This window comes from Rhinoderma darwinii, chromosome 1 (assembly GCF_050947455.1).
Source record: "Rhinoderma darwinii isolate aRhiDar2 chromosome 1, aRhiDar2.hap1, whole genome shotgun sequence".
Taxonomy (NCBI): Eukaryota; Metazoa; Chordata; class Amphibia; order Anura; family Rhinodermatidae; genus Rhinoderma; species Rhinoderma darwinii.
This window is the reverse complement of record NC_134687.1, coordinates 220,037,748-220,109,836: the sequence shown is the minus strand read 5'-3', so window position 1 is coordinate 220,109,836 and position 72,089 is coordinate 220,037,748. Positions and strand designations below refer to the sequence as shown.

The following is a 72,089-nucleotide window of genomic DNA, read 5'->3' as shown; positions in this document are numbered from 1 at the left end:
CTAAGTGAAGAAGCGCCTGGGTGGAAAGGCGACTGCAGTTAGTGTCTGTATCCCCGCTGGTAGTTGCAATGGCGTGGGGATACACACACCCGCTGGCGCCCCTCTTGCAGTTTGGCGGCTGGCGCCCTGTGCGACCACACTGGTCGAACATATCTAAGGCCGGCCATGCATACAAGTATTATACTTATAATTTTACAAACTCCGAGAACATCAAATAACCACCATAGCCTGATTGTTGTAGTAGTACATATTATGCAGCAGGTAACATAACAACATATAGGAAGAGCATGTAATCTCAAATAGTAAGAGTTCCTTAAAATATCTACCTCCACTCTTCCTAAGTAAAGTCTGTTTGAGATGTTTGATGTGGCTACCATATATAAGTAATGGGCAAGGCTACATATCTATTACCTGTGGCTGACATAATAGCTGTTGATGGTCTCAGAAGAGGAACACCTCGACGCGCGTTTTGCACCCTTCGTCAGGAGCGATTCTAGTGTATTGGAGTATGGTTTAAATACTAAACCTGTATATTGGTGACCAATGGCGCATAGCGATTCATTAAAACCTCCCATGTGTGTCTTCCGTGTAAGGAGTGTTCAGTGCAGTGGCAGGTTTCCCCATCATCTGCGCTTCCGCCCTACCTCTGACAACTTCCGGCACAGCATGTGAATCACCCTATGTGTCAAACAACCCAGCGCTAAAGTCCGAATCTACCGTACAGACTATCTAAAGATTATTGATTTGCAGAGGAGTTCAAGATGTTTGCAGTATCCACGGTTAGTTATATATGCATATATGTATTACAAGTCACCTATTGTATCCCTATGCATGCATTATAAATATAACCTGAATATGATTGTTCCCCGTCACTGTGCAGCACAGCGTGAACAAACAGCGGAGACACGGTTGAGGAAGATCACCACCAATGCCCAACGTCGGCGGTGGAGATCCCCCACCCGGACCCCCACAGCAGTACCCACTGCACCATACACCACCACGGTGCGCATATCACATTTGTCTAACAGATTTTATAAAACACACTGTGATATACAGATGAGTGCATCAGACCCCCGTGCAGCACGGTGTGCACCAGCAGGGGGTAAACAGATAGGGAAGGCCACCCCCAGTGCCCAACACAGGGGGTGGGGCTCCCCCACCAGGTCCCCCGCAGAAGCACACAACGCACCCCACAACAGTGCGAGACACACTATGATTTAGAAAAAATAATTGAATGCTAAATGTATAAATTTATATGTAGAACATCTACAAGTCAGGGGCATGATCGGTGATGGACGCCACCCAAAAAAATGTCAGTGAAGAGAAGTTTGGGATGAACTGTCTGTAAAAATTGGTGAATCCCAGAAAATGCTGTATGGCCCTCAAGCCTTGAGGACGTGGCCATTCCAGGACGGACTTTACCTTTTCAGGATCCATCTTGAGACCTCTATTCGAGATGATGTAGCCCAGGAAGGGTAGCGCTTCTCTCTCAAACACGCACTTCTGCAATTTGGCGTACAGATGATTCTCCCTTAACCGCAGCAAGACTTGACGGACATGTTTCTGATGAGTCATAGGATCTGGAGAAAAAATCAAGATGTCATCAAGATAGACTACTACACCAACATAGGAGGAGGTCACGGAAAATGTCATTAATAAACTTCTGGAAGACTGCGGGGGCATTACACAAGCCGAAGGGCATTACTAGAGATTCATAGTGTGTGTCCAGGGTGTTAAATGCCGTCTTCCATTCGTCACCCTGGCGAATCCGGATTAGGTTGTAAGCTCCACGCAGGTCTAACTTGAAAAAAATCTTGGCACCACGTATACGGTCAAATAATTCTGAGATCAATGGCAATGAATACTTATTTTTCACCGTGATCTGGTTGAGACCCCGGTAGTCTATACAGGGACGAAGAGAACCATCCTTCTTTTTGACGAAGAAGAACCCGGGGAGGAAGACTTGCGTATGAAGCCCCGCTCCAAGTTCTCTCTAACATAGGTGGACATAGACAGAGTCTCTGGCAGAGAGAGAGGATATGCCCTACCACGGGGAAGGGAAGCACCAGGAATCAGCTCAATAGGACTGTCATATGCCCGATCTGGGGGCAGTGTCTTCGCCTCTTTCTTGCTGAAGACGTCCGCAAATTAAGCAAAATGACTAGGCAATCCTGCCAGTGACTGAGTGACTGAGGCTGAGCCGAACGAATCTGTCCCAGGCAACGATTGTGACACTCGGGGCCCCACTGGAGAACCTCTCCAGAGTTCCAGTCCAGGACTGGGGCATGCAATCGGAGCCAAGGCAGGCCCAGCAACACAGGGTCAACGGCTCTGGGTAGGACATAGAACGACAGCAGTTTGGAGTGGAGAGCCCCTACTTGGAGCCTCAGTGGTTTGGTCACAGCAATAACTGGGTCTGGCAGGGGTAGACATCAACTGAAGCAATTGTCAACGGGCTCTCCATAGGGGTCGTAGGCAACTGAAGAAGGTCCACCAGGTCTCTCCGGATGAAATTAGCAGTGTATCCAGAGTCCAGATACGCAGAGACCTGATGCGTTCTCTCGCCGGACACTATGGCCACGGGTAAGGACAATTTGGATGGAAGTCCTTTTTCCCCAGGGTTGTCACTCCTAGCAACCCTAGGCTTTGGGACTTTTGGGGGCACAGGCGCACAAGATGGCCACCGAGGCCGCAAAAAAGACAAAGTCCCGAAGTGCGTCTGTGTTGTCTCTCCTGGGTGGATAACTTAGCCCGGTCCATCATCACACACTCCTTAGGAGGATCGACATCTGAGCACAGCACGGGTTGCTGTAAAGTAGGCACCAGACTAGGAGGGTCTCCCTCCCGACGAACCTCTTGGAGGCGCTCTCGGATCCGCATATCAATCCAGGCGGACAGAAAGATGAGGTCATCCAGGGTAGATTGCAGGTCTCGAGCGGCAAGTTCGTCCTTAATTTTAGGAGACAGTCCATGCTAGAATGCAGCTACCAGGGCCTCATTGTTCCATAAAAGTTTTCCACCAGGGTGCGGAAGTGGATGGCGTACTCGCACACGGAGATATCTCCTTGGCGTAGTTTAATCATGGTAGCCGCTGCAGATGAGACCCGTCCAGGCTCCTCAAACACCATTTGAAAAGTCCGGAGAAAGGCTTGGAAGTCACGGGTCTCTGGTCCTTGCCTCTCCCAGATAGGGTTCGCCCATGCAAGAGCCTTGCCAGTGAGGAGAGAGATGATGAAAGCGACCCTTGCGCCATCAGAAGAAAATGTCCTAGTATACAGGCTGAAATGGATCTGGCACTGGTTCAAAAATCCACGACAGAAACCTGCGTCTCCATCATAGTGGTCTGGAAGAGGCAAAGAAAAACGCGGGTCGCCACTGCCAGGAGGTGTAGTCTGAGGATCAACACTGCCAGGAGGTGTAGTAGGAGGAATGGCAGCTCGTGCCTCCTGCTGACGTACGAGAATGTTCAAAGCCTGGAGGAGTTGGTCCTGTCGAGACTGGAGGTCCAGCAAATCCGCCCGCATCTCCTGTGACGTCGTTATGGTCTTGGATCGACCAGCCGGGTCCATGGCCTGAGCCTACTGTCACGTAGGGTTCGTGGACCCACTGGGCTGTACAGTCTTGGCGGTAAGGCAGCTGGCCAACAGGACGCAGGTCAAAGTCTATAGTTCGTATAGGGTACCTTTGGCAGCTCAGACAGTAGCAAGGCAGGCTTGGCAGGAACTTGGCAGCAGGTGGACGTCAGGCGTGGAGAAGCAGGACAGGCATGGTATACAGCACAGCACGGCACTAGATCAGGATACAAGTATAGTATACAGGAACTGGAACACTGGGAGCAGGAAAACACTAGAGGGCCATATGCAAGACAGACTAGGAATACACAACAAAGCTCAGGCATAGAACTAGGGGGCTGGACCCCTCTTATAGTCCAGAGTACTCACGGGTCAAGGTTCATGAACGAGGTCCGGTGCGCGCGCTGCCCCTTTAAGAGCGGGTCACGAGCTTGCGCGCGCACCCTACAGGATCCGGCTGTTGTGAGTAGACGCGAGCGCTGGCTTCTCCTGAGGAGGAGGCTGGGGCCAGCGCTTGCCGACTCATGGCTGCGGCTGTCAAGGGGAGACCAGAGCTGACAGCCCGCAGCCACGGACATTATACCGGCTGTAGCAACAATTGGAGCTGGACAGAGTGGCCCCGACGACAGAGGCCGAGGAGCAGTTGAAGCTTTTTGTGCGATGGTTTGACTGGGTGTTCGCCCAACACGAAAATGACTACGGGTGTACCACCACTATCCAGCATGAAATCCACTCCGGAATCAACCCACCTATCAGGGAACGGTATAGAAATATCTCACCGGCAGTGCATCGAGAGCTAAATGGCCTATTACAGAAGATGTTGGAAGGTCAAGTGATCAGGGAGAGCCAAAGTCTGTGGGCGGCTCCAATCGTTCTGGTACGTAAGAAGGATGGCTCCCTTAGATTTTGCGTGGACTATCGGAAGGTAAACGCATGCACTCATCGAGATGCCTATCCGCTACTACAGGTGGAGGAGTCGTTAACTGCCATGCAAGAAGCACGATTTTATACAACCCTGGACCCAGCCAGTGGGTACTGGCAGGTGCCCATGAAGGAAAAGGACAAGGAGAAGACTGCATTCATCACTCCCTCTGGACTATTTGAATTTAACCGAATGCCGTTTGGGCTCACAAACGCACCCAGTACATTCCAGAGGTTAATGGGGACTTACGAGAAGTTGAAGACCAGGCTAGTGACAGCCCCTATCCTAGCTTTCGCTGACTTTAATCGAACATTCCGGTTATACACCGAAGGTAGCTTAAAAGAACTGGGAGCCATGCTGGCACAACAGCAAGGAGGAACCGAACGGGTCATCGCATATGGTAGCCGCAGCCTCCGACCAACGGAGCGCAACCCCGCGAAATACAGCTCATTTAGACTGGAGCTTCTAGCTATCGTGTGGGCAGTGACGGAACGCTTTGCAGAATATTTAGCTGGCAGCAAGGTGGACATCTACACTGATAACAACCCCCTGGCCTAAATACTGCAAAATTGGGAGCAATGGAACAGAGGTGCGTGGCCCGGTTGGCTCGGTTCGACTACGTTATCCATTACAAACGGGGCAAGGATCACACCAAAGCGGATGTGCTATCCCGACAACCCTGTGAAATCCCTTGCGGAGAGGTGGATGAAGAACAGGAGGAAAACGAGATTCCCCCACTGCGAGTGGCCCCGGCCGAGTCAAGGACCAAGAGGGTCACTACAGTGGCCCAAGCAACTGCCGTGATGGCCGAACTGTATGACCAAAACGAATGGTCGCGACGCCAACAGCTGGATGAAGACATCAGGGTAGTCGCAGCCTGGGTAATTATACTGCTATATGTACTGCCTTTGTATACCCTATTGTTCATGTAATATTCCACCTTTATAGCCACTCCGGATATGGCTTGCTAGCCCTCTGTATAAGAGAGTTTTCGGTTGATACTTATGTGACTCACTCTTCTGTACATAGCTCATATACAGTTATCCAGATCGAACTCTCTATTTTATGTGTATTTATATGTGTTGTTATTCAATCAAATTAGAATTTTTCTATACTTTTTGAAATATTGGTAATAGTGTATGACTCCTTTGTTTAATGTGTATTAATTTATAGTGGAGTTTCTGTTAAATACTTGGGAGGTGGTTATCCATATTTTTGGACACCTAGCCCTTTTACTAACTGTCCTGTAAGACATATGTTCATGATGTTGTAAGTACTGCGAGCATTCCTCAAACCAAACATATTGGAAACGGCCAGGTAAAATCCAAGGCTAAAGAAAATACGCCAGGCCTGTCAGGGGCTGGGGCATCAATGCTCGCATATATTTAAAAGTACCTAGACAAGTCAATTAAAGCCTACCACGTTAAATGTTTAAGAGAATTTTATTCAATAAAGTGCTATTACGAACAAAATGATGCTATCCCATATAATACAGGCAAGATCAATGTTAATCTATACTAAATAAACATACATATCATGCGGAGCCAGGAAGAGAACAGTCAAAAGTGCTTGATTGTTCCCTCTGAGAAGGGAGTCGCCGGCAAGCTCCAAGCGTCCAATGGTTGCAGCGGTTGGTGAGTATGATGTGCCGGCAGTCAGCGACCGCGGGTACAACAATATGAAAAACATGTTTTTGTTTAAATGAAAATGCAACGTGAGAATTTAGCCCAAGAAAGTTATAATATATATATATAGATCATGAAACTTCCGATATATTTCCATTAAGCTCAATGTTTGTTTTTACTGTTATAAATTTTAGATACACTAAATAGTGATTCGCTAATACGCACGTTTTTTGTAGAAGCCATTTGTATCACGTTAAAGCTGTTTAAAGAGGCTCTGTCACCAGATTGTGCAACCCCTATCTGCTATTGCAGCAGATAGGCGCTGCAATGTAGATTACAGTAACGTTTTTATTTTTAAAAAACGAGCATTTTTGGCCAAGTTATGACCATTTTCGTATTTATGCAAATGAGGCTTGCAAAAGTACAACTGGGCGTGTTGAAAAGTAAAAGTACAACTGGGCGTGTATTATGTGCGTACATCGGGGCGTGTTTACTACTTTTACTAGCTGGGCTTTCTGAAGAGAAGTATCATCCACTTCTCTTCAGAACGCCCAGCTTCTGGCAGTGCAGATCTGTGACGTCACTCACAGGTCCTGCATCGTGTCGGCACCAGAGGCTACAGTTGATTCTGCAGCAGCATCAGCGTTTGCAGGTAAGTAGCTACATCGACTTACCTGCAAACGCCGATGCTGCTGCAGAATCATCTGTAGCCTCTGGTGCCGACACGATGCAGGACCTGTGAGTGACGTCACAGATCTGCACTGCCAGAAGCTGGGCGTTCTGAAGAGAAGTGGATGATACTTCTCTTCAGAAAGCCCAGCTAGTAAAAGTAGTAAACACGCCCCGATGTACGCACATAATACACGCCCAGTTGTACTTTTACTTTTCAACACGCCCAGTTGTACTTTTGCAAGCCTCATTTGCATAAATACGAAAATGGTCATAACTTGGCCAAAAATGCTCGTTTTTTAAAAATAAAAACGTTACTGTAATCTACATTGCAGCGCCTATCTGCTGCAATAGCAGATAGGGGCTGCAAAATCTGGTGACAGAGCCTCTTTAAGCTGGTTTTGGGTGTAACCACGCATGCTTGAGAATTGGGACAATACCCCGAAACGTCGCACCAGGCGTAGTGAGATGTCCAGGGGTGTAGCTAAAGGCTCATGGGCCCTGGTGCAAGAATTCAGCTTGGGGCCCCCTACCCCTCCCCAACACACCTATGCCCAGCCGCCTTGCCTGACCACCCCTATAGTATAATGCCCCCCATAGCTGCCCCACACAGTATAATGCTCCCCATAGCTGCCCCCACAGTATAATCCCCCCATACCTGCCCCATAGTATATTGCCACCCATAGCTGCCCCCACAGTCTAATGCCACCACACAGTATAATGCCCCCATACAGTACAATGCTCTCCATAGCTGCCCCCCACAAAGTATAATGCCCACCCATAGCTGCCTCCCAAAGTATAATGCCCCCCATAGCTGCCCCACAGTATATTGCCACCCATAGCTGCCCCATACAGTATAATGCCCCCCACAGCAGCACTATACAGTGTAATGCCCCCCACAGCTGCACTATACAGTATAATGCCCAAATAGCTGCCCCATACAGTAAAATGCTCCCTGTACAGTATAATGTTCCCTCAGCAGCCACCATATGAGCCCCCTCCCATGCCCAGTATAATGCCCCCATATGAGCCTAATACAAAAATAATAACATAATTACTTACCTATCCCCCCGTTCCCACGACGGGTGGAGGAGATCCTTCTCTGCACTGTGCTGTGAGTGACTCGGTGCAGACAGGCGCAATAACGTCACATCACACCTGCCTGCGCCAAGCCGCTCGCGGCACAGTGAATGCTGGAGCAAGGCTCCAGCATTGAATTGAACTGTCCTGAGGACGCAGATACAGTTGGAAGTGGGACCAGCGCAGTCAGGCTTAGGGGCCTGGTAGCAACTGCGACCATTGCAACCTCTATAGCTACGCAACTGGAGACGCCGAGTTATCCTCCACGTGTAGTCTCTGCTGCTAGTCCAAGAAAGAAGTAAATGGGAAAAAGGAAACCTAACTGGAAGGGAAGGGAAAATGGACTCAAATGGACTCTAGCATATTGGATGATATACTTGTAAAGGAATCACTACTTGAGCAATTCCCCAGAGTGCAAGTTTCTGGAATTGCTAAACGAGCAATTCCCCAAAGGCAGCTGGAGACTGTCTGGATCAAGAAGGTAAATCAGCTACTTCACCCGTCACCACTCTGTTCAGCAGAGTCGAAGGCTACTCTATGGTCTTCTCCAGAGCCTAATGCAAGGCAGGTTGGATTTGGTTGAATAGAACCAAGGTTGCTTTTACAGAATACAGTGTTGGACAGGAAGTGCAATGCAGGCAATACCAGAACAGATAACCAGACAAGCCAGAGGGGTAATCAGCAAGCAGAGTTCACAACCAGGAGATACTAAAAGTCCAAATTGCAAAACAGAAGAGTACCAGGACTTGCAGAGATCAAAACCAGGGGAGAGCAGAATGTCCAAATCAGTGAGCAGAGGGAAAATCCAAAAACAAAGCCGAGGTCCAGTTCAAAGAGTCCAAACCAGGGGCGTGGCTAAAGGCTAATGGGCCCTGGTGCAAGAATTCAGCTTGGGCCCCCCTACCCCTCCCTAACACCACCAGACCCATGCGCACGCCTATGCCCATCTGCCTTACCCAGACAGACATGAATGCCCCCACAGTATAATGCCCCCATAGCTGCCCCACACAGTATAATGCCCTTATAGCTTCCCCCTCACAGTCTCCTGTGGCATGATTTTGCAGGTAAAGGGCTGTTTTACCCGCGATTACGCATGTCCATTAACAGGGTATTTGACAGCAGCACCGAACATGGTGCCGGTGCGGTTGTTGAACGCGTAGCGACTGTGTCAGGGCCACTCCGTGTGGCCTTACCCTTGGGTGAATGCCTTAAAGGGGTGTAGTTTCCAAAATGAGGCCACTACTGGGGGGGGTTCCTCCTTTTGGGTTGCTTTTTTTTCCCTTTATTCCTCTCGAAAATTAAAAATTGTTAACTTAAAATTATTACATCTTATTGGGAAAAAATTAATTTAACATTTTTAAAGGCTCCATTTTTATAAAATCAGCAAAAACCTGTGGGGTCAAAATACTCACTAAAACCCTAGATTAATTCATTGTGGGGTGTAGTTTCCCAAATGAGGTCACTTCTCTGGGGGTTTCCACTGTACTGGTACCTAAGGGGCTTTGCAAATCGACATAGCGCCCAGAAACTATCCCAGAAAATCTGCGCTACAAAAGCCAAATGGCCCTCCTTCCCTTCTGAGCCCTGCCGTATGCCCAAGCAGCAGTTTATGACAAGATAGTGGGTATTTCCAAAAATGAAAAATTTTGAGCTAAAGTTACGTCTTTTGATATTTTTTATTTTCACGGCCAAATTCTAATAAAATCTACGAAGCACCTGTGAAGTTATAATGCTCACTACACCCCTTGATGAATTCCTCAAGGGGTGTAGTTTCCCACATAGAGTCACTTTTGGGGGGTTTCCACTGTACTGGTACCTTAGGGTATTTTGTATATGAGACATGGCGCCGAGAAACCAATCCAGCAGAATCTGCGCTCCAAAAGCCAAATGGCGCCCCTTCCCTTATGAGCTCTACCGTGTGCCTAAATAGCAGTATATGACCACGTATGGGGTATTTCCATATATTGCTTTACAAATGTTGGGGGGCTTTTTCTCCTTTATTCCTCATGGAAATGTTGTTTTAGCTACAACAACAATTTTCATTTGAATTAAAAAAATAAATATCTTAGACACCAGTGGGGTCAAAATGTTCACTACACCCCTAGATTAATTAGTTGTGGGTGTATTTTCCAAAATGGGGTCTTTTTTTGGGGGTGTTTCCTTTGTTTTGGCACCACAAGACCTCTTCAACCCGGACATGATGCCTACAATCTAATCTAATAAAAAGAAGGCAACAAGATCCACTACGTGCTTCTGAGGCCTGTGCTTCAGTCCATAAGAACGCTAGGGCCACATGTGGGATATTTCTAAAAACTGCAGAATCTAGGCAATAAATATTGAGTTGTGTTTCTCTGGTAAAACCTTCTGTTTTGCAGAAAAAATTGATTAACTGCTTTGTGCTCCGTGACGTACTATTCCGTCATGGTAACCACATCGTTCGCGGTCCATGACGGAATAGTACATAACGAGATGATTGGCCATTTTGTCCGTCTTCCCGACACATACAGGAGTTGTGACAGCTGCTGTCTCGTATAGCAGTTGCCGCAGCTCCTATAGTGGGGACCAATGTTTAGAAGCCGCGTTCAATAGCGATTGCAGCTTCTTAGGGGTTAAACCACCATTGACTGCCCACTACTTGATAGCGGGCACCAATGGTTGCTATGGCAACCGGATGCCTAACAATGGCGTCCGGCTATGCCATCTACGGAAGCCTAGTGGGTCCTGACAAAGTCAGGACCCACTATGCTTGCTGTCAGCAAGTAGCTGACAGCTCTAATACACTGCACTACGCATGTAGTGAAGTATTAGAATTGCAATCAGGGCCTCGTGCCCTCAAGTCCCCTAGTGGGACAAAGTAAAAAAAAAAGTTGCGTAAAAATAAGAAAATAAAAATAAACAAACAAATAAACTATACATAATTGGTATCGCCGCATCCGTAACAGCCTGAACTACAAAAGTATTTAGTTATTTATCCCGCGCGGTAAACGCCATAAAAGAAAATAATAATAAACCGTACCACAATCACAATTGTTTGGTCACTTCACCTCCCAAAAAATGGAATAAAAAAAGATCAAAAAGTCTAAAAACATATCTAAAAACGGTACTGATTCAAACTACAGTTCGTTACGCAAAAACAAGTCCTCACAAGGCTTTCTTGATGGAAAAATAAAAAGTTATGGCTCTTAGAATATGGCAACACAAAAAGTAAATGATTTTTTACAAAAAGTATTTTATTGTGCAAACGCCATAAGACATAAAAAAAAACTATAAACATATGGTATCACCGTAACCGTATTGACCTGCAAAATAAAGTGAATATGTCATTTATAGCGCACGGTGAACGCTGTAAAAAAAAAATATTGAATTAAAAACAATAGTAGAATTGCTGTTTTTTAGTCACCACGCCTCTTAAAAATAGAATAAAAACTGATCAAAAAGTGACATGCACCCCATGAAAACTACAATGAATTCCTCAAGGGGTCTAGTTTCCAAAATAGGGTCACTTTTGGGGGGTTTCCTCTGTTTTGGCACCACAAGACCTCTTCAAACCAGACATGGTGGCTAATAAAAAGGAGGCTTAAAAATCCACTAGGTGCTCCTATGCTTCGGAGGCCGGTCGTACAGTCCTTTACCACACTAGGGCCACATGTGGGATATTTCTCAAAACTGAAGAATCTGGGCAATAAGTATTGAGTTGCGTTTCTCGGGTAAAACCTTCCGTTTTAAAGAAAAAAATTGAATAAAAAGGATTCTCTGACAAAAAAATGAAATGTAAATTTCACCTCTACTTTGCTTTAAATTCCTGTGAAACACCTAAAGGGTTAACCCCTTAACGCTCAGTGACGTACTACAAAGTCAGGACCCACTATGCTTGCTGTCAGTGAGTAGCTGACAGCTCTAATACACTGCACTACGCATGTAGTGCAGTGTATTAGAATAGCGATTAGGGCCTCCTGCCCTCAAGTCCCCTAGTGGGACAAAGTAATAAAGTAAAAAAAAAGATGTGTAAAAATAAGAAAATAAAAGTTTTAAAAGTAATAAAATTAAAAATCCCCCTTTTTCCCTTATCAGTCCTTTTATTATTATTAATAAAAATAGATAAACTATACATAATTGGTATCGCCGCGTCCGTAACGGCCTGAACTACAAAAATTTTTCATTATTTATCCCGCGCAGTGAACGCCGTAAAAGAAAATATTAATAAACCGTACCAGAATCACAATTGTTTGGTCACTTCACCTCCCAAAAAATGGAATAAAAAGAGATCAAAAAGTCGCATGTACCTAAAAATGGTAATGATTGAAACTACAGTTCGTTACGCAAAAAATAAGTCCTCGCACGGCTTTATTGATGGAAAAATAAAAACGTTATGGCTCTTAGAATAAGATAACACAAAAAGTGAATCATTTTTTACAAAACGTATTTTATTGTGCAAACGCCATAAGACATAAAAAAAAACTATAAACATCTGGTATCGCCGTAATCGTATCGCCCCGCAGAATAAAGTGAATAGGTCATTTATAGCGCACTGTGAACGCTGTAAAAAAAATAGAATAAAAAAACAATAGTAGAATTGCTGTTTTTTAGTCACCACGCCACCTAAAAATAGAATAAAAACTGATCAAAAAGCCGCATGCACCCCAAGAAAACTACAATGAATTCTTCAAGGGGTCTAGTTTCCAAAATGGGGTCACTTTTGGGGGGTTTCCACTGTTTTGGCACCACAAGACCTCTTCATACTGGACATGGTGCCTAATAAAAAAAGAGGCCTCATAATCCACTAGGTGCTCCTTTGCTTCGGAGGCCGGTGATTCAGTCCATTACCGCACTAGGGCCACATGTGGGATATTTCTCAAAACTGCAGAATCTGGGCAATAAATATTGAGTTGCGTTTCTCTGGTAAAACCTTTTGTGTTATAGAAAAAAATGGTATCAAAAGGATTTTCTGACAAAAATAAATATGTAAATTTCACCTCTACTATGCTCTAAATTCCTGTGAAACACCTAAAGGGTTCATAAACTTTCTAAATGCTGTTGTGAATACTTTGAGGGGTCTAATTTCTAAAATGGGGTGTTTCATAGGGGTGTCTAATATATAGGCCCCTCAAAGCAACTTCAGAACTGAACTGTAACCTAAATAAAAATAAAAACGAGGCAATACTTCGCTTCTCCTAATGAGCATTGCCTACTCCAAGACGACCCCAGTTTTGACCGTTTCAGTGCCCGGTTTTCCCAAGCATACACCCCCGAGAAGTGTATTTCTATTGATGAGTCCTTGGTACATTTTAAGGGAGGCTTCAATTCCGCCAGTACCTGCCGAGTAAGAGAGCAAGGTATATCGTGAAAATGTATAAGCTGTGCGAGAGTGCATCAGGGTATACCTACAAATTTAGGATATATGAAGGGAAGGACACCAGTGCTCAGCCCCCAGAATGCTCCCCCTTCCTGGGAGTTAATGCAAAAATTGTGTGGGATTTGGTGCACACACTGCTGGACCAGGGTTACCACCTCTACCTGGATAATTTTTATACCAGCGTCCCACTCTTCAACTGCCTCGCTTCCAGTCCTGCGGCATGCGGCACTGCTAGAAGAAATCTGAGACGCCTCCCTAAGACTTTGCAGAGCAAACACTCAAAAGGGGTGAGAGCAGGGCACAATCTAGCAGCAACATATTGTGTGTCAAGTACAAGGACAAGAGAGATGTCCTTGTATTGACAACAATACATGGCCACACCAGTACCCAATTTTGAGGTAGAAAAAAGAGGGATGTAACCACGGCGCTGCTACTCAATGAGGATACAGAAATTAATGATAGTATTTATTAATAAAAAGGCTACGCGTTTCAATGCCGCACCGGCATCTTCCTCAGGCCATATGAAATCCAGTCAAAACAAGGCAGATTTATAAGCACCACGCGGATAAAAAAGCCGCCAATGTGATCAGGGTCAGAGGGCAACAATGACGTAATCAGTTACACAGATCTCCAGTTTAACAGAAAAAGGTGTCTAAGAATAACAAATGACATTAATGTTTAAACAAACACCAAAATTGACACATCGTAATATTTACAAATTAGTTAAAATAAATGAATTAATAAAAAAGTGAAAACATCGGGAAAGACAGCCCGCACATAGAAATGCCCGAAAACTGACGCCCGCTAAACGAAAAGACAATTACTATAATAGGGGCAAATGAAAAATTTCTGAAAATGCAATATAAAATACGTAGTAATTAATAAATAGGATCTAAAAATAAAAATTACTTATGTGTACATTTAGTTAGCTCAAAAACCTATAAGTATATCAAAGAACAAAGGTTGTAATGTGAACACGAACCATTACACCATTGTACTACTAAAATATAATAATTGATGAATGAGATCGAAAGCAATTATTCATCAATTATTATATTTTAGTAGTACAATGGTGTAATGGTTCGTGTTCACATTACAACCTTTGTTCTTTGATCCGGTTATTTCTCTTTCCGAGCTGTCCATGGTTCTGATTCTTGGGCGGCTATGTGGTTGCACAGCTGGTCTTTTGACGGGCTCTGCTTTTTTCTCTTTAATATTGCAGGTATATGTTTCACACATTTTTAGGCTTATGATAGTTGTAATTTTAATTATATTTATTCTAATATATTCATTGATTATTCAATATACTTATAGGTTTTTGACCTAACTAAATGTACACATAAGTAATTTTAATTTTTAGATCCTATTTATTAATTACTACGTATTTTATATTGCATTTTCAGACATTTTTCAGTTGCCCCTATTATAGTAATTGTCTTTTCGTTTAGCGGGCGTCAGTTTTCGGGCATTTCTATGTGCGGGCTGTCTTTCCCGATGTTTTCACTTTTTTATTAATTCATTTATTTTAACTAATTTGTAAATATTACGATGTGTCAATTTTGGTGTTTGTTTAAACATTAATGTCATTTGTTATTCTTAGACACCTTTTTCTGTTAAACTGGAGATCTGTGTAACTGATTACGTCATTGTTGCCCTCTGACCCTGATCACATTGGCGGCTTTTTTATCCGCGTGGTGCTTATAAATCTGCCTTGTTTTGACTGCATTTCATATGGCCTGAGGAAGGTGCCGGTGCGGCATTGAAACGCGTAGCCTTCTTATTAATAAATACTATCATTAATTTCTGCATCCTCATTGAGTAGCAGCGCCGTGGTTACATCCCTCTTTTTTCTACCTCAAAATTGCCAATATTGTACGGTTACACTTGGTGTGACCGTTTGGGATTTCGGCAGCAGCACTCTTCACGATCTACATCTTTTTCGAAGTGATTGACCTATCCAGCTGTGGTAAGCATCCATTCGTCATACTCTGACTGTCTGATTGGGCTTACTCACACTATGTGGCGCCGTGTTAGTTTCTTTGTTATATCACACCAGTACCCACGTACCTGTACGAGGTGCCAGTACAGAGACTCCCAAACCAGACTGCATCCTGGACTACAATAGGTACATGGGAGGGGTGGACTTGTCACATCAAGTCCTGAAGCCCTACAGCGCCATGTGGTGTGGTATAAGAAGCTGGCCGGGCACATCATACAGATGGCATTGTACAATGTGTACGTGCTACGTCGATGTGCAGGCCAGACGGAAACTTTCCTGGAATTTCAAGAGGTGGTTATCAAGAAACAAATTTTTAGGGACCAAGAAGGGGGGGCACCCAGTACTTCTGTAAGCGAGGCCACACGCATCATACCAGGGCAACACTTTCCAGGAGAAGTTGCCCAAACTGGCAAGAAGGGAAAAAGTCAAAAGAGGTACAAAGTCTGCTATAAGAGGGGGATAAGGGAGGACACAATATATCAATGTGACACGTTTCCTGAAAAACTAAGGCTCCGTATGAAAGAGTGCTTCAAAATGTATCATATATCCCTTGATTTTTAATCTACCCCAGTTTTACTTACCCTGATGCACTCCGCACAGCTTATCCCCCCTCATCTTTCCCTTCTGAGCCCTGCTGTGTGCCCAGGCAGCTGATAACAGCCACATGTAGGGTATCGCCATACCCGTGAGAACCCACATTACAGTTTATGGGGTGTATGTCTCCGGTCAAAATGCTCACTACACCTCTAGATGAATGCCTTAAGGGGTGTAGTTTTTAAAACGGGGTCACTTCTTGGGGGTTTCAACTGTACTGGTACCTCAGGGGCTTCTGCATACATGACTTAGCACCAGAAAATCCCCAGTAGGCCAAATGGTGGTCCTTTCCTTCTGAGCCCTCCCATGGACCCAAACGTCAGTTTATCACCACAAATTGGGCATTGCCGCACTCAGGACAAATTGGGCAATAAAATGGGGTATTTTATTTCTTGTGAAAATAAGAAATTTTCAGCCAAAACTACATATTATTGGAAAAAATTAATTTTGTTTGAATTCCCAGCCCAATTCAAATAAGTTATGTGAAAAAACTATGGGGTCAAAATGGTCACAACACCAATAAATGAATTCCTTGAGGGGTGTAGTTTCCAAAATAGGGTCACTTCTGGTGGGTTTCCATTGCATTGATACCTCTGGGGCTCTGCAAATGCGACATGGCACCCGAAAACGAATCCAGCAAAATCTGCACTCCAAAGAACACACAGCGCTCCTTCTGAGGCCACCCATGGGCCCAAACGGCAGTTTATCGCCACAAATGGGGTATTGCTGCACTCAGGAGAAATTGGGCAACAAAATGGGGTATTTTGTTCCCAGTGAAAATAATAAATTTTGATCAAAAATGACATCTTATTGGAAAAAATTTCATTTTTTTTAATTTCACAGCCCAATTCAAATACGTGCTGTGTAAAAACTGTGAGGTCAAAATGGTAACAACAACCATAAATACATTTCTTGAGGGGTGTAGTTTCCGAAACGGGGTCACTTTTGTGGGATTCCTACTGTTTTGGCACCTCAACACCTCTTCAAACCTGGCATGCTGCCTAAAATATATTCTAATAAAAAAGAGGCCTCAAAATGCACTAGGTGCTTCTTTGCTTCTGGGGCTTGTGTTTTAGTCCACGAGCGCAGTAGAGCCACATGTGGGACATTTCTAAAAATGGCAGAATTTGGACAATACATATTTAGTAGTGTTGCTCTGGTAAAACCTTCTGTGTTACAGAAAAAAATTGAATACAATTGAAATTCAGCAAGAAAAATTACATTTGCAAATTTCACCTCCACTTTGCTTTACTTTCTGTGAAATGCCTGAAGGGTTAAATAGACTTTCTAAATGCTGTTTTAAATTTTTTGAGGGGTCTAGTTTTCAAAATGGGGTGTTTTATGGGGGTTTCTAAAACATAGGCCCCTCAAAGCCCCTTCAGGACTGAACGTGTACCTTAAAAAAAAAGGCTTTTGACATTTTCTTAAATATGAGAAATTGCTGTTTATGTTCTAAGCCTTGTAACGTCCAAGAAAAATAAAAGAATGTTCAAAAAACTATGCCAATCTAAAGTAGACATATTGAAAATGTGAAGTAGTAACTATTTTGGGTGGTATAACCATCTGTTTTCCAAGCAGATACATTTAAATTCTGAAAAATGCTATTTTTTATAAATTTTCTCTAAATTTTGAAATTTTCACGAATAAACACTGAATATATCGTCCAAATTTTACCACTAACATAAAGCCCAATGTGTCACGAGAAAACAATCTCAGAATCGCTTGGATAGGTTTAAGCATTCCGACTTTATTACCACATAAAGTGAAATATGTCAGATTTGAAAAATGGGCTCGGAGCCTTAAGGCCAAAACAAGCCTGCGTCCTTAAGGGGTTAATAAACTTTCTAAATGCTGTTGTGAATACTTTTGAGGGGTCTTGTTTCTAAAATGGGGTGTTTGATACAGGTTTTTAAAATATAGGCCCCTCAAAGCAACTTCAGAACTGAACTGGAACCTAAAAAAATAAATAAAATTAGGCAATACTTCGCTTCTTACATTATACTGATAACGAGTAGTGCCCACCCTGAGATGACCCCAGTTTTGACCGTTTGTATAAACAGAGACCCCTATTAGACTATTTCAGTACTCAGTTTTCCCAAGCATACACCCCCGAGAAATGTATTTCTATTGATGAGTCCTTGGTACATTTTAAAGGGAGGCTTCAATTCCACCAGTACCTGCCGAGTAAGAGGGCACGGTATGGCGTGAAGATGTATAAGCTGTGCGAGAGTGCATCAGGGTATACCTACAAATTTAGGATATATGAAGGGAAGGACACCAGTAAGAGATGTCCTTATATTGACAACAATACATGGCCACACCAGTACCGATGTACCTGTACGAGGTACCAGTACAGAGACCCCCAAATCAGACTGAATCCTGGACTACAATAGGTACATGGGAGGGGTGGACTTGTCAGATCAAGTCCTGAAGCCCTACAGCGCCATGCGGTGTGGTATAAGAAGTTGGCCATGCACATTATACAGATGGCATTGTACTACGCGTACGTGCTACGTCGATGTGCAGGCCAGAGGGGAACTTTCCTGGAATTTCAAGAGTTGGTGATCAAGAACCTAATCTTTAGGGACCAAGAAGGGGGGGGGGGCACCCAGTACTTCTGTAAGCGAGGCCACACGCATCGTACCAGGGCAACACTTTCCAGGAGAAGTTCCCCAAACTGGCAAGAAGGGAAAAAGTCAAAAGAGGTGCAAAGTCTGCTATAAGAGGGGGATAAGGAAGGACACAATATACCAATCTGACAAAAGTCCCAAAAAACCAGGGGTCTGTATGAAAGAGTGTTTTAAAATTCATCATACATCCCTTGATTTTTAATCTACTCCAGTTTTACTTACCCTGATGCACTCCGCACAGATTGTCCCCCTCATCTTTCACTTCTGAGTGCCCAGGCAGCTGTTAACAGCCACATGTAGGGTATTACCATACCCGGGAGAACCCACATTACAGTTTATGGGGTGTATGACTCCGGTGGCACATGCTGGGCACAATATATCTGACACTGAATTGGCATATGTATAGAAAATTGCAAATCTCACTCTGCACCATCTGCTGCGCATTATCTTTTACTCAATACATGTGGGGTCAAAATACTCACTACACCTCTAGATGAATGCCTTAAAGGCATGGTGTCGCCCCAAAAACATGTTTTTTTTTTAAAATTTAAACATTTAGTGTGTGGGTGATAAAACATTGTTCAAATTTTTTTTATTTTTTTCGCGAGTCAGGAAATATTATAAATTTTTTCAAATTTATAATACTACCCATTTTTGGTCACTAGATGGAGCTGTTTGGAGCTAGTTCCCAAAATTGCAGCATTGCAACATTGGGTTAAAAGCTATCGCTCTAGTGAGCGCTCAGCATCCCCCCCTCCTTTATCCTGGCTAGTGCCGGGATAAACGAGGGGTTTGAAAGGTTTAACCTCCTACACTGTGTGTCGCCATTTTTTGAGGTAACCCACAGTGTAGTAGGTTTACATGCAGTAGTAAACACACACAAACACTAACATACATTGAAATCGCTTACCTGCTCCTGCCGCCGCGGCCCGTCCGCTCCCTTTGCTGCCGCTGTTCCATGTGCACTTGTCCGGAAGCCGCGACCGGAAGTAGTAATATTACTGTCCGGCCGCGACTTCCGGTCCACAGGAAAATGGCGCCGGACGGCGCCAATTTCGAATAGGACTGTGTGGGAGCGGCGCATGCGCAGTTCCCACACAGACGCCGTACACGGCAGTCAATGGGACGGGAGCCGTTCGCAGTCCCTATGTGACTGTGGCTGCCGTATTCCATGTCTGTGTGTGTCGTTAATCGACACACACAGAAATGGAACAAAAAATGGCAGCCCCCATAGGGAAAAAAAAGTGTGAAAAAAAGAAACAGTAAAACACAAACACACAAATGAAAATAAACGTTTATATTAAGGCACTAACATCTTTAACATATAAATAAAATATTTGTGATGACACTGTTCCTTTAAGGGGTGTAGTTTTTAAACCGGGGTCACTTCTCAGGGGTTTCAACTGTACTGGTACCGGAGAATTGCCGACGCTGTGGCCGGGGATCTCTTCTCGGAGGATCCCCTGACGCCACTGTCCATATATGGACAGTGATGTCAGGGGTTACTCCCTGAACGGAATCCCCGGCCACAGCATCGCCGACGCGGTGTCCGGGGATTCCCTCATAGAGGACCCCCTGGTGCCACTATCAATATATGGACCGTGACATCAGTGGCTACTCCTTGAGCAGAATATCCATTGCCAACACTGGCCAGGAATTCCACTCCAGGAGGAGCCCCTAACGTCAATGTCCATATATGGACAGTAACCTCAGGGGTTTCCTCTAGAAGCAGAATCCCCAGCCAGATCATCGGCAACGGGGATTCCGCTCAATCAATAGCCACTAATGTCACTGTCCATATATGGACAGTGATTTGAAGGGCTTCCCCGAGCACAGTGCTTAAAGTAGCATTGTGCTTGGGGAATTCTCGGCGAGCGGAGGAGCTCACTCTGCTCTGAACTAATTCTTAAGCAGGGACGAGATCGTTCCATGCTTTAGTATTAAGTTCAACTGTGTCTGCGTCCGGAGGACGAAAACACAGTTGACAGCGGGACATACCCCATGCCGCACGGAGCAGTGGGAAACCGCCCATTATCCTAGACTGTCCCACTGAATCCGGAGGGTAGTCGTCAGGCGGAGCAGAATCCCCGGCAATGCTGATCGGGGATGCCGCTCCTAGCCCACATCCAGAAAGCTATGGGATCCGTTCTAGCATCGGTTTGCCTCTGGCTTTCCTTCAACACGCTGGAGGTAAACTGAAGCAGACGCTGGACATATGTGAACGGCCCCTTGTATGTGAAGTGAGCCTACTGCCAAGGCCTTATTCATCTACACTTGCTTGTGGTAGAAACTCATTGCAATCACAGAGTATATTTCTGGCTCAGAGGTTTGCAGCCCCTCAGACATTCATGACACAGCAGAAGCCATCTCAGAGTTTATACTTTGCATTGTAAATATTTTTAGGTGAAGGGACAATTAAATTCTAGGCAACAAGGAGTTTTAGAAAATACAAATCAAAATAATTAATACCCATCAATGATTTAATTCAACGTTAAAATTTAGGTCATGGGCCAAACCAAACAGGTTTTTCTAATGGAATAGAGGACAGTCTGTAATTAGGTTGTTTTGTTCTATGATCATTAGCATCATTACAATAGTAAGAGGTATCTGATATATGAAAATTTATACAGCAATAACCTTCTTAAAGAAATAAGCACACTAGAATATAATAAATTTATTACAAAACGAAAAGGAGTTCCACTCCCATCTCCAAACAAACATTACACTCCTCGTCTATTTCTCTTGCTGGTAATGAGAGTTCATTCAGTAATGTCATTGCATATGACAGGTTGCACTGAACTGTGCCACTGGTATATACACCAGCCACGTCACTCCACAGCCTGAAGTCAGTTCAGGACAAGTCCTCCTTTTTACTTTGGTCTTTATTCCTCATCATTGTTCTCAACCTCTTGTGGGAAGAATTTCTGGCAACTGATGAAAAGGGCTTCACTTGTAGTGCTGGTGAGGAGAGCCCTTTCCACAAAGGGACCTGGGAAAATAAAATTACAAAAAAAAAAAGGTGGGCACCACCAATAGAAAGTATGTTTAGATAAGACTGCAATTCAACATGTAAAAAAGTATCACTTCTCTATCAACAAGAAAAGCATGTATATGAGAATGCACATCTTCAATCATATCAAAATGTTAATTATAGTACAATATAAAAAAGAAACAGAAAATTTACATAAAAACAAAAAAGGCCCCTGGTTGGGTTAGTAGATATACCACACATGAAGGAAGGCAAATAAACCATAGGATACTCTATATATCTCCAACATAATATGCACAATAATAAAAAACAATGCTTGGATTTATACAAACCATCACATTACAAAAAAGAAACGCAATATCAAATAGTTGGTAAATGAACAAAGAATCTCAAAAACAACAATGTTAGATGTCCTATGGCAACATGTGGGTTAGAAAACTCTACACTTAGCGCCTAACGGATGGCTTCATCAGAGGTGAATCCCTTCTTACCATACGTCTGTTTAAATAGTCACATACTCAAGGAAATGTCGAAAACATGGAATAAATAATTGAACAATTACCTGCAACAATAAAAAAAAGAAGTTATCCTGAGCCTCCCATGTTGCATGGAGAGTCCAATGATAACAGTATTATTAAGGGATACAATTCACCGTCTAGCATGGAGACGTCTTCACAATCAAGCTGATTAACAACAAATAATTAAAATGTCATCATTAAGAACAAATGATTGAAGATAGTTCATTTTAAAAAGATAATTTATTGAACACTCACTAATGTCATGGAAAAAGACCCCAATATAATAAAGTGAACATGTGCATAAATAGAATATCACTGCTATTTTTTTTATTTAAGAGTGGTGCAATATTCATATGTTTGATGTATTCTACATACAGCATTTTATATTAGGTAGGGTTTTAGTTCCACAAGATGATTCCTGCAATATAGAAGTGATATTCTACTTATGCAGATGTTCACTTTATTATATTGTATTTTTTCTTGACATTAGTGAATATACAATTAACTATCTATTTGTTGTTGAGGAAAATGTCAATTGGAGGTGTTCGGTGTTATATATATATACATATATTACACACACAGACACTTTTTTTTCCATATATTTCATATCTATTCAGCGCTTCGTCGTATTTGTTAAATTAACTATATATTGTAGCTGTTGAGACAGTAAACACCGCAGGATGGTAACTTGTTGTGCATAGGATATATTTACAAGTTCGATCGCATGTATACAGATTTTTAGACTGCAACACTCCATGCTAAAAAAGCAGGTAAATTGCATCCCCAAACAACAATTCTAATTGGGCTTTTTGAGCAGCACAGGATCCTATGTAGGCTCAGGAGAACGTCTTTCTTATTGTAGCATGTAACTGTTAAGCCGGATTCATACAAGCGTGTTCAGTCCGTGATATACGGTCCGTATGTCGGCCGCATTTCCCGGATAGAACACACTGCACGGAGCCGGGCTCCTAGCATCATACTTATGTACGATGCTAGGAGTCCCTGCCTCCCCATGGAACTACTGTCCCGTACTGAAAACATGATTACAGTACGGGACAGTTTTCCAGCAGCGAAGTAGGCACTCCTAGCGTCGTACATAACTATGATGCTAGGAGCCCGGCTCCCTGCAGTGTGTTCGGTCCGGGAAATGCGGCCGACATACGGACCGTATATCAAGTACCGAACATGCTCTCGTGAATACGGCCTTAGATTATTTGCTCCATGTTTTCGACATTGTATGTGGCTATTTTAACAGATGGTAAGAGGGATTTCAATAACGCTGAAGCCACCAGAACAGCAATACGTGTGGTGTGGGGTTCTCTAACCCACATGGAGCAATTGACCATCTAACATGGTTGTTTTTGAGATTTTTTTATTAATTTACCAATTTTAATTTTTGATACTGTATTACCTGTTTGTAGCGTTATGGTTGAATAAACCCATGTAATCTTTTCATTATTGCACATGTTATGTTGTTTGACATATATGTAGTATCCTGTGGTTGGTTATTTGCATACCTCCATCTGTGGTATGTCTCTTTAACCCAAACAGGGGTTAGGATTCTGGGTTTGGCACATGTATGTGCTTTTTGAATTGTTTTTATAAAAAAAATTGTCAGTTTTGTTCTTAATATTATTTTGTGTTGTAATAAAGAGTTTTGACATGATCGAAGAGGTGCAGTCTTATATAAATGTTTTTCTAGTTGATGGAAAACAAAATATCTTATAGGGTATGTTTACAAGGGTTATTGTATTGCAGAATGCCTCCAAACATCTGCCCATTGATTGCAATGGGAAAAATGGTGTTCTGTTCCGATGGGCCGTTTTTTTTATGTGGCCGTTCAAATCAGCCGCGTAAAAAAAACGGCCGTGAAAAAGAAGTGCTAGACACTTCTTGGGACGTTTTTGTAGCCATTGTTCATTGACTATTGAAAACCGCTCCAAAAACAGCCGTAAAAAATGCTGCGAAAATTGCGAGTGGCTTAAAAAACTTCTGAAAATCAGGAGCCGTTTTCCCTTGAAAACAACTCCATATTTTCAGACGTTTTTGAGTTTGCGTGTGAACATACCCTAAGTGAACAAAAGTTGTAGGTACATCAGTGGTGACACCTACACAATGATCATCAAGCCTACAAAATGAGCTGCAACGGTTTTGTTTGTTAGGCCGTGAAGTGAACAATGCTAAAACAAGAAATATACAGCACATAAATAATGGTAGGATCTCTATTTTTCCGTTACAGAGCTTTAACCCCTTCCCGACATCCGCCGTATATATACGGCGCTGTCGGAAAGGTGTTCCTGCAAACCGCAGTACAGTTACGTCGCAGTGATCGTGCGGGCTCAGAAGCAGAGCTGGCACCATCACCGCGGGGTGACAGCTGTATTATACAGCTGGCACCCTACTGTAACTGCCAGGACCGGAGCTATTCTCCGAGCCGGCTGATTAACCCCTCAGATGCTGCGCTCAATTGAAATCGCTGGGTTGCTATGGCAATCGGAGGCCAAATAATGGCCTCCGAGTCTGCCTTGTACGGGAGCCGATGAGGACCCGCCTGCGGCGTGTCCTCATAGGCTTGCTGTCAGTGAATAACTGACAGCGCTAATACACTGCACTACGTATATAGTGCAGTGTATTAGAGTAGCGATCGGGGCATCAGGCCCTCAAGTGCCCTAGTGGGACAAGTAAAAAAAGTTAAAAAAAAAGTAAATAAAAATGTTGTAAAACAATAAATCACACAAGTTTCAAGTAAAAAAAAAAAAAAAGCTAGACTGCATTTATTCCCTTAGTAAGTGTTTTATTATGGGAAAAAACGTAAAAAGTTAAAAAAAACTTTACATAATTGGTATCGCCGCATCCGTAACGACACAAACTACAAAACTATTAAGTCATTTATCCCGCACGGTGAACGCCGTAATCTTTGTTTTCAGGTCACATCTCCTTCCAAAAAATGCTATAAAAACTGATCAAAAAGTCACATTTACTCCAAAATAATACCAATAAAAAGACAATCCGTCCCGCAAAAAATAATCTTTGACACAGCTTTGTTCACGCAAAAATAAAAAAAGTAATGAGTCTTAGAATATGGCGACACAGAAAACAAATGATTTTATAAAAAATGAGATTTTATTGTGCAAAAGCTGAAATATATATAAAAAAAAAACTATAAATTTGGTATCGCCGTAACCGTATTGACCCGCAGAATAAAGTTAACATGTAATTTATGGTGCACTGTGGATGCCGAAAAAACCCCCCAATAAAAGACTATTCCAGAATTGCTTGTTTTCGGTAATTTCCTTTACCAAAAAATGAAATAAAAAGTTATCAAAAAGTCGTATGTGTTCTAAAATGGTACCAATAAAATCTACAGCCCGTCTCGCAAAAAACAAGCCCGCACACCGCTCAATCAACTGAAAAATAAAAAAGTTATGGCACTAATAATGCGGTGATGAAAAAACATCTCAATTCGCAGGCTGGAGGGGAACATTCCTTCAGTTTCAGGGCCCTAGTATTTAGGAACTAGAAAAGGGAAGGGACATAGCACATCCGCTGGAAGCGAGGGTGCCCGTATTATACCAGCGCAAAACTTTAGAAGCAAAATTTCCCAAACTACAAAAGGAGAAAAAGTCCCCAAAAGGTGCAGAGTGTTACAAAAGGGGGATAAGAAAGAAAACGGTTTATCAGTGCGACACCGGCCTGCGCATAACAGATTGCTTCACAGCGTAACACACATCTATGGATAATTCTATTATTTACCCCATTATTATACCCTCTTATTATACCCTAATGGACTCCGCACAGATTAAATATGCCCCCACATTATAAACTGAAATACCAGCAAAACTCCCAAGCAAAATCCATGCTCAAAATTGCGGTCTTTCCCTTCTTAGCCCTACAGTGTGCCCAAACAGCAATTTATGTCCAGAAGTAAGGCATTACCATTTCTAGGAGTACCCGCTTAACAATTTATGGGGTAAGATTCTCCAGGGGCACAACATATTGTGCGGTGAATGGGCAGACCATTGGAAAAATTGAAATTTTCACTTAATTTCTGAAAAACACCTGTGGAGTCTAAATTCTCACTACACCCCTTGATAAATGCCTTTAGCGGTGTAGTTTCTAAAACGGGGTCACTTTTTTTTGGTACATCAGGGGTTTTGCAAAGGCAACATGCTGTCCGCAAACCATTCCAGCAAAATCTACGCTCCAAAAGTAACTGTACTCGGGAGAAATTGCTTTACAAATGTTGGGGTGCTTTTTCTTCTCTATTCCTTGTAAAAATGAAAAATGTTGATCTAAAACTATATCTTATTGGAAAAAATAAAAAATTTTCATTTTCATGGCTTCATTTTAATTAATTCAGCAAAAAACCTTTGGGATCAAAATTTTCACTATACCCTAGATGATTCCTCAGGTGGTGCAGCTTCCCAAATGGAGTCACTTTTTTGGCGTTTTCACTGTTTTGGTCCCTTAGGGGCTTTGCAAATGCGACGTGGTCTCCGCAAACCATTTCTGCTAAATTTGAACTCCAAAAGCCAAATGGCGCTCTTTCCTTTCTAAGCCCCGCTGTGTGTCCAAACAGCCGTTTATGACTACATGGGTATTATTTTACTCGGGATAAATTGCTCGACAAAGGTTGTGCTTTTTTTTCTTTAGTCCTTGTAGAAATGAAAGAAAATTAGCTAAACCTACATTTTCTTTGAAAAAATGTAGATTTTCATTTTCATGGCCTAGTTCCAAAAATTTTTGCAAAAAAACTGGTGGGTCAAAATGCTTGCAACACCTCTAAATAAATTCCTCGAGGGGTGTAGTTTCCCAAATGGGGTCACTTTTGGGGGGTTTCCACAGTTTTAGTACCACAAGGCCTCTTCAAAGCTGACATGGTGCCTAAAATACATTCTAATAAAAAGGAGGATCAAAATCCACTAGGTGCTACTTTTGCTTCGGAGGCCAGTGCTTCAGCCCAGTAGCACGCTAGGGCCACATGTGGGATATTTCCTAAAACTGCAGAACCTGGGCAATAAATATTGAGTTGCATTTCTCTGGTAAAACCTTCTGTGGTACAAAAAAAATGGCTCAAAATGAATTTCTGGAAAAAAAAAATGAACTTTGTAAATTTCACCTTTACTTTGGTTTAATTCCTGCAAAATGTCTGAAGGGTTAAGAAACTTTCTAAATGCGGTTTTGAATACTTTGAGGTGTGCAGTTTTTAAAATGGGGTGACCTTTTGGGGGTTTCTAATATCCAAGGACCTCAAAGCCACTTCGGAACTGAACTGGCCCCTGTAAACATAGCCTTTTGAAATTTTCTTGAGAAATTGCTGCTAAAGTTCTAAGCCTTGTAACGTCCTAGAAAAATAAAAGGATGTTAAAAAAACGATTCCAAACTAAAGTAGACATACAGTGAAGGAAATAAGTATTTGATCCCTTGATGATTTTATAAGTTTGCCCACTGTCAAAGTCATGAACAGTCTAGAATTTTTAGGATAGGTTAATTTTACCAGTGAGAGATAGATTATATATTAAAAAAAAATATAAAAAAAAATCACATAGTTAAAATTATATATATTTATTTGCATTGTGCACAGAGAAATAAGTATTTGATCCCCTACCAACCATTAGGAGTTCAGCCTCCTCCAGACCAGTTACACGCTTCAAATCAACTTGGTGCCTGCATTAAAGACAGCTGTCTTAAATGGTCACCTGTATAAAAGATTCCTGTCCACAGACTCAATTAATCAGTCTGACTCTAACCTCTACAACATGGGCAAGACCAAAGAACTTTCTAAGGATGTCAGGGACAAGATCATAGACCTGCACAAGGCTGGAATGGGCTACAAAACCATAAGTAAGACGCTGGGTGAGAAGGAGACAACTGTTGGTGCAATAGTAAGAAAATGGAAGACATACAAAATGACTGTCAATCGACATCGATCTGGGGTTCCATGCAAAATCTCACCTCGTGCGGTATCCTTGATCCTGAGGAAGGTGAGAGCTCAGCCGAAAACTACACGGGGGGAACTTGTTAATGATCTCAAGGCAGCTGGGACCACAGTCACCAAGAAAACCATTGGTAACACATTACGCCGTAATGGATTAAAATCCTGCAGTGCCCGCAAGGTCCCCCTGCTCAAGAAGGCACATGTACAGGCCCGTCTGAAGTTTGCAAATGAACATCTGGATGATTCTGAGAGTGATTGGGTGAAGGTGCTGTGGTCAGATGAGACTAAAATTGAGCTCTTTGGCATTAACTCAACTCGCCGTGTTTGGAGGAAGAGAAATGCTGCCTATGACCCAAAGAACACCGTCCCCACTGTCAAGCATGGAGGTGGAAACATTATGTTTTGGGGGTGTTTCTCTGCTAATGGCACAGGACTACTTCACCGCATCAATGGGAGAATGGATGGAGCCATGTACCGTCAAATCCTGAGTGACAACCTCCTTCCCTCCACCAGGACATTAAAAATGGCTCGTGGCTGGGTCTTCCAGCACGACAATGACCCGAAACATACAGCCAAGGCAACAAAGGTGTGGCTCAAAAAGAAGCACATTAAGGTCATGGAGTGGCCTAGCCAGTCTCCAGGCCTTAATCCCATCGAAAACTTATGGAGGGAGCTGAAGATACGAGTTGTCAAGCGACAGCCTCGAAATCTTAATGATTTACAGATGATCTGCAAAGAGGAGTGAGCCAAAATTCCATCTAACATGTGTGCAAACCTCATCATTAACTACAAAACTCGTCTGACTGCTGTGCTTGCCAACAAGGGTTTTGCCACCAAGTATTAAGTCTTGTTTGGCAAAGGGATCAAATACTTATTTCTCTGTGCACAATGCAAATAAATATATATACTTTTGACAATGTGATTTTCTTATATAATCTATCTCTCACTGGTAAAATTAACCTAGCCTAAAAATTCTAGACTGTTCATGTCTTTGACAGTGGTCAAACTTACAAAATCAGCAAGGGATCAAATACTTATTTCCTTCACTGTATGGGGGATGTTAATTAGCAACAATTTTGTGTGGTATAACTGCCTGTCTTACAAGCAGATACATTTAAATTGCAAAAAATGCTAATTTTTCGCAAAATTTTGGTGTTTTTCACAATTAAACACTGAACGTATCGAGCAAATTTTGCCAGTAACATCAAGTCCAATGTGTCACAAGAAAACAATCTCAGAATCGCTTGGATAGGTACAAGCATTCCGGAGTTATTACCACATAAAGTGAACCATGTCAGATTTGAAAAGTGAGTCTCTGATAGGAAGGTCAAAAGTGGCCAAAGTGGGAAGGGTTTAAATCCTCTGCATCTCATCACACAGCCATAGAGTAAAAGGCTGTGGAAAAGAAATATTTTTTATATAGGTTAGTGGTTATCTGGAGTCATAATAGTTGCACTAAGGATGCAATCTTCATACATTTATTCATTTTTAGACCCCCTGATATTCAGATTTCTAAGCTGCTTTAGTTTCAGACTTATCCTGTGGGCATGTCCTCCCAGTAATACAGGCTGGATGTGAGGTCTGTGTGTCCATCTTGCTACTGTCTTCACTAGCTCTCATGGATCAGCACAGCTTACTCTCTACACTAGCCGGTGTGATTTCCCCCGCTGCTTTCCTTCCTATATATACTCTCATACTAACAAGCCTGTGTGATCTGTCTTCCCTGAACATTTGGAAGTGTTCCCCCCTCTCCACTCTTTGATCTACCTATTCAACCTCCTCACCTCCCTGTTGCTATCTCTAAGGCTTCGTTCACATCTGCTCTAGGGCTCCGTTCTGGCGGTGCTTTCCGTCGGAACGGAGTCCTGACAGACACAAACGGAAACCATAGGTTTCTGTTTCCATCACCATTCATTTCAATAGTGACGGATCCATTACCAATGGCTTCCGTTTGTCTCAGTTGTACAAGGGTTCGACAGAAAGCTCAGATGGAACGGGACCCTGGCGCAGATGTGAATGAAGCCTAAGGCCTTAGTCACACGAACGTGTGCGTTTTGCTCGCGCAAAAAACGCAGCGTTTTTTGGGCGTGGCAGTGCTGTGTCATCAGTAGTTGGTGCGTGGCTGCGTGATTTTCGCGCATAGGACATCGTTATGACACTCTGTTTTTATGTTAATAAACAGAAATTAAGGAGGTGGTTTCATTTGTCCCTTCATTTAACAACTCTTGTGCGAATCACGCGCAGCACACGGATGTGCGTCCGTGTGCCGCGCGTGATTTTCACGCACCCATTGACTTCAATGGTTGCTTGATGCGCGAAAAAAGCCCAAGAATAGGACATGTCGTGAGTTTTACACAGTGGACACACGCTGCGTGAAAATCACGGACTGTCTGAACGGCCCCATTGAGTTACATAGGTCCGTGCAACGCGCGTGATTTTCACGCGCGTATCACGGCCGTGACTACGTTCGTGTGAATAAGGCCTAACACAGAGTAGGGAGAAGGGAGAGCATGTTAGATCAGCCTTTACAATGGCAAAATTAGAATTTTAGAAAGTCGTTTAAGTTTGCATTTAGGAAGCAAATGAGCAATAAAATAAAATAAAATAATTCAATGCAAAGTGGTCTATAGACTTTAACCCCTTAAGGACACAGCCTGTTTTGGCCTTCAGGACATAGCCAATTTTTTCAAATCTGACATGTTTCACTTTATGTGGTAATAACTTCGGAATGCTTTTACCTATCCAAGCGATTCTGAGACTGTTTTCTCGTGACACATTGGACTTTGTTACTGGCAAAATTTGCTCGATACATTCAGTATTTAATTGTGAAAAACACCAAAATTTAGCGAAAAATTGCAAAAATTTGCATTTTTCTACATTTAAATGTATCTGCTTGTAAGACAGATAGTAATACCACACAGAATTGTTGGTAATTAACATCCCCCATATGTCTACTTTAGTTTGGCATTGTTTTTTGAACATCCTTTTATTTTTCTAGGACGTTACACGGCTTAGAACTTTAGCAGCAATTTCTCACATTTTCAAGAAAATTTTAAAAGGCTATTTTTACAGGGGCCAGTTCAGTTGTGAAGCAGATTTTAGGGCCTTACATATTAGAAACCCCCGATAAGTCACCCTATTTTAAAAACGGTCACCCCTCAAAGTATTCAAAACCGCATTTAGAAAGTTTCTGAACCCTTTAGACGTTTCACAGGAATTAAGGCAGCGTAGAGGTGAAATTTTCAAATTTCTTTTTTGCAGAAATTCATTTTTCATCTATTTTTTTTGTAACACAGAAAGTTTTACCTGAGAAATGCAACTCAATATCTATTGCCCAGATTCTGCAGTTTTTATAAATACCCCACATGTGGCCCTAGTGCACTTATGGACTGAAGCACAGGCCTCAGAAGCAAAGGAGCACCTAGAGGATTTTGGGGCCTCCTTTTTATTAGAAAATATTTTGGGCACCATGTCAGGTTTGAAAGGCTCTTGCGGTGCCAAAATAGTGGAAATCCCCCAAAAGTGACCCCATTTTGGAAACTATACCTCTTGTTGAAATTATGTAGGGGTATAGTGAGCATTTTGACCCCGCAGGTTTTTTGCAGAAATTATTGGAAGTAGGCCATGAAAATGAAAATCTACATTCTTTCAAAGAAAATGTATGTTTAGCTAATTTTTTCTAATTTCCACAAGGACTAAAGGAGAAAATGCACCACTACATTTGTAAAGCAATTTCTCCCGAGTAAAACAATACCCCACATGTGGTCATAAATGGCTGATTGGACACAGGGCAGGGCTTAGAAAAGAAAGAGCGCCATTTGGCTTTTGGAACTCAAAATTTAGCAGGAATGGTTTGCGGAGACCACGTTGCATTTGCAAAGCCCCTAAGGGACAAAAACAGTGAAAACGCCAAAAAAGTTACTCCATTTAGTAAACTACACCCCTTGAAGAATCCATCTAGAGGTGTAGTGAGCATTTTGACCCCACAGGGGTTTCATAGATTTTATTAGAATTGGGCAGTGAAGATTAAAAAAAATCATTTTTTTCCAATAAGACATAGCTTTAGCTCAAAATTTTTCATTTTCTCAATAAATAAAGAAATAAAAGAACCCCAACATTTGTAAAGCAACTTCTCTGGAGTACGGCAATACCCCATTTGTGGTCATGAACTGCTTTTTGGGCACACGGCAAGGATCAGAAGGGAAGGAGCGCCATTTGGCTTTTGGGGCACAGATTTTGCTGGATTGGTTTCTTGACACCATGTCACTTTTGCAAAGCTCCTAAGGTACCAGTACAGTGGAAACTCCCCAAAAGTGACTCTATTCACGAAACTACACCCCTTGAGCAATTCATCTAGGGGTGTAGTGAGCATTTTGACCCCACAGGTGTTTCATAGATTTTATTAGAATTGGGCAGTGAAAATAAAAAAAAAATCCTTTTTCTTCAATAAGATGTAGTTTTAGCTGAAAATTGTTTATTTTCTCAACAAATAAATAAAAAAAAGGACTCCAACACTTGTAAAGCAACTTCTCCTGTGTACGGCAATACCCCATATGTGGTCATAAACTGCTGTTTGGGGACAGAGTAGGGCTCAGAAGCGAAGGAGCGCCATTTGCTTTTGGAGTACAGATTTTGCTGGATTGGTTTCTGGGTGCTATGTCACATTTGCAAAGTCCCTGTGGGACCAAAACAGTGGATCCCCCCCAGAAGTGACCCCATTTTGGAAACTACTCTGCTCAAGGTATACACCTAGGGGTGTAGTGAGCATATTAACCCCGCAGGTGAGTGGCAGAAATTGGTGTGCACTCGATGTTGCAGAGTGAAAATGGGATTTTTTCCATAGATATGCCAATATGTGGTGCCCAGCTTGGGCCACCGTAACAAGACCGCTCTCTTATTATTATGCTGTGTTTCCCGGTTTTAGAAACACGCTACATGTAGCCCTAATCTTTTGCCTGGACATTCGACCAGGCTCAGAAGTGAAACAGTACCATGTAGAATTAAGGCCTAATTTGGCAATTTACAAAGTACTGGATCACAATTGCAGAGGCTCTGATGTGAAATAATAAAAGAAACTGCTTAGAAGTGACCCCATTTTGGAAACTGCACCCTCAAGGCATTTATTAAGGGGTGTAGTGAGCATTTTCACCCCACAGGCCTTTTCCATGAATGATTGTGCTGCGGAAGGTGCAAAGTAAAAATTAAAATTTTTCCCTCGATATGCTATTTCAGTGGCAAATATGTTGTGCCCAGCTTGCGTCACTGGAGACACACACCCCAAAAATTGTTAAAAGGGTTCTCCTGGGTATGGCGATGCCATATATTTGGAAGTAAACTGCTGTTTGGGCACACTGTAGGGTTCAGAAGGGAGGGAGCGCCATTTGGCTTTTGGAGCGTGGATTTAGCTTGGTAGTAGTTTTGTTTGGAGTCTTACTGGTGTTTCCGTTTATAATGTGGGGGTATATGTAAGCTGGGCGGAGTATATAAGGGGCATAGTCAGGTGGTATAATAATGGGGTAAAAAACCCCACAAAATAATCCATAGATGTGTGTTACGCTGTGACACAATCCTTTCTGCACAGGCCGGTGTCGCACTAATAAACGGTCCTTACTTATTCACCTTTTGGTCCACACTCGGCATCTTTGCAGTTTGTGGAATTTTGCTGGGAAAGTGTTGTCCTGGTATAATACGGGCGCCCTCGCTTCCAGCAGATGTTTGGGCCCTCCCCTTCCTGTTTCCTTAATTTTATGGGCCTTGATAATTCGCCACTTGAAACAGAAGAAATGTTCCCCTCGGGTCGGCACAACTGCATATTTTTTCTTTCCTGACTTATTGGAGCCTTAACTAATTTTATTTTTTCATAGATGTAGTGGTAGGAGGACTGTTTTTTTGCGGGACGAGATGTAGTTTTTATTGGTAGCATTTTGGGGTACATGCGACTTTTTGATCACTTGTTACCCTTTTTTTTTTGGGGGATCCAAGGTGACCAAAAAACAGCAATTCTGGCATATTTTTTTAGTTCTTTTTATACAGCGTTCACCACGCATCATAAATTACATGTTAACATTATTTTGCGCGTCAGTCCGATACCGGCGATACCTAATTTATATCCCTTTTTTATGTTTTACAACTTTTTGCACACTAAAATAATAAATAAATTTACTTTTGTAAAGAGAATTATTTTTTCTGTCGCCAAGTTGTGAGAGCCATAGCTTTTTAATTTTTTCGTCGACGGAGCTGTATGAGGGTTTGTTTCTTGTGAGATGAGTTATAGTTTTTATAGGTACCATTTGTGGGTACATGCGACCTTTTGATCACTTTTTATTTCAGTTTTTGGAAGACAAAGTGACCAAAAAATAGCAATTATATCAGTATTTGTTAGGTTGGTTTTTTTTTTACGGCGTTCACTGTGCGGAATAAATAACAATATTTTTATATTTCAGGTCGTTACGGTCGCAGCGATACCAAATATCTATGGCTTTATTATTTTTTTCAATAATAAATGACTTGATAAGAGAAAAGGGCGATTGTGTTTTATGTTATTACTTGAAACTTTTATTGTATTTTTTACAACTTTTATTTTTACTACACTTTTTCTTTACACTATTCTTTAGTCCCACTAAGGGACTTGAAGGTCCAACTGTTTGTTTGATGTTCTAATACATTCCACTACCTATGTAGTGCAATGTATTAGAACTGTCAGTTGTTCACTGACAGCAAGCCGATCAGGCTCCGCCTCCGGACGGCTTCTGTAATGGCAGATAGGAGGCCATTGTTAGGCCTCCTGTTGCCATAGTAGCAGTCGCCAGCCTTTCCATCGCATGGCAGGCTGCCTGTTTTATACAAACCACTTTGATGCAGCGATCGCATTGGTTCGCAGCATTGAAAGGGTTAATGGCAGGAATCGGAGCTAGCTCTGGTTCCTGCCTTTACAGTGGGATGTCCCACTGTAACATACAGCGGACACCCACTGCTGATGACGCCGATCTTGCCGATGGTACCGGAAGCCTTTTGGGCTCAGCCGACGAGCGGGGCATAGGATGATTTAGTTGCTGGCAGACCAGGAGGTAAGTATTAGGCCTCCGATCGCCTTTGCAGCCACCGGTAACCCAGCGATCACGGTGCTGGGGTGCCGGTGGCTATAAACTCCTCACATGCTGCGATCTCGGATGCTAGCTCTGGTCCTGGCCGATACCTCAGGGTGCCAGCTGTAACATACAGCTGTCACCCGACGGTTATGTTGCTGGCTCAGCTCCTGAGCCAGCTCCATCTCCTTCACGTACGTTACGTGGAATTGCGTTAAAACACCAGTTCCCATCAAGTAACTGTACGTGAAAATGCGGGAAGGGGTTAACAATCAGATTTTTCCTTGTAAAAGTAGTAAAACATAAAAAAAAAACTATATAAATTTGGTATCGCTGTAATCGTATTGACCTGCAACTCGTCCCGCAAAAAACAAGCCCAAATTAAAAAAGCTATGGCTTTTGGAAGGTGGGGAGGAAAAAACAAAAGTGAAAATCTGACAAATGGCTTTGGCTAGAAGGGGTTAAAGGGAACCTGTCACATTGTACATGCTCCGTGATCTGCAGGCAGCATATTATAGAGGAGGAACAGAGCAGATATATATATATATATATATTTATTTTGAGAGTCCAGTGGGTGGTCCTACTCCGTGATTAATAGCCAGTAAATACAGAAACAACTAGTTCAATGAGTAGGACCACCCACTGGACTCCTAAGCTCAGAAGGAGAAGTGATTTAAATCAATAAATTCTAAGTAATACTGAATCTCTTCCCGCAAATCTGTTCAGCTCCTCCTGCTCTATAACATGCATCCTGCAGATTGGATAGCATGTTCAATGTGATAGGTTCCCTTTAAAAAAAAACACTTATGTGGCCCAAGGTGGTCTTGGTAAAGGTAGCACCCACTAATAGACAAAGAGTGGCTGGAGAGATTTTTCTTCCAGTTCTGCATTGACCGATGTAGACATTTCTACTGTCCTAAGATCCAATTGCTATCACTATGTCGGACGTTGAAGAGAGTGACAAACGGTTGGTTTCAATGTGTCGTTGTCTGCTGCAGTTGATCCCTCTTAAAGCGCCAGCGCCTCGTTGGTGTGTCCCCTCCCCTGGCTCATGCCCGGTCAGCCTCTTCCCCAGCTTTACCCCTAATTTCAGTTGAGAACATACTTTTGAACTGTTTTTGATTGATGCCTGAACATTGGATTTTCTTAACCGATGGGTGTTGGATTTAAGTAATTTTCCTGTACTAAAGCAAAATATTTTAACACAAAACAAAGACTAATATACTCACCAAAGCTTAATGGCTTGTATTTGCTAACATCCTTTACAAGGGCATCGACATTGGCAGCTATGTGCTCAACAGGCATGTCCAGCTGGAAAGAAAGAAAATATTGATATGCTTATAGCAACGGGATGGGCATGATCACAAAGACACTTTTCAACTGTACAGCACAAAGGTAAATTGTAAACCACCTAAAGCTTTCAAAGTTTATTGAACTTTACTTTAAAGGACAGAGATGATATTTGCTGTATATTCCTCGAAAATATCAAACTACATTTAACCTGAGATAATTGGCTAAAATTCATTTCTAGCTGTTTAGCTTACGAGGGTGAACTCTGAAGCCTAGTATAATCAGCTTGTCGACTGCCAGCTGGCATCTTGGGCATGACGGTTAAAGGAGGCTCAATAGGTCAGATGCTTGGAAACAAGAGGAAGTGTATGGATACATCATTTTTGGCATGGTCACATGAAGCTTGGCAGGTCATTAAAGAATGCAGTAGGTAGGGATCTGTACACAACCTTAGGCTCACCAGCTGTTATTAAACTACTCCTCCCTGCCGGTTTACTTATCCATGACATACTTGTCCAGTAAAGACACACCGTTTTACAGTTTATATATCAATATCATCTACATAAGGTTGAGCAACTTTACAATCCATTGTATTATTTATCTAGTACTGATCCAGAAAAAATTACATGTATTACAGTCCATTTTTCTCCATAGCTGCACTCAAGTCTTGCAGGTGAGGTGTCAGTGCACAACTTTCTCTTGTGATCTGTGTTTTGGGATGTAAAGTCTTGTACTCTACAGAAATCGAACGCAGGAGAAATGAATTCTCCTAGGACGTAGTGTTGCACAGAGGAATGCATTATCGAAGCTCAGCTAAGCAGTTAGAAATGTGTCCGTCAACAAGGTGGTCGACTGTTTCCAAAAGTAGCCAGCAGATTTGTAAATGCAGGTCCGTACTGCAATACGAACTGTTACTAAGGAGGACTACAAACAGTTTTTTCTGGGGAGGAAGGGGGGTGTCAAAGTGTTGATCGATTGTATGGAATGTGCACGTACACAACTTTTTAATTAATGTTTGCATGGAAAAAGAAAAACAAAAGTAATAAGAAAAAAAGGACTACAATTTAAGTAAGGCATTTGCAAAAACTGAATTTTTATAGAGATATGAACTGTATAATGTTGAAAGGCGAATATACGGTTTTTGTAGGAATTTGGTTTACGTACATAGCAATACATCTTTAGCCAAGTCCATGAAAAACGTTTTACATAAAAATTTATCTTCTTTGTTACAATTGATCTATTTAACGGGGTACATCTGGTTTTAACAAAAATGTACAAGCAGAAATACTTTACATCTATGTCCAAAGAATATTTAGCGATTTAGAGCTGGAATAACAACTATAAATTACACCGACAAGGCTTATATTTGTACTATATTTATTAACTTTAATAAATCGGGTAATAGCATATGAAAATCGGAATAACAAATAAATAGTAATAAAAATTTTCCTTTTCTACATTCTTATACAGTACATGTAATTTTTAATCATGCAAAGCAACCCTACAACAGATTGTGCATTATCTTTGCTGTCATATAGTATCTGTTCAGACAAAGTTTTTGCATTGCTTGCTGTGTTAAAGATCCATGTGAACTGTATTCACTTGCACTGTACTGTGTTGCAGATTTCGCACTGAAAATGGGGAGCATAAATTCAGACAGAGTAGTTTTTTCGTTTTTAACAGCGGAAACGCAGTAAAAAACCAACGGAAATCAGCAAGTCGACATATATTTTGCTATAATCAATGTTTAAAACTAAACTCGCAAGTAAAACCGCAGCGTTTCCACAGCACTATGCGCAGTAAAAATGCACTATTTGGTGTGAATTTCTGTCACAGATTTACCAGCATTTTTTTTTAGATTCCGCTAGTTTTCAATTGCAGAAAATCTGCAGCATATCCTGTGTGTGGGAACATACACTTAGGCTAGATGCAGAGAAGGCGGAAATGCTGCAGATTTTCCGTCCGATTTGCAGATGGAAAATCTGCATCGGAATAGAGTATGAGCCACGTACATGAGATATCAACATATCTCATGCTGTTGGATTTGCGGCAGGTTTTTACGCTATGTGTGCATCTGGCATAAAATTGTAAATACATATTCTTTACATCAAAGCTGACCTGGGTTTAATAAGATCTAATTGTGCAGTGCAGTCGATCAGAATATTGATAAACAACACGTAGAAGAGTGTTTGCTTACCCAGGTATCTCTACATATAAACGCTTAGGGGAAGTTCACACAGAGTTTTTTGCCAAGTTTTTTATTTTACGCGGAAACCGCGCCGCAAAACGTGCCAAAAACCGGCCGAAAATGCCTCCCATTGATTTCAATGGGAGGCGGAGGCGTTTTTTTCCCGCAAGCGGAAAAACCGGCTCACGGGTAAAAGAAGGGACATGCCCTGACATCAATGGGAAGAGAAAGCGTATTTCGCAACATTTTTTCCCCTCGGCGCTCAATGGCCGCGGGCGAATAACGCTGCGAAAATCGGCGTGCAGGCAGAGGAAAATCTGCCTCAAAATTCCAAACGGAATTTTGAGCCAGCTTTTCCTCCTGCAAAAAACTCTGTGTGAACCCAGCCTAAGGCCTTATTCACACGGACCTGTCCATATTGCGCGCGCAAAAAACGCTGCGCTATGCGCGCGCAAAAGGTCCGTGTGGCATCAGCATATGGTGCGCGGCTGAGTGATTTTCGCGCAGCCGGCATCATGATGACACTCTGGTTTTCTGTTTTCATTCATAGTTTTTACTACTGTAGCGCGCATCACCCGGAAGTGCTTCCGTGTGCCGAGCGCGATTCGCATGCACCCATTGACCACAATGGGTGCGTGCAGCGTGAAACACGGGCAAATATAAGACACATCATGAATTTCACGCAGTGCACATACGCTGCGTGAAATTCACGGACAGTCTGAACGGCCCCATTCATTCATATACATGTGTATAACACGTTCGTGTGAATAAGGCCTTAGAGTTCAGGATTAAAAGAACGAAACCATGCATTAATATTTCCAGCTTTATTTTTTACATCTTGACAAACTAGATAAGGCTTCGTTCACATCTGCGTTGGGGTCCCGTTCCGACGTTCCGTCGGAGGTTTCCGTCAAAACAGGACCCTGAACAGACACAAACTGACACTATGATTTCAATGGTGACGGATCCGGCGCCCATGGTTTCTGTTTGTGTCTGTTGTGCACCGGACCCGTTGTTTTGCCGGAAGCAATAGCGTAGTGATGGAAACGGAAACCTCTGGTTCGTGTCAGTTTGTGTCTGTTCAGGGTCCCATTCTGACGGAAACCTCCGACGGCACGTCAGAACAGGACCCCAACGCAGATGTGAACGAAGCCTTAAATTGATTACAGAGCTATCACCAACATATTAAATTCATACATGTGACCAGATATCGAGCACATTCTAATCAATAGTCCAGGCTAACAGTAGCTATAAATACGACAGCTAGATAAAAAAAAAGGACGGTATAAATAAATCACTAATGTTATCAGGTTAGCACATAAACCAACTGAATTATGGTCTTCTTAAATGAAGAACTCCGTGTAGAACTGTCCCTTAACATGCACTCAATGGTGGAAGGTTATTAATAGGAAAAAAAGGATACATGCATTTGAGCCAGCAATTTATCAAAATGACCCGAGTCGCAAAATTCATCCCTGGCTTGACTGATATTCCACAGGCCATGATCAGTCATTAAAGGGGTTTTCCAACATCATTTTCGTAATTTTATATACCTTAATATCTGTTACCTATGTTCAGACCTGAACTATGTTCCCCATCTGTTTTTACGGGTCATTTCCTTCATTAGATGCTCCCTGCGTGTATTATCTAGTTTGTTTACCTTGCTCTTTTGTTGTGAAAGTCCGTTTCCTGTTCTGAATAAACACTACAAATCCCATGATGCCAAGCGATTCTCCCAAAACCTCTCTTTCATCTATCTTGGAATCGGCACTTATGACGTAACCGTCCATTCTGATAGCCGGAAACCGGAAGTTATAGCATGTACGTGGCTGAGCAGGAAGTTCGGATTTTGGGTTAGCGAGGCATCACGTGACCAAAGAAGAAATATACCGCTATGAACATCTGATGAAACGCAAGTACTTTGAAAAAATATTTGGTTGTACATGTTTAGTTAGGCAGAAGAGGATTTATTGGTCCCAGAAAACCCCTTTAAATGCCATCTTCTATGCGATGTCAATCAATCCAGGAGGGGTGTTTTTGGGGACCAGACTGTATAACTCTTCAGGATACCTGAACCACCCAGATGACTCATGAACAGTAATTTACAAACAGTTTGCTATGTTATAAGTTCATTTTCTACATATACAGGATCTGGTAGTATTATAAAAAAAAAAAAAAAAAACCCTATATAATCTATCACCGTCCAATATAGCATGGTAGGCGTTTAGGGCCTAAAAACTCATGACCGCTTCCCCTTAAATCATGCAAAGAAAAATGAAAATTTCACAGTGCTCTTAGATCCTCATGTACAGTACCTTTGTGAAGCTCTTCCCTCCAAAGCCCAGCAGCTTGTGCTGCACACCTCTCCTTCCTAATTCACTAACAAAGTTGTTGATCATTGGATAAAGAGGAGCAGCAGCCCAGTTGCACATTTGCTACTCCACCAAGCAAAGATGACTTGCTTGAATCAGTGCTGGTGCTGCTGTAATCACATGACTTTACTAGCTAGCAAGTTCCCCATACAGACACACAGAAAACTTGTAATTACCCGTTAATTCTCTAGGTAAGATAATTGCGTTACTTTAGCTATATCTCTATCACTCTCTATCTTTTTTTCCACTCCCAACAGGCAGGAAGTAAGAACCGCAGAAATGTAAGTCTCCTCCTAATCTGCCCTATATTGAAATGGAGTGTGCACCCTGTAAGTGAATTTAAGAGTTATTTCCATGTCAGACATTTATGGCATATCCACAGGATATGCCATAGATGTCTGATAGATGCGGGTGCCAGATCTGGGACGCGCCCCTATATTGAGCCTGATGAGGCAAACACTGGCTACTGATTCCAGGTGGAGACTTAGTAGAGTGGTAACCGTGCATACGCGCATCTCTCTCTCCATTCTGTTTTGTGGAAGTTACGGAAACAGCTATCCAATGCTGGAACCCGCATCGATCAGACATTTATGCCATGTCTTGTCGCAGTAAAAAAATTGTGGGAGTGCTTACTGTTGCAAAAAGATTATGGGACCTCATATGTGAACATCCTTACAATGGCTGTGTAATGCATGTATGTTTGTACACAAATTAAAATGAGTGCATGAATTGTGTTCATTATACTGATTATATTAGGAAAACAGAATTACAGGTAATGATGACACCTAAGGCCCCATTCACATCACGTTAAGGCACTACGTTTATCTTGTACAAGATAAACGTGTCCATAGGGCTTCATTATCCAGACGGAGACCAAAAGAGTGTCCTTTTGGCCTCCGTCGGTCTAGTAGCGTAGTAGACTACGCTATTCCATCCTGAGGGATCCCGCAGAAAAAACGTATACCACACAGTATACGTTTTTTTAACATCGGAGCCTATGGGTGACGGATGCCACTGTATGGCATCCGCCACAGGTATACGTTAAACAGCTCCTTACATCACTGTGATATAGGGATAGTGAAGTCAGAAGCTTCCAGTGTTGGAGACCCTGAGCACAGCGCTATTAGATGGGTCTGTACCGGGACTCCGGCCTCCTGAAAACTCCTGAAGTTCCTGTCCATATATGGAAAGTGACATCAGGAGGAGTGCATCAGTTGATGCTATGCTCGCCAAATCCAGCGATAGGAAAGTCCTGAAGTCACTGTCCATAAACATAGTGACTTCAGTCATTTTCCAGGGCCGGTCCCCGGGCAACGTATCCCACTGTATGCTTCACCAAGCTGTTAGAAGTGTGTTTGTCGACAGTTTCCAATAGCACACAGGAGAATTGTGCATGCAGCTTTAGATTATAATACAGGCTGTTACTATGGATTACTACAAGATAAGTAATGAAATGGGTAGACCTTTAAAAATCTTTTGCAAGTAAATAAAATATTATGGTCTCTCTTTCGTGAAAATTATTAGTTATTATGAGAAATGGAATACAAAAGGCAACTCAGTTGGGGTTCTCATTGTAATCATATACAGAATTGTAAAGCGCTGTGGAATATGTTGGCGCTATATTAATAAAAATAATCATTATTATTAATAGGGAATCCTAGCAAAACAGCACCCAAATAAGATTGGGTGTTTTAAAGCAACAGCCGCTGATACTGTGGACATCTGGTTTAGTCACTCGCTATAGGGAATAAGAACTCCACTAGGAGGAGAATTTATTTGACTATTTCGGTTTAATTTTTATTTTAACCTGCAGTTTAGTAGAGCAGAGAAACAATGCTCCTCTGCTGGAGGTTTTCATTAATATGAAATGCCTTATTATTCTCGTGCATACATAAAATATATACTACATATCAATTGCAATAATATGTAAGCAGAAAATTCTGCACAATCCTGCAACACTTGTGTAATGGATAGCAAAACAGATCAAAATCTTTTCACTAGTGTCTACTACAGCACATGCCTCATCCATGGCTGGTATTGTCACAGTGCATTCAATCCATACCCACAGCTTATTTCAATTCATCTTTTTACTACATATTCGTATGCAACTAATGCCCCATTCACACGACAGGGTCCGAGTGTCAGCCGGAAAAATCGGCCGTTTTTGGCCGATTTTCCCGGCCGGTTTGCATCCGTTCCGATTCCGTTTTGGGCCGTGTTGCCGTTTTTACCGGCCGATTTGGACCCGATTTGCATCCGTTTTTTTCCCTGACCGTTTTTTAATCGGATAAATTTCATTTGTCAATTGTTTTTTTTTAGTCAACCAACTATAAACACACCCAGTAAGGTCACATGATTGCCAGTCAACCTAGAGAGCTTTGTCTGATCCCTCAGCTGCATTTCATTGGATAGGATTCAATAGGATATAAATGAAGTTTATAGTGGAATGAACACATATTCCATAGCAACAGATGCCTAATTAAGCTACACATAGATACTGTTCATTCCAGGTCTCTCAAGCACAGGAATTTCCAAAAACGTCTGTTTATATGGAGTTTGTGTTTATTTCCTCCTCACCTCCATCTGTTCATGCCAGATCTACCAAGCATAAAAAAAATCATTATGCCCTTTTTTATATTATCTTCACATTGCTAATAATGTTCATTCTTTTACTTCATTAGTTTTCAACATTCTTTTGTATGTCCCCCTGGACAGAGCGCTTGATTTCTCTGTCCATATCTGGATAGGGACATCAGGGGCAACTCCTGAAGTGGAATCTCCATGTGGCCGGTGATTCCACTTCAGGAGTTTCCCCTGATGTCACTGTCTATATATGGCAGAGACATCAAGCGCTCTGTCCAGGAGCGGAATCCCCGAACACACGGGAATTCCGCTCCTTCAGGGAGCTAAAGTGGGACTAGCACATAGAGCAGGGACGAAGCTACAGCAGTAGCAGCCGCAGCAGCTGCTAGCGGCGCCATCGGCCATGGTAGGTGTCGCCGCTAGCAGCCGCTATGGCTGCTATAGCTGTAGCGACGCCTGAAGAAGCGCCAGGGCGGAAAGGAGGCTGATTCGCCGGGCCAGGGCGATTTGGGAAGGGAGCCATCACAGCGCCCCCTTCCACCTGCTGTACACCCTAGCCCTGCGACACAGTACCCCTGCATATAGCAGAGCAGGGACCTCGCTACAGCAGTACCCCCAAAGTGTTACCTCCAGCATACAGCGCTTCTTCTGAATGGGATACACTCTTCCTCCTCACGTGCACTCTGCGCTGTGAGGAGGAGGAGAGAGTGCGCGAGCGACGGTAGACCCGGCCATCACTCGGGACACATTCCGGTGATGGCCGTGTATTACCCGGCCCCATAGACTTCTATGGGAGCCGGGCGGCTGGGTACCCGGCCAAAAATAGGGCATGTGCCATTTTTTGACGGCCGGTTTTCCCGGCCCGTCAAAAAAATCGGTCGTGTGAATAGCCCCATTAGGGGTCTATTGTTCCTAACGCAGCCGGGTGACGGCCGATTTATGAACGGCCGGGAGACCCTGTCGTGTGAATTCCACCTAAGGCCTCATTCACACGACAGGGTCCGAGTGTCGGCCGATAAAAGCGGACGTTTTTCCCGGCCGGCTTGCATCCGTTCCGATTCCGGGCCGTGTTGCCGTTTTTTCCCTGTCCGTTTTAAAATCGGATGAATATCATTAAAATTTGTTGCCACACACAGCCCTCTGTAGATAATGCCACACAGCCCCCTGGTAGGTAATGCCACCCAGCCCCCTGCAGGTAATGCCACCCAGCCCCCTGCAGGTAATGCCACCCAGCCCCCTGTAGGTAATGCCACCCAGCTCCCTATATGTAATGCCACCAAGTCCCCTGTAGGTAATGCCATCAAGTCCCCTGTAGGTAATGCCACCCTTCCCCCTGTAGGTAATGCCACCCAGCCCCCTGTAGGTAATTCCACCCAGCCCCCTGCAGGCAATGCCACCCTGCCCCCTGTAGGTAATGTCACCCAGCTCCCTGTAGGCAATGCCACCCAGCCCCCTGCAGGTAATACCACCCAGCCCCCTGCAGGTAATGCCACCCAGCCCCCTGCAGGTAATGCCACCCAGCCCCCTGCAGGTAATGCCATCCAGCCCCCTGTAGGTAATGCCATCCAGCCCCCTGTAGGTAATGCCATCCAGCCCCCTGTAGGTAATGCCACCCAGCCCCCTCTAGGTAATGCCACCAAGTCCCCTGTAGGCAATGCCAACCTGCCCCTTGTAGGTAATGCCACCCAGCTCCCTGTATGTAATGCCACCAAGTCCCCTGTAGGTAATGCCACACAGCCCCCTGTAGGTTGCAACCATCCCCCCCCCCCCCCCCCCTTCCAGGAGAAGTCACTGACTTCAATGTCCATATATGGACAGTTTAGTAACTGACTTCTCCTGGAGAGGAATCCCCGGCCACAGTGTCGGGGATTCCGCTTCTGAAGTGAGTGACGTCACTGTGTCCATAGATGGAATGTGAAAGCTTGTCACAAACAGCTCATTTTGTTTTTGAGATTGTAACAACGTAAAAGGCAACTATGCACTTCTATAGGTTTTAAACTGCGCTTTCATTGTGGCCACAAGTACGTACTTCGCTGCATACTTCGTTTTTAGCACGGAGAAGCTCATTTGAAATAATTAGGATTTATCCTTGGAGGTGGATATTCAGTCCAGTTATGTTTCATTGATAATACTATCGGATAGCGGTGAGGAGTGCAGAACCTCTAACTTCTCGCCTTATGGCAACGAGAGTAGAGAAGAACAAGGCAAGTAACGAAGTACCGTCCTACAATGAACCACACTAAGGACAGGTAAATGAAACAGCACCGTAGGAGGGAGAGAAATCGATGCAAAATGTGAGGTAGCCAAAACAAACAAACTTTGCTAGCAAACATATATTGCAGTCTAAATTTATAATAAAATACTTCCAAGATGGATGAAAATATTAAAAGAAAAATGAAATAATCTGGAAACTTTGTACGTTGCAATATGTTAACTTTAACATTTTTACAAACAGGCTTAATGGGGTTGTCCACTACCGGACAAGTGATGACCTATCCACCAGATAGGTCGTCAGTATAGGATCGGTGCGGGTCCGACACCCAGACTCCACGGAGATTAGCTGCTCCGGCTGTGTGCGGGCACTGTATGTTATTGCACAATATGCAGTGTACGGAGCTGGAAGCAGTTGGCTCCATACACTGCAGCTCGACCGCTATTCCATGACCGGAGCCACCTGCTTCTGGCATAGCTTTCCGGGGGCAGCTGATCAGTGCGGAGTCCGTATGTGGGACCCGCACCGATCATATACCGATGACCTATCCGGTGGATACATTATCAGTTGTCCGGTAGTGGACAACCCCTTTAACGCCTTAATGACACAGCCAATTTTCATTTTTGGTTTTTCCTCCCCCCTTCCAAAAGCCATAACTTTATTAATTTTTTCGTCGACATAGCCGCATGAGGGCTTGATTTTTGCGGGACAAGTTATAGTTTTTCATGGCACCATTTAATGTACCCTTGAACTGAAAAATATATATTAGCGATGTGAAATGGGCAAAAAACTGATTTATTGGCATTTATTTTGGGTTTAATTTTGCGGAAAAAAATTACATTTTCACTTTATTCTACGATTACGGCTATATCAAATTTATATTTTTTTATGTTTTACCACTTTATAAAAAAAATCTATTTGTTAAAAAAAATAAAAATTGTTTTGTTTTCGCCATATTCGGAAAGTCAGAACTTTTTAATTTTTGTCGATTTACTGCGTGATGGCTTATTCTTTTGTGACACGAGCTGTACTTTTTATCGGTATCATTTTGGGTACATACGACTTTATGATCACTTTTTATTTCATTTTTTGGGGAGCTTAGGTGACTAAAAAACATCAATTTGGGTGTTTGTTTTTTTACGGCGATCATTAATCGGGTTAAATTAAGTTATATTGTAATTGTTTGGACTTTTACAGACATGACGATACCAGTTATTGTAACTTTTAATTTTTTTAACATTACTTAAGAGAAAAAAATATCAAAATGTCAGACAAGGCATAAGAAAGGCTTCTGCTGCAGACAGTTGCCTTACAGAGAGACACAGGACAATGAGCAGGAGGAGGGGCGACACGACTGATCTCCTGGGACACTATCGATTTTTCTTTATTTCTCAGGTTAAATTGGAATATGACACAAACTGGATCAAAGGATAGGAGAAGATGAAGAGAAGATGTGGTTGGATATGCTTTTATTTTTGTGTGTGCATTTTCTATGCTTAGTATTTCTTTAACCCCTTCCCCCTGCTGGCATTCTGGGCCCTAATGTCCAAGCCATTTTTTAGATTTTTCCATTGTCACATTCGAAGAGCTGTAACTTTTTTATTTTTGCGTCGGCATAGCTGTATAAGGTCTTGTTTTTTGCGGGACGACTTGCAGTTTTTATTGGTACCATTTGAGAGTAGATGCGACTTTTTGATCACTTTCTATCACATTTTTTTAAAGTCAGGATTAACAGAAAACAGCAATTTTTCCATTGTTTTTTATTTTATTTTTTACGGCGTTCACAGTGCGGGTTAAATAATGTAACAGCTTTATAGTCGGGGTCGTTACGGACGCGGCGATACCAAATATGTGTAACTTTTTTGCTTTATTGTAGTTTTTTTTAATAGTAAAGCATTTTGTAAGGGGAAAAGCTGGGTTTTTCATTTTTTTTTTTTCACTTTTTTTTTTTATTAACTTTATTAAACTTTTTTTACTTTTTTACTAGTCCCACTAGGGGACTTCCCTATCCTCCGATCGCTATTATAATACACTGCAATACTTTTGTATTGCAGTGTATTACTGCCTGTCCGTTTAAAACGGACAGGCATCTGCTAGGTCATGCCTGCGGCATGATCTAGCAGGCATTCGCTGCAGGCAGACCTGGGGGTCTTTATTAGACCCCCGGCTGCCATAGAAGACACAGACACTCGGCGATTTTATCGCCGGGTGTCAGTGAGATGAGAGGGAGCTCCCTCCCTCTCTCCAAAACCATTCAGATGCGGTGCTCGCTATTGTGCACCGCATCTGAAGGGTTAAACAGGTGAGATCGATACTAATATCGATCTCACCCGGCAGAGCAGGGACGCCCCCAGCCCTCAGCTGCTTCTGGCAGCTGAGAGCAGGGAGATTTCACGGCTCCCTGCTCTGTTTACTTTATTCTACAGCAGCGACGTAGTTTGGCGGCGCTCTAGAATAAAGCCCACTAATGACCGCCGTAAAAAGACGTATCGGCGGTCATTAAGGGGTTAAAGGCTACGTACACATTTTAACACACATATATATCTGTATATCGATATATACAGACATAGATAAATAACTATATATATATATATATATATATAGCAAACAAGAAGGCAGCAGCACTCACACAAGAATAATCGACCAGGTGCCTAGCAAAACGTCCCGATCCTCGGACGTATAATAATATATAGAAGAAGAAAATTTGCAGCACTCCAACATGAAAAAGGTGGTGGTTTATTCAATCCAAAACAACAGCAACAGCTGTTGTTTTGGATTGAATAAACCACCACCTTTTTTTCATGTTGGAGTGCTGCAAATTTTCTTCTTCTATATATATATATATATATATATATATATATATATATATATATATATATAGCTTAGACATGAAACCATCAGGTCCGCGGGACTGACGGGTTAAGTGACAGCGGGTCCTGAGTCTCTGACTCGCAGGATCCACCTGTAATCGATCACATCTAAGTTATGAAATTAGATGTGATCGATAGCAGCTCGATCACACCTGCAGACCTGACAGGTACAGGATTCAGTGCAAGATACGGCTGCTCTGTATACAGGATACAGAGCGGCTGTATTTCAGAAAATAAAGCATTTTTTTAATAAAAAAGCATTTTGAAAGTTGCACCAATCACACTGGTACACAATTATGTAAAAGGTGTACATAGCCTTTAAACAAAAGAATGAATGTAGGACTTGGGACATATTACAGGTGAACACATTAAACATCTGTTGTAAGACATTCATTTAGGAAAAACAATTAATAATATCACATAACATAAGCAACGTTTACTGAATAAATATACATATAATCTCTGGTGACATGAAAAATGCTCACACACGCACGCACGCACGCACGCACGCACGCACACAAATAGTTCTATTGCAAAGCAAAGATGTTATCAGTGCGGTCTGTCTAGTAATCCCCCACATATGTCGTCATCATCACAAGCACTTGGGCAAGGCAGTTGGGATCATAAAAGTTTGTGCAGGAAACAGTTGTGGTTATCACATGTGGAGATATTTTCTTTCAGGGAAAGGGCATATTGCAGTGAAGAAGCAGAGTCTTATGGTACTTACCGTTGCTATTTTAGTCTGAACTAAACACTCATTTTCTACTAAATACTCATAGCTGGTTTCAAACAGCTTGATCATGTTAGCAACATCATTTCCGACAGAACCTGAAACAAAGGAACGGCAATGATAAGTGACAAAATGAAGTATTTTTGGAGTATCCAAAACTTATAAATTAAAATATAGTCAAAACCTAGGCTCAACTAACCCTTTGGGATGCACCAAACCCAAACATTGATATAAACTGTTGTAGACAGACTTTGGCATATATATGGAGTTAAAAAAAAAATGGCACAACAGAGTGCGACAGTTATAAAGCACCTGGCTGCCATTTTCTTCAGTTTTACTTATTACAGATTTGAAAGCCAAACCGCTCTATTAGGTACCAATGAAAATGTTTGAATAGTCCTGGGGAAGGGCGCATTGTAGAGTGAAAAGTAACATACGAAAATACATCTGAGCGGAAGGCTGCCTTTCCCAGTTTTCTGGTATATATGCGATAAAAAGAGTAGTGTTGAGAATGAACACCATATTTATCAAGCACTCTCACCGCTTTTCTGACACCTACAGCATTTTCAGAGAGTAAAAGAAAAAAAAAATAGGATGGAGCTGGTGTTTATTAGCTGCACCACATTCTACAACACAGTGCACACTTCAGTTACTACATACTGGATAACGCCAAGCAGTTCACCAGTATTATTGGAGATGCCAAATTGTGACAGTGGTTAATTAATGTGAATAGTTGTATACGGTGCAACAACTGCATATGGAGAATACATATCTTTATAGCAGTTAGAGCTCTTTTTCTCTGTTACAGGGCTTCCAATCTTCTTTATAGACATTTAAACATGGACATAAAACAATTGCTACTGCGGTTGCATAATTAATGCAGAATACGATGAGAAAAACATAGCGAAACAATGGTGGGTTGGAACTTTGTCAGATTACACACGTATCTTGTCCAGGATTAGATAGAAAGACAAGGCTGCTTTCTTCCCAAAACAGCGTCACATCTCTCCATAGGTTGCGTGTAGAATTTCAGCTCCAGCCCATTCACTTCAACGGAGCTGGGCTGTGGTAGCCCCAAACAATCCCTGGACGCATGGCGCCGTTTTTTTTTTTTTTGTTAAAAAAGCAGAAATGTAAAAATTGGCCTAATATTAAAAAATCTGAAATTTGGTAATCATGTTTTTTTCTTCTAAACATATTGTCATTTTTCGGTTCTGTTGCCTTGGCCATTTTTGTCAAAACAAAAGGGCATATCAAGTGGTCACCTTTAGAACTAGCTTCTCTGAAGCAGATGGTAAAGCATTTTGTCAGCATGTTCAATCAATACCCAAGTGATATTTTTGATATCAAGCTAACAGATAGCCAATATTACATTTTGGGTGGAAATCCTCCAAATCTCCATCCATATGCCTATAATTCAGGTTTCAGTTGAGTTTCCAAATAACAAGAGACAAATACATGTGATCCTTGACACATTTTATCTCAAACGGTTAGCGGATCCCCCAGTTGTTGAAGAGGCCTGGCAGGGAAGACCGTTTCATGTGAGTGATCATATGCCGATTTCTCCCGTAGAACAGGCTTGTCTTTGGATGCAGCAATCTCGGTTTAGCAACATAATTGACTACTTTTTTGTTTATTTTAATTATAATACCGAGTTGAGGAGACAAATAAGATATTACTTTAAGACTATTACTACTAAAGGGAAATATGTCATCAGAATCAAGTCTATCAAACAAATCTCAGTGCTTGGTAGGGCACTTAAATACACGTGTACACATACCTTTGTGTCCCTTTATAGCATTTTCATTGCGGAGAAAAATAAATTTTAATCCGATATGCAAATTAGCCCGCAAGTGCCACGTGTGCAGTCAATCCCGGCTTCTGCTTCAGGTCTCGCTTTGAAACCCTGCCCAACTCCTCCTCCCTTGCTGTTGATTGTCCGCCCCAGCATTGCGCTTCTTAGGCTCTGTTCACACATGCGTTGGGGTCCGGTCCTGAGGTTCCGTCTGAGGTTTCCGTCCCCATCAATATTGATTTCAATGGTGACGGAGCCGGGGCCCCTGGTTTCCGTTTGCCTTTTTTGTGCACCGGATCAGTCGTTTTGGCTGAAGCAATAGCGTAGTCGACTACGCTATTGCTTCCGGCAAAACTACGGGTCCGGTGCACAATAGAGGCAAACGGAAACCAGGGGCACCGGCTTCGTCGCCATTGAAATCAATGATGATGGACACGGAAACCTCTGGTTTCCGTCGGTGTCTGTGTCTGCTCAAGGGTCCAGTTCTGACGGAAACCTCTGACGGAACGTCAGAACGGGACCCCAACACAGATGTGAACAGAGCCTTACTGCACACTGACAAAGCACAACGATGAAGCCGTCAATCAACACAAAGGGTGGAAAAGTTGGCCAGTGTTACAAACAACCCAGAGAATTTGCAGATATTTCGACCAAAAGAGTGGCACTTGCAGGCTAGAGAAAATTAAAGTTACATTTCTTGACAATGAGGACACTATAAAGGGACACAAATGTAAGTGTCCACATGTTTTTAAGTGCCCTACAAGCGCGTCCTACAAGCGCGCCCTACAAGAGTCGTTTGGTAGGTTTAATTCTGATGACAGGTTCCCTTTAAGTAGAAAAAGATTGAGAAGCACTGGTCTACACAGAAAATCTTCAAAATATAAAGATTTCGCTTGACATAATTTCAAAAGCTATTTTGCTCATCTTCTACACTATTTTATCATACTATCAGGACAAGTGGAAGATACCTTTAAACGACTGCAAATAGTGCTATAGTAAAAGTAGGGACCCCATTTCACATGGCAAATTAGTGAAGCAATAAATTATATATTACCTCTTTTAGTCTTTGGGAATTTTTTCCTCAGCTTATTTTTTAGGATATTCAGCTTGGCAATAATATCAGGGGTGGCTATGTAGAAATCCGCTAGTATTTCATCATTCAGAATCTGAAACGTCAACATTTTGTTTTTACAATATTTAAATATTTATGACATCTGTACAGCTCAATGGTTGTTAGAGGTTTTGCAGATATATGGGAATAAAGCTTAATCAGTATAGGAATCAAAACGTACATGACTTTCTAAAATACTTTGTGTTGATTCCTCACCACTTTAACTAAGAAATTCGTTTGCTGTCAGAGTTAAAACCAGTAGAGTAGCTAGCGGGGGAGAGGGGCGTAGTGGCCCCGGGCACACTGAGATGGTGGGCAACTTAGCTCTCGCCGCTCCCACCATGACCGCGTGCGGCCATGCTGTATCAGCTAGCAGACATGGCGCACGCTAGGCTCGTCTGCTAGAGCATGCTTCTGACGCTGCCCACCAGGAGCAGATGAAGCCTGCGTGTGAGAAAAGGATGAGCTAGCACCCCTCCCCGATGGATCCAGTTATGATAGGGTTTACATACAGAGAAAATGGCTGCTTTATGCAGGGATGATGGCTGGACTACTAATCATGATCCCTGTATATAACCCCCATCATCCTTGTATATAGCAGCCATCATTCCTGTATATAACCCCCATCATCCCTGTATATACCAGCCAGGCTGGTATAATACAGGGATGATGGGCGTTAGCTACAGGGATGATGGGCGTTAGCTACAGGGATGATGGGCGTTAGCTACAGGGATGATGGGCGTTAGCTACAGGGATGATGGGCGTTAGCTACAGGGATGATGGGCGTTAGCTACAGGGATGATGGGCGTTAGCTACAGGGATGATGGGCGTTAGCTACAGGGATGATGGGCGTTAGCTACAGGGATGATGGGCGTTAGCTACAGGGATGATGGGCGTTAGCTACAGGGATGATGGGCGTTAGCTACAGGGATGATGGGCGTTAGCTACAGGGATGATGGGCGTTAGCTACAGGGATGATGGGCGTTAGCTACAGGGATGATGGGCGTTAGCTACAGGGATGATGGGCGTTAGCTACAGGGATGATGGGCGTTAGCTACAGGGATGATGGGCGTTAGCTACAGGGATGATGGGCGTTAGCTACAGGGATGATGGGCGTTAGCTACAGGGATGATGGGCGTTAGCTACAGGGATGATGGGCGTTAGCTACAGGGATGATGGGCGTTAGCTACAGGGATGATGGGCGTTAGCTACAGGGATGATGGGCGTTAGCTACAGGGATGATGGGCGTTAGCTACAGGGATGATGGGCGTTAGCTACAGGGATGATGGGCGTTAGCTACAGGGATGATGGGCGTTAGCTACAGGGATGATGGGCGTTAGCTACAGGGATGATGGGCGTTAGCTACAGGGATGATGGGCGTTAGCTACAGGGATGATGGGCGTTAGCTACAGGGATGATGGGCGTTAGCTACAGGGATGATGGGCGTTAGCTACAGGGATGATGGGCGTTAGCTACAGGGATGATGGGCGTTAGCTACAGGGATGATGGGCGTTAGCTACAGGGATGATGGGCGTTAGCTACAGGGATGATGGGCGTTAGCTACAGGGATGATGGGCGTTAGCTACAGGGATGATGGGCGTTAGCTACAGGGATGATGGGCGTTAGCTACAGGGATGATGGGCGTTAGCTACAGGGATGATGGGCGTTAGCTACAGGGATGATGGGCGTTAGCTACAGGGATGATGGGCGTTAGCTACAGGGATGATGGGCGTTAGCTACAGGGATGATGGGCGTTAGCTACAGGGATGATGGGCGTTAGCTACAGGGATGATGGGCGTTAGCTACAGGGATGATGGGCGTTAGCTACAGGGATGATGGGCGTTAGCTACAGGGATGATGGGCGTTAGCTACAGGGATGATGGGCGTTAGCTACAGGGATGATGGGCGTTAGCTACAGGGATGATGGGCGTTAGCTACAGGGATGATGGGCGTTAGCTACAGGGATGATGGGCGTTAGCTACAGGGATGATGGGCGTTAGCTACAGGGATGATGGGCGTTAGCTACAGGGATGATGGGCGTTAGCTACAGGGATGATGGGCGTTAGCTACAGGGATGATGGGCGTTAGCTACAGGGATGATGGGCGTTAGCTACAGGGATGATGGGCGTTAGCTACAGGGATGATGGGCGTTAGCTACAGGGATGATGGGCGTTAGCTACAGGGATGATGGGCGTTAGCTACAGGGATGATGGGCGTTAGCTACAGGGATGATGGGCGTTAGCTACAGGGATGATGGGCGTTAGCTACAGGGATGATGGGCGTTAGCTACAGGGATGATGGGCGTTAGATACAGGGATGATGGGCGTTAGATACAGGGATGATGGGCGTTAGATACAGGGATGATGGGCGTTAGATACAGGGATGATGGGCGTTAGCTACAGGGATGATGGGCGTTAGATACAGGGATGATGGGCGTTAGATACAGGGATGATGGGCGTTAGATACAGGGATGATGGGCGTTAGATACAGGGATGATGGGCGTTAGATACAGGGATGATGGGCGTTACAAACGGAGATGATGGGGGTTACAAACGGAGATGATGGGGGCTACAAACGGAGATGATGGGGGCTACAAACGGAGATGATGGGGGCTACAAACGGAGATGATGGGGGCTACAAACGGAGATGATGGGGGTTATACACAGTGATGATGGCTGGACCAGGAATCGTCCCCGTATATTCCAGCCATCGTCCCCGTATATTCCAGCCATCATCCCCGTATACACCAGCCACCATCCCTGTATAACCCCCATCATCCCTGTATATAACCACCATCATCTCTGTATATAAACACCATAATCCCTGTATATAAACCCCATCATCCCTGTATATAAGCCCCATCATCCCTGTATATAAGCCCCATCATCCCTGTATATACCAGCCAGGCTAGAGGGACATTGAAATTGACAAAGACAGGCTGGTTGGCAGATTTGCCAAAGTGAAGGAGAGAAAAATGGCACTGTAAGAAGTTTATTAGTTTGAAAAAATGGATCACGATTATTTTTGAGTTTGAGCCAACATGGACTACGACTTGGTGAGTAACGTGTTTTTTTAAATGTATTTTCTATTCGTTTTCTAAACAGTTTTTCTATCTGAATTATAATACTTGCATGCGGTAGGCATCATTGTGAATGTACTTCTACCCGTTCACCTGCTCTGCTTCTGGGGATTTGGTAGGCCTATGCTTTGTATATGATAAGGTTTATGTAATGTTTTAGAGCCGATGTTCTCCTTGCTTATACTTGGCTAGTCTACTGCTTTCAAATATCAAGCTGGTTTGGATATGTATCTCCTTTTTATAGACAGCTGACCTGGTATTGCTAAACTTCTATAGATTAGGATGTGTCTCTGATATTGAGATGGCTGCCGTGTCTTCTCCTGTTAATCATGCTTAAAGAGGCTCTGTCACCAGATTTTGCAACCCCTATCTCCTATTGCAGCAGATCGGCACTGCAATGGAGATAAGAGTAACGTTTTTTTTTTAAAAAAAACGAGCATTTTTGGCCAAGTTATGACCATTTTTATATTTATGTAAATGAGGCTTTCTAAAGTACAACTGGGCGTGTTTAAAGTTAAAGTACAACTGGGCGTGTATTGTGTATGTACATCTGGGCGTTTTTACTTGTTTTACTAGCTGGGCGTTGTGAATAGAAGTATCATCCACTTCTCTTCACAACGCCCAGCTTCTGGCAGTGAAGACACAGCGTGTTCTCGAGAGATCACGCTGTGACGTCACTCACTTCCTGCCCCAGGTCCTGCATCGTGTTGGACCAGCGAGGACACATCGGCACCAGAGGCTACAGTTGAACACCGTGCAGGGAGCCGGGCTCCTAGCATCATAGTTATGTACGACGCTAGGAGTCCCTGCCTCTCCGTGGAACTACTGTCCAGTACTGAAAACATGATTACAGTACGGGACAGTTGTCCCGCAGCGAGGCAGGGACTCCTAGCGTTCTACAAAACTACGATGATAGGAGCCTGGCTCCCTGCAGTGTGTTCGGTCCTTGACTTGCGGCCGAAATACGTTCTGTTCTTTTCTGGACCGAACATGCTCGTGTGAATCCAGCCTTAGGGTGGATTCGCAATCGGCAGATTTTGTTCATCTGAATGGAACTTGCAGAAATCCCTGCACCTGTAGCAGAAACAACCATATTCAGGGGAATGGAACAGATTTTCTATCGCAGAAATTTCTGCAACAAAATCTGCCATATGTGACTGCACCCTTAGGGCGGATTCAGACGAACGTGTTTTGCGTCCGTCCCGGCCGCGTGGTTTTCACGCGGCTCGCGCGGACCTACAGAAGTCTATGGGGCAGTGCAGACAGTCCGTGAGTTTTGCGCAGCGTTAGTCCGCTGCGTAAAACTCGCGACATGTTCTATGTGTCTGCGTTTCGCGCATCACGCACCTATTGAAGTCAATGGGTGCGTGAAAATCACGCATGCCCCACAGAAGCACTTCCGTGGGACAAGCATTATTCGCGCAATAACAGTAAAAGAATGAATGTAAACAGAAAAGCACCACGTGCTTTTCTGTTTACAAACATCCAAACGGAGTGTCATAAAGATGGCGGCTGCGCGAAAAGCACGCAGCCGCTCATCCATATGAACAGGGCACACCGAGCTGTCAAGTGCCTTTTGCGCACGCAAAATGGCGCGATTTTTGCGTGCGCAAAAACGGCACGTTCATCTGAATCAGCCCTCAGAGTGACTTGTGCAGCTGTTGCAGATGTATATAGCTCACAGAGCATACAATTGTATCCAATACTCAGCAGAAAGCAGGACTAAAGGCAAATTTACATGGGCCAACAATTGGGAACAAACCTTCCTAAAAGCGCTCAAACGGACAATTATTGGCCAGTGAAAACAGGGCAGCAATTCGCAGACAAAGGAGAAAACTATGGTTTGTTGGCAGATCACATCGTTTTATGCAGGCTATAAAATCATTGTTGTCGGCAGCACATCTCCCGATGTAAACAGAGGAGGGTGCTGGTGGAGAGAGCAGGAGCCGAGTGAGAGAGACAGATACATAGAAGTCTATGGAGAGTGGTGGGGGATCAGGAGGAGGGAGCAGAAGAGAAAGAGACATGCTGCCCATACAAGTCTATGGAAAGGGACAGACATGCTGCCCATACAAGTCTATTGTAAGGGGATGGGTGAGCAGAAGCAGAGAGAGACAGACAGATGTGCAGCAGCTGCTGGTGGGATTTATATGTCACCTCAGTGTTGGACTCTCTGCTACACTGCTTATTACTGCTGTAAGATGTCCCCGATGCTGCTGTGGCTTCTATATTTATGCGATAGAGGTAGGGGAGCAGGATTTTCCTTTTCTATGTGCAGTGTATAGAAGATATGATAGCAGGTAGGCTCCACCCTCTAGCTCAGAGAAAACTGAGAATTATAATGGCCAGAAAGTGTTATTCCTCATGTACACACATAACAGCTTATTCTGAAAAGTTAGGTACCCTTTAGGTTTGCAGCCTGTGAATCTACAAGTGTTTTCATTCACTCACAGCAAGCAAAAATCTTTAAAATGGTGAGGAATTGAAATAAAGGATATATTAGAAAGTTGCAGAACTTTTCATTTATACAGTGATTAACATTTATTAACACAAAACCAAAAACACCTCTTTAATCCTAATCTTACTGTGAGAAAGTATCAGTAAAACCTTTGCGTTCACTTATTATAAGAGCAAATACATAAAACACATATTATGATTTATTCTGAAAACTAAACATCAATATTAAAGAAAATAAGTGCACTTCTATGATGATCAGGATTCGGTTATACTTTATGCTCTTGCAAAATCTGTAGCATATGTGAATTATTAACAGTGAATAAGCCTGCCAGGAGGCAAAGCTATTAAAAAAAAAAGCAGTTTGTTCTCTCAGTCATGTTAAAGCTTCTTAAAGAGGATCTGTCACTAGTTTAGCAATGCCCATTCTCCTAGCTAATCTAATAGGCGCTGTCACACTGATAATTCTAGTAAAAAATGTGTCCTAAAACGTTTATTATTTTAAAACTCATGAGCTTTTTTTTCTACATATGCAAATGAGGCTACACTAGACAAGTGGGTGCCAATACCAGCGATTCTCCTGAGATGGAGCGACCTCACAGCCTCTGACTGTCATGAAGCTGCTTCACACAGTGTGAGAGACTGAGGCAGGAGGGAAGGGGGATCACTCCAAACAGCCATATCTCGGGCTGTGGACCACCTAGAACAGTGCTTCTGGTGGCGTATGAAAGAGGAGATTCTAATATTTCATGTCACCGGGATTCTAGCTGTAAAACAACGGGAGATATCAGCAGTTGAAAACACAGTTGGGAATGGTAGCTGTATACTATATGATCACGCTGTGTTGCTGGGCTGGGAAGAGGAGAATTGTATGACCAGCGTCATACAGAAAACATTACTCCGCCCAGAGTGAAGAAAGTCACCTCCTATTTATAGCCAAATTAGCATATTTAGAAAAATGCTCATAACTTTGCAAATAAACGTTTTTGAAAAAAAAAAAAAATCACGCTGTAGTTATCAGCATCATAGCGCCTATTAGATTAGCCAGTCGATAGACCATTAATTAACTAGTGACAGATACTCTTTAACCCCTTCTCGCACCTCAACATGCCATTACGTCCTGATGCGGGGGGTGACGTATGAAGCGCGCTCCATACGCTGCGAGTGTCAGCTGTGTTTTACAGCTGACACACGGGACTAACGGCCAGGAACAGCGATCGCGCTGTTCCTGGCCGTTTAACCCCTCAAATGCTGCAGTCGAGATTGACGGCAGCATCCAAGGCGTTGGAAAGAGGTGGGCGGCCCCCTCCGACAGCTGATTGCCCCCCTCCCCCGACGCAACGAGATCAGGGGGTGCCGATGGTTGTCATGACAGCCCAGGGGCCTTAACAGAAGTATTTGAAAATGACTATATGCCGCAATACATGAGTATTACATTGGGTTATACACTGGTTCAAGTCCCCTAGGGGGGCCAATAATGTGTAAAAAATGAAGAAAATAAAAATAATAAAAGTTAAAAAAAACAAAACATTTTCCCTCTAAAGTTACGTAAAAAAGAAAAAAAAAGGAAAACAAAATTGTTATTGCTGCGTCAGTAAAAGTCTGAACTATTGCAATATAGCGTTATTTAACACGCACGGTGAACGCCGTGAAAAATAAAAATGTAAACAGCCAAAATCGCTGTTTTTTGGTCAACTTAGCTGTAACAAAATGTAATTAAAAGTGATCAAAAAGTTGTATGTATCAAAAAATGATACCGATAAAAACTACAGCCCGTCCTGCAAAAAATGAGCCCTAACACCGGTCAATCGATGAAAAAAAAAGAAATAAGTTATGGTTCTCAGAATGTGGCGACACAAAACTAATTTTTTTAAACAAAAAGTTTTGTTTTTTTAAAAGTAGTAAAATCTAAAAAAAAAAACAAAAAAAAAAAAACTATATAAATTTGGTATCACTGTAATCGTATTGAGCCACAGGAGAAAGTTAAGTTGTCATTTTTACCGCATGGTGACAGACGTAAAAATGAAGCCAAACAATAGAATCACAGTTTTTTCCAATTTCAGCCCGCAAAGAATTTTTTTTCAGTTTCCCAGCAGGTTATATGTTACTTTAAATGCTACCAATAGAAACTACATCTCTTCCGGCAAAAAATAAGCCCTCACACCACAATATTCAAAAAGTTATGGCTCTTGGAAGGCAGGACGTGAAAAAGGAAAATAAAAAATAAAAAAAATGGCACCATTTATATAAGCAATGCCTAGAAGCATCATAAGAAGGACAATAACTTTTCAGTTGTCCAATCTATTTGCAGAATATTCTCATTAAAGGAGTGGTCCCATTATAGAGATTGGTGGCATGTAGCTGTAATATGTTAGCAATGTCCAATTGGCGGGGGACCGACTGCTGTGAACCTTACCAATGGCTATAATAAAGTGACCGCAGTGGTAGAGATATGCCACCAATATCCATGGTAAAACCGGGGAAATACAGACAAACAAGGGCCCTTGTGAAAAAACAGTGTATGGACCCCCTTCCAGGAATATACCTGCAACTGGTGATTTCGGGTAGTGTATTGAAGGTGTTAACTGATGGCTACAAGACTCCTTCCTCTTGCAACTCTATATATGACTGTAGACTTCTCAGACACATACTGCATCAGTTACCAGCCAATCACAGCGCTGCTTAAACAATCATTGAGGCTCTGTGATTGGCTGACTGCGATCATGCAGTGTCTGTGTATTTAATAGAAGAACCATGGATAGTGTGTACAGGGGGAGGGGACAGAAGTCGGATACTTGTTTTAAAACTCTGTGTCCAGAGTGGGCCCTCTCCCCACACTGGGCTATTCTGCAGCTGAAGAGGCTGCAATATGACTGCCCATGGATGAGACAACCCCAGCTAGTGGTACCACCACATGACAACAGTTCTTAAAGTGTCCCTCCGGTTATACTTTTCGGCAAAACCATCACCAAGCATAGAGAGACGCTCCGGCACGCTGGGGAATGGTACGCTGACTGGAGATTATCATGACCAGGTCCAAATAATTAGACCTATGCATGACACGCTAGGGAGTCGTACGGTTGCCAAGGCAACTGTACCGCCCAGCGTGTAGGAGCATCTCTCCATGCCCAATGTTGGTTCGGCAGGAGACTATAACTGGAGGGACACTAAGTCTTCAGTAACTGTCCCACAGGGACAACTATCAGAATATGTTGAACGAATTAACAGGTCACACAATAGTTCTCTCCTTTGAAGTAACGCAAGACTGTTTTCACAAGACATACACTTTCTAGATCACAAGCCAAAGATGGAATCTGAGACAGCTGCATGTCCATATCTCAGATAATCACAAAACAGAAAATGTAGTTTGCAAAGTCCAAAAGCAAAACGGCCAACAAATCAACAATTGATGTATTCAATCATGTACTGCGTTCAGTGTGCATATCATGGAAGCCGTAGTAAAGAATGCTATGCATGGCAGCAATGAATTTAGAGGCATGAAATATGATACCTGAGGGACGAGTTCAACCCCTCCAACAAATGCAGCTCCGTTCCGTTTTGCAATCTCAGCTTCTTCTGCCTTCTGCAGAGGGAAGGTATAAAAAAAACACAAATCAGGTCAGTCTTTCTGAAAAAACTTGGACTGAAGTAAAAACAAAAAAAAAAAATCCTTAGTTTCAGTAGATTCTAAACAATATCAGCAGAATCCATTAAACACATTGCTCTCATAAAACGGTTATTTAGATTACACATTCCTCCATACAAACATTCAGCATTCGACAAAAGAACATGAACTAAGGAAGTGGCAGCTAACACTCCCAGTGGCAGCTAACATTCCCAGTGGCAGCTGTGCTCGTTATCAAATAGACTAAATCACACCCTTCTCTCGACAATCAGCAGCACATAAAAACATTTCGTATATGCTATCCATGTTTAAATACCTTTTCAGCACTGTAGAGTCTAGATTCCATCCAGTTTGGCCACCAACCAGAATAGTATTCCTGCCACTGAGCCTTCCAGTAAAGCCACAGGATTGGACAGTGTTAGGATGGCCATTTTAGGCACCACAAGATGCTACATTAATCATAATACACCACATGGTCAAAAGTCTGTGGACACCTGACCCTCACACCTACATGAGCTTGTTGGACATCCCATTCCAAAAACATGGGCGTTAATATGGAGTTGTTCCCCCTTTTGTGGCTATAACAGGCTCCAATTATCTGGGATGGCTTTCCACATGATTTAGGAGTCTGTGTTTTGGGGAATTTGTGTCCATTCAGCCAGAAGAACATTTGTGTGGTCAAGCACGGATGTTGGATGACAAGATCGGGCTAGCAATCGGAGTTCCAATTCATCCCAAAGGCGTTTGATGGGTTTGAAGTCAGGACTCTGTGAAGGCCACTTGAGTTCCTCCACACCAAACTCATTACACCATGTCTTTATGGACCTTGCTTTGTACACTGGGGCACAGTGATGCTGGAACAGGAAAGGACCTTCCTCAAACTGTTCCCACAAAGTTGAAAGCATACAATGGTCTAAAATGTCTGAAGCATTAAGCTTTCCCTTCACTAGAACGAAGGCGCCATATTAAGAAATGCAGCCCAAGACAATTATCCTTCCTCTGCCAAATTTTAGATTAGGCACTATGCATTGTGGTAGGTAGCGTTCTCCTGGCATTCACAAAACCAAGTTGTCCATCAGGTCGCCAGTTAGTAGAACGTGATTCCAGAGAACAGATTTCCACTGCTCCAAAATCCAGTGACGGCGTTCTTTACACCACCCCAGCTGAAGCTTGGCATTGCGCTTGGTGTCCTTAGGCTTGTGTGCAGTTGTTCGACTGCGGAAACCCCTTTCATGAAGCTCTTGAACAGTTCTTGTGCTTATGTCCCTTTAGGAGGCAGTTTGGAAGACTGTAGTGAGTGATACAACAGAGGATAAGCGATTTTTACACACCAATGTGAGTTTCATAGTATACCGCTTCCAGGCTAAGCTGTTGTTACTTACAGTTGACCAGGGCAGATGTAGCAACTTGTGGCAAAGGTGGTATCCTATGACAGTGCCATGTTTAAAAATCACTGAGCTCTTCAGAACTATCCATACTACTACCAATGTTTGTCTATGGAGATTGCATGTTTGTGTGCTTGATGTTATGCACCGGTTTACAATGGGTGTGACTGAAACACCCGAACTCAATAATTGGAAAGGGTGTCCATATACATTTGACCATATAGTGTATGTCAGATATATTAGATGATTTCTCACAGCCTTGTGAGCCATAGTTGGGAACGTCATTCAACTCAAATAGAAACATATAAGTAGATAAACAAGAAAATAATATGGTAGTATACCAACTAAAAGCGGCAGTATTCGGGGTTAGGATATGTCCGCAATTTTGTTACTATGGAAGTTCTATTGCAGCCAGTGAACAAGTTCATAATTCAGAGCTCCTGTTACAAGCCACACAACTGGGTCTCATGAGCCACACATGGCTCTCGAGCCGCTGGCTGGGGACCACGGCTTTACAGTACAGCTAGTAACTAAGACACTTCTGGAGGACCCAAAGGTAACACATGCAGAACCGTTACATTGTGGACTTATATCAGGATGCTAGTCACTGCTCTTAAACTATTGTACAGATTTTAACATCAGTGTGAATAGTGTTATAAAGTAATAAGTCCCACGACACATAGAAAATTATTTGAACTTACCTCTGTAAATACTAAGACCTTATTTGGTTCTTTAACAAAAGGGAAGGGCAAATGAAGGTAGCCAACAAATGGATCAACTTTTTTCTGAAATGTAATATAAAAGAAAGAAACACTAAATATTCAGGGTAATTCTCAACTGTGCCTTAAAGGGGTTGTCCAAGATACCATCATATTTTCAAAAAGTGTTTCATACATTTCCCCTTAGACAGACAACATAAATAAAGCAGTATTTTAAAAAAAAATAAAAAAAAATCCACTTATCACATATCTTCTTTGAATTTAGCACCGTTTGTTTACATGCACTCCAGGTCCAGGTTTGTTGATGTTTCCTTCTGATAATACTTATTTTCCCTGCATGCATTGCAGGCTGTAATGAGCGTACATGTACAGCCTACCAAGAGTTCATGTGTGCTGTCCTTGCTCGTCCCCGCTGACATCCTTCCCTGTACTTGTGTCTCCTTGCAAACCTTCTTTTTTTGCACCCCAACACCTCTGTAGATGTCATCCCCCACCTCCATAGATGTCACACTCCCCCTCCCTCCACCTGTACCTAGCGATATTGTACCTCACCGAAGGAGCGGAATCCCACTGTGGTCGTGGATTCCGCTCTTGGACGCTTCGCTTGATGTCTCTGTCCACATATGGACAGAGACATCAAGCCATCCGTTCTGGTCCGGAATCACCGCCCACAGTGGCGCTATGTACATAAAGGCGGGGGGTGTTTGTGGGGGGTATCTACAAGTGGCTGTGTGTCACTTCCTATAAGGGGCTGTGTTTCACTTCCTATAAGGGGCTGTGTTTCACTTCCTATAAGGGGCTGTGTTTCACTTCCTATAAGGGGCTGTGTTTCACTTCCTATAAGGGGCTGTGTTTCACTTCCTATAAGGGGCTGTGTTTCACTACCTATAAGGGGCTGTGTTTCACTACCTATAAGGGGCTGTGTTTCACTACCTATAAGGGGCTGTGTTTCACTTCCTATAAGGGGCTGTGTTTCACTACCTATAAGGGGCTGTGTTTCACTACCTATAAGGGGCTGTGTTTCACTACCTATAAGGGGCTGTGTTTCGCAGGTGCCGTCCTTGTTCACTGTGAACACGCACAGGCTCGCTCACAGTGAACAACTACATGGGCTGGGAGGGCACTAAAGAACAAGCACCCGCAGAAGAGACACGTCACCAGTGACGTGTCGTATACCATCCGAGGTCTCTCTGGTCCGAGACCATGTGATGGGTATACGACACGACAGTGGAGGAGGCTGAAAACGTGACGTCGGAGCTCATGTGATGAGCAGGAAAAAGCAGCCAGAGTGGAGAACCGAAGCAAGATTGCAAGGGTAAGTATATTAAGAAATTGTAAATATGTGCAATGTGGTTGTAAATGTAAAAAAAAAAATAATAATCTCGGACAACCCCTTTAAAGGGGTTATACAGGATTAAGACAACATGGCTGCTTTCTTCCAGAAACAGCACCACACCTATCCACAGATTGTGTCTGGCATTGCAGCTCCATAACAATTTGTTATTTTTCTTATATACGATATAAGGTTTTTCTAAAGCAAAAGGAAACCACAAAATAATTAGGAATCTGTTGTGCGGCTAAATCATGTATTCATGCAGTAACAGTTACATTTATGATATTGCTAACATCATAACATATAAAATGTAGATCCCTTCTTCAGGCAAAAATGTTTTGCAAGCTTGGAAATCCAAAATAAAGCCTCCTATACAATCATATCTATACATACAGAGCCACATGACAAGCTATTTACCTTTTTCTCCAGTTTCATATCCAGTTTGAGTTCCACATATACGGACTGCGATGGGTTGGTAAAATCCAACCTCTGGAATGTTTTAAGCATCTCTATTGCAGTTTCTGGTTCAAGTACTGGTTTGGGGTAGTAGCGGGCCACATATACATCATCACTGGACTTCCATGCTGTTAAGCCAAATGGTTTAGAACGATCTGTGTCCTTTCTTTTCTCCAAAAGCTCTTCCTTGGTTAATCTTTTCGTAACCGGCTCTTTACTGGCTTTCTTTTCTTTGATAAATCTAATAAAAAAAGTGGGAAAAGGCAATGCACCTTAATAAACCTATCATTCTGACTACTGGGTGTAACTAAATTAATAGATTTCAACTAAAAATGTCATAGCCCAGTATTTGGGCAGAACCTAGAAACAAGACAGATCAAAGAAACACAGATATCAAAGGGGTTATCCGGGGACCAAAAATTGCTTTGCATTCATATTTTTATGTAAAAAGAAGTCACTTACTAATATACTTTAATTAAAAATTCGGTACGAAATGGTGCCGTTCAAACCCGGTGAACTGTGCCCGGAAGTGCTGGAGCTTTTTTAAGAACTACGCGCCGACATGGCCCCACATGACTGAGGGCTTGCTTCCTGTGCTGTTCGTGTCGGCGTGTTATCAAGAACATGTCCACAAGGGGCAGTCACATTGCCTATTGCTGGAGTCCCCGAGCAGAGCATCAGCAAGCGCTTTGCTCAGGACTTCAGCACTGCTCCCGACATACGGTCAGTGATTTCAGGGGTTTCCTATAGCTGGAGTTCCCGAGCACAGCATAAGCTGATGCTCTGCTCGGGGACTCCAGTACTGCTGCTGACGTCACTGTCCATATATGAACAGTGACTTGAGGGGTTTCCTATAGCTGGAGTTCCGGAGCAGAGCATCAGCTGATGCTCTGCCTGGTGACTCCAGCACTGCTACTAACGTCACTGTCCATATATGGGCAGTGACGTCGGCAGCAGTAGTGGAGTCCCTCAGCAGAGCATCAGCTGATGCTCTGCCTGGGGGAATCCCATACTGCTGCCGACATCACTGTCCGTATATGGACAGTGACATTAGTAGCAGTGCTGGAGTCACCAGGCAGAGCATCAGCTGATGCTCTGATCAGGGACTCCACTACTGCTGCCGACGTCACTGCCCATATATGGACAGTGACGTTAGTAGCAGTGCTGGAGTCCCGAGGCAGAGCATCACCTGACGCTCTGTTCGGGGACTCCACTACTGCTGCCGACGTCACTGCCCATATATGGACAGTGACGTTAGTAGCAGTGCTGGAGTCCCCAGGCAGAGCATCAGCTGATGCTCTGTTCGGGGACTCCACTAGTGCTGCCGACGTCACTGTCTGCTAGGTACAGGGTTTGAACGGCACCATTTAGTATAAAAATTTTAATTAAAGTATATTAGTAAATGACTTCTTTTTACATAAAAAAAATTGCTTTGCATTCATATTTCTAATTTTTGTTCCTCGCATAACCCCTTTAAAGGCTATGTACATCTTCGAAAGTGATTTTTTATTTTTTTTTAGTATTAAAAACGTCTATCAGTGTGTCTATCAGACACGCAGGACCCACTGACATTGAACCAGTCAGTCCCGCTGACCTGACGGATACAGAAGCTCTGTATATAGAATACAAAAGCAGCTGTATCTCAAAAAGTAAAAATTATTTTTAAGAAAAAGTAATTAGAAAGTTGCACCAAACACACTGATACAAATTTTTATTAGAAAATAAATAAAGTAAAAAAAATAAAAACTATTTCGAAGGTGTACATAGCCTTTGAGGTTGCATTGTTCCTTTGTATCTTAGGACAGTACGGGGTCTTCGAACCTTACAACTCGGTAGATCAAAAATGCTTTTGTCTAAGCAATATATTCGTATTAGAAATTTGACAATGTTCCAGCGCCGCCGGTACTAGGGTTCCTGACCACATCTTTTCAACGCCCATGTGACTTCAGCTGCCAATCAGTGGCTGCAGGAGTAATGTCACTTTTAATGCTATATCATTGATGTGGCCACAAATTTACTGCCGCAGTTACATATACATGGATGAAACGTCATCACAACACAATGACCACAGAACATGGTGCTGGACCAAAGTACCAGCAGCCTGAGAATGGGGAAAAATCTTTAATTGCCACTTGGAACCTGCTGAGCTGAAATTTAAGAGGTTGCAAAGCCCTTTTAAAAAAGTGCTATGTTCACATCAGCGACAGGGCTCCGTTCCGACTAGGGTATTCATCCTGTCAAAACGATGGAACCCTTGCACAACGGAGACAAACTGAAACCATTGGCACTGGATCCGTCACCATTGAAATCAATCAGTTTGTGTCAGTCAGTTCCGACGGAAAGCTATGACAGAATGGGGCCCTGACGCAGATGTTAATGAAGCCTAACTATGACCATCAATAGCCTCTGATTACAACTGACAAAATGCGTTCTAATAAGAAAGGCATCTGAAATAGAGAATAGCAGTTTTAAAGCAATACCTGCTCTTATTGTTCTGTGTCCACAGTTCGGGTATGTTCACACGCTTACTAAAAAACGTCTGAAAATATGGAGCTGTTTTAAAGGGTAAACAGCTCCTGATTTTCAGACGTTTTTTGTGCGATTTGCGATTTTTGCAGCGTTTTTTGCGCTTTTTTCAATAGAGTCTATGGAAAACGGCTCCAAAAACGTCCCAAGAAGTGTCCTGCACTTCTTTTTCGTGGCCGTTTTTTTTACGCACAAAAAAATTCTGCGAAAAACGCTATGTTGGAACAGAACGCCGTTTTTCCATTGAAATCAATAGGCAGATGTTTGAAGGCGTACTGCTTCCAATTTTTGGGCCGTTTTTCGGGCGTTTACGGCCCGAAAATAGGGCGTATGAACATACCCTTACTGTCTGTCCACAGTTACTGAAGCGGACACAGGAATACATATTTTATCACTACAAATGCATATACTCTACAGTCTTAGGCTGAGTTCACACAACCTATTTTCAGGCGTAAACGAGGCGTATTATGCCTCGTTTTACGCCTGAAAATAGGGCTGCAATACGTCGGCAAACATCTGCCCATTCATTTGAATGGGTTTGCCGACGTACTGTGCAGACGACCTGTAATTTACGCGTCGTCGTTTGACAGCTGTCAAACGACGACGCGTAAATTGACTGCCTCGGCAAAGAAGTGCAGGGCACTTCTTTGCCACGTAATTTGAGCTGTTCTTCATTGAACTCAATGAAGCACAGCTCAAGATTTACGAGCGTCTCAGAGCATCTCAGACGCCTCGTAAATTACGAGGAGGAGCATTTACGTGTGAAACGAGGCAGCTGTTAACAGTCTGTCTTTTCACACGTAAATGCCTCTCATCGTGTGAACATACCCTTATTCATTTCAATGGTAAAGCCGTCTGTACTTTACCAGATCAGATTAGTTCTAAAGGTGAACAGTTGCTTTAAATTTCATAGGACCATCACACACAATAATCATTGAGAAAAAAAACCACTTACTTTTTAACAAAAGCGGAATCTGTAGCGTAAAATCTTACAGCAGCCCGGCTTTTGTTTGTGATGGCGGAAGATGGACTATTAAAAGTCACCTTCTTGAAAATATGCCTGTGACAGCCATGAACAACTGAAAAACATTTTGGAAAAAAATTACTTATTAAATCCATGTTAGAGATTCATGTACAGATGTAGCCCTCTTTACCTTGACTTTTTTACGCAATAAATAAACAATGGCTAGATCTCTTATCTTGAATTTTTCAATGGCTTTTGTTGTGTAATATCCCGCTGCAGCAAGTTATCAGAATCAAGTTAAAGATGGCTACATCCGTACTAAGGGAACACTGTATGGGTGTGTACATTTCAAGAAACACTAAGACAATGTTTCCACAATCTTGCTGCAGAGGTGTCCGAAAATCCACTGCAAAATCTGCATGTGTTATATGCGGATTTCACCTTTTGCATAGCAATACAGCCACCGGGACTGCCGCTGCAGCCTCAATGCTGGATCTCCAGAGGCAAGGATAGTTAAAGAGGCTCTGTCACCACATTATAAGTGCCCTGTCTCCTATATAAGGAGATCGGCGCTGTAATGTAGGTAACAGTAATGCTTTTTATTTAAAAAAACGATCTTTTTTCACAAAGTTAGCAGCGATTTAAGTTTATGCTAATAAGCTTTCTTAATGCCCAAGTGGGCGTACTTTTACTTTAGACCAAGTGGGCGTTGTACAGAGGAGTGCATAACGCTGACCAATCAGCATCATGCACTCGTCTCCATTCATTTACACTGCACTAGCGATATAGTTATATCACAATGTGCAGCCTCATACACAAACCCTAACATTACTACAGTGTCCTGATAATGAATACACATGACCATCCAGCCTGGACGTCATGTGTACTCAGAATCCTGACACTTCAGAATCTTTTTTGTGAGATTCCGGCAAGTGAAACCAAATCTCGTTTAGCTCCGAGATCTCGCGAGATTTCGTATCCGTTGCTGGAATCTCACAAAAAAGATTCAGAAGTGTCAGGATTCTGAGTACACATGACGTCCAGGCTGGATTTCATGTGTATTCATTATCAGGACACTAGTAATGTTAGGGCTTGTGTATGAGGCTGCACATAGTGATATATCTATATCGCTAGTGCAGTGTAAATGAATGGAGACGAGTGCATGATGCCGATTGGTCAGCGTCATGCACTCCTCTGTACTTGGTCGAAAGTAAAAGTACGCCCACTTGGGCATTAAGAAAGCTCATTAGCATAAACCAAAATCGCTCCTAACGTTGTGAAAAAAGATCGTTTTTTTTAAAAATAAAAAGCATTACTGTCACCTACATTACAGCGCCGATCTCCTTATATAGGAGATAGGGCACTTATAATGTGGTGACAGAGTCTCTTTAAGTATTGCTTTTTTGGTTTATTCAATTTCCAGCCCCTAATAAAAACAATTCACATCCCGGATAACCCCTTTAAATTATTTGTAACACATGCAATCCATATGGGGGTGGGCGACCTATGGGACACCTGCTGATCACGACAATGAAGGGAGCAAGGTGGCACTCCCAGCCACCTGCCACGCAAGGAGCTGCATTCCAGTGAATGTAGTAGATGTGCTTTATTCTGAGATCTGGTGGGGTCCCGGAAGTTGGACCCCTATGATTTGTAAGTGATACTCCATCACTAACCATAATGGGAATACCAATATTCTGCTGGAAGACGCTTACGGATAACTCTGCAACTCCCCATAGACTACAATAGAGAGCGCCGTGAACATCAGGGTATGTGCACACACAAACTCAAAAACTTCTGAAAATACGGAGCCTGATTTTCAGATGTTTTTTAAGCCACTCGCAATTTTCGCTGCGTTTTTTTTACGGCCGTTTTTGGAGCTGTTTTTCTATAGTCTATGAAAAACGGCCCAAGAAGTGACCTGCACTTTTTTTACATGGCCGTTTTTCAAAACAGGCGCGTAAAAAAAAGTCCAGTCGGAACAGAACACCGTTTTTCCCATTGAAATCAATGGGCAGATGTTTGGAGGCGTTCTGCGTCCGAAAATAAGCCATGTGAACATACCCTAATAGAGTATGAAAGGCTCCGACAATCTCAAAAGGTACAACCCGGGACAGATGACCTCCGTTCTCCTGATACGTGGGGATATGAGATATATGGTTGCTGCATTGATGCCAAGTCACATCAGATGTTCTTGTTTTGCATTTCCAGTCTTCTGCCATCTCTTGCACCAGTTTAGCTCCTAACAGCACATCTTAAAACAATGGCTACTTGGACAAACACTTTTGTTACGCCCATGTCCAAGGTATGTATACATAGATCTCCATATTATGAACCCACTACTAGCTGCAGCCTCAGACCTCTATCTACCTCTCTTACTAAGCACTGGCACACACATGCACTGCTCTTTTCAATAAACTTTATTTGAACAAAAACCTGGACAACCCATCTGACAGAATTCAGAGAACAAGGACACATTAGTGACATGCAATTGACACTAATGAACACGTCCACAGCTCTGAGAGACTGATTGTATCATACACAAATAATCACCGCGGCCATGATAACATATAACCCTGCAGCACATGTGAAGATAGTCACTGACCTGCACGCAGGCAGCACACAGGAGCAGCCATGACCTACACTGGAGGCGTGTGCGCGCCGGAGGAAGGGGAGGGCTGAGAGGAAGAGGCTGGGCCGGAGCTGGGAAGAGAACGTACACTGGGGAGGTCTCATTTCTCAGCCCTGCTGTCAGACTACGCCGGCAGATAACGAGCTGAAGTCGCTTGATGGATGCGGTGGTTCTATTTTCATTATTATACCAGAAATACGTCTGTGGAAGTGAAACTGCATTACTACTATACAGTGTAAAAAAAGGGCGCCAACGAGGGGGTGAACGTCGGATGTATTAATAACACAGAACACGTTTTTAGTAGTACCAAAGTTTGGACAAAATATGTGAGTGAAAATAATTCACCCCAGGGACAGGGTTATGTTAACATTTGCCACATTTTGTAGCGTAAAATGTTTGTATTAGGGCTTGTCCACACACAACAGCATTGCAGCAAAAAAATTCTGTAGCAATTCCGTTGAAAGTCAGGCTTTCCGCTCCGTTTTTCCCAATGTTAGGAGATGGAGACGTCCCTGAAAAACGCAGCATTTCTGGACGCTTTCCGTAACAGGAATTGACATGCTGCGGTCCGAAAAATACGCACTGCAGGTTAATTTCGGCTCGGAAATTTTACGCAGCATGTGGTTGAGATTTGTTAAATCTCATTCGCTATGCTGGTACTGTATTCTGTGGCGTTTTTTCTGGCCAGAAAAAACTGCAGCAATTCCGTTAAGTGTGAACGAGCCCATTGGCTCTGAAGTACGCCTGCAAACCGCTTCCCATTGATTTCAATGGGAAGTATACCGTGTAGT

At 42.9% G+C, this 72,089-nt stretch overlaps 1 protein-coding gene across 2 annotated transcripts; it reads right to left on the bottom strand.

The window, feature by feature from the left end:
- Positions 1–21,103: 21,103 nt before the first annotated feature.
- MRPL1 (mitochondrial ribosomal protein L1) lies at positions 21,104–71,455 on the bottom strand. 2 transcript variants are annotated; one of them, XM_075849851.1, is made up of 10 exons: positions 71,272–71,455; positions 68,658–68,781; positions 65,138–65,417; positions 63,370–63,453; positions 61,170–61,241; positions 52,069–52,180; positions 49,217–49,317; positions 36,204–36,285; positions 21,925–21,995; positions 21,346–21,433 (listed from the first exon to the last, which is right to left on the bottom strand). In XM_075849851.1, the coding sequence occupies exons 1-9, from the start codon at positions 71,300–71,302 to the stop codon at positions 21,952–21,954; spliced, it is 930 nt and encodes a 309-aa protein (XP_075705966.1). In that variant the 5' UTR covers positions 71,303–71,455; the 3' UTR covers positions 21,346–21,433; positions 21,925–21,951. The 2 variants fall into 2 exon arrangements, with proteins under 2 accessions (XP_075705965.1, XP_075705966.1); XM_075849850.1 differs by lacking the exon at positions 21,925–21,995 and having other exon boundaries at positions 21,104–21,433; positions 71,272–71,447.
- Positions 71,456–72,089: the final 634 nt, after the last annotated feature.

What these genes read in the sequence shown, in the direction of transcription:
- MRPL1 (XM_075849850.1), bottom strand. Translation starts at nt 71,302, where the DNA reads ATGGCTGCTCCTGTGTGCTGCCTGCGTGCAG. An exon ending in TGTGTGCTGCCTGCGTGCAG is followed by an intron (nt 68,782 to 71,271) that starts GTCAGTGACTAT and finishes AATGTTTTTCAG; the next exon opens with TTGTTCATGGCTGTCACAGG. An exon ending in GATTCCGCTTTTGTTAAAAA is followed by an intron (nt 65,418 to 68,657) that starts GTAAGTGGTTTT and finishes TTTTTTTATTAG; the next exon opens with ATTTATCAAAGAAAAGAAAG.